This window comes from Trachemys scripta, chromosome 4 (assembly GCF_013100865.1).
Source record: "Trachemys scripta elegans isolate TJP31775 chromosome 4, CAS_Tse_1.0, whole genome shotgun sequence".
Classification (NCBI taxonomy): Eukaryota; Metazoa; Chordata; order Testudines; family Emydidae; genus Trachemys; species Trachemys scripta.
Window position 1 is genome coordinate 131946997 of NC_048301.1, and position 69788 is coordinate 132016784.

Below are 69788 nucleotides of genomic sequence, written 5' to 3' on the forward strand. Positions count from 1 at the left end.
GCCCAGGCCATGTGCAGCTCTGGCTGCCTGGTCTGGGGCTGCACTGGGGAGAGTGAGGCCAGACGCCCACTGTGCCAGCCTCACAGAAGTTGCTCACAGAAATCCATGAAAAGGAGAATAGTCACTAGAGTCCCAGACTGCGGTCACAGGCCTGGGAGCTCTGCCAAGGCACCAAGGGTACCCGGGGTCACACTTCAGGGAGCGGGTACCGATGGGGGTCACAGCCAGAGTGGGGACATGGATGGTCCTGGCTTCCTTTGGATTCCTGGGATCATCCAGGTCTGGGGGTGGCTCCCTGGGGGGAGGCAGACCCTACCAGGGCTGGATCAGCACCGTCCTGGGCTCCAGCTACACCAGGACATGGGGCCTGCTCTAGTGGGCCCCCCCACAACCTGTCCCTTTCCACCTGATGGGAGCCAGAGTGAGATGTTCCTGCTCAGATACAGATTTCTGCAACATCAGCTCCCACAGTGTGTATCCTAGGGCCCTAACACACGGAGCACATGCCTGACATGGAGCCCATGGGAAATGCAACGGGAGCCCAGACTGGCAGACACTGAGTTTAATGGTGGCAAGAAGTTTTAAAAAGAACCTTAAACATGGGCCTGGCCTGATTCTCCAGGCTGCTGGGGACCAAAATACCCGAGCGTCGTGACTGCTCCTTTGGGACTCAGACAGGAAGGAGCGAACAGCCCCAGCAGGGCAGGCCTAGGGGCTGAGCTTGGAAAGGTCCCATCTGGTGGTTGGAGAAGTAAGACGGGATCAGGAGAATCGGAGCGCAGATCCCAGTGTGGCGTGGGGAGCACCTGGAAGGTGCACAGCAAGGAAAGGGGGAACATCGACCAACTAATACCTACGATGAGAATCCTCCCTCATTGGCGCTACTGTGGATAGGATAGACTGGAGAGGATAGACAGGGTAGGAGATCAACAGGTAGAAAGGAAGGAAGCTAGATACCCACAGGTAGCAATTCACAGGGAACAATTATAGGAAAATTGTCTTTCCGGTTTGTACTTTGCTTCCCTAGTTGTTTCTCTACAAACAGCCAGTGCACATTGAAGCCCCAGGAAAAGCCAAGGGGACACTGCCAAGATGCCCCCCTGCTTGCAGGATGCCTCCCCCCCCCCACCACCTGCCAGGTGTGTGGCCAGCACTAGTGCGAGCAGGATCCCCCAGTAGGCAGGGATCTGTTCCTAAAGCAGAGGACACGTGGCCTGAAGCAAAGCGATCCCTGTACGTGGTTTGGCCCCTTCTGCAGGGCGGTAGGAAGTCACGGGGAGGGCTGGGTGCTGGCAGGCAGACAAGGGGCTGGAGTCTCTTTCCATTGGCCGGGGTTTGGGCCGGCTGCTGGAGCCGGCTGGCTGAGTCAGAGGCTGTTTAGAAAGGCCCCTTTCCAGCACGCCCTGGTTGCAGCCAGGAGAGGTTTGGCTTTAAATTTCCCTTGGAAACGGCACGGTCGTCAGCCTCGCGTGGTTAGGGGATTTCGGCTCATCCAGTGCCCTGCGACGTTCGCACAGACACTTCCGACATTACTGTCGAGCCTGATGTCGCTTGACAGGTTTGTGTGGTGGGAACACGAGGCGTGCAGCAAGGCGGTCCACAGGGATGGGGCATGGGGGACACCCTGGGAGCCACAGCGACAGCGAGGGGTGCCCCAAGGGAGGGAGAAGAGGAACAGGGTGAGCGGCGTGGGCAGCCTGGGGCTTGAATAGGGCCAGGATTGAGGGGGAGAGACAGAGCTGAGTGGGGAGCCCAGGGCTGGGATAGGTGAGGGGCCAGTGGGTAGGGTTGAGGGGCAGCAGCCCAGCTGTTTGGGGAGCCCCTGACTGGACTAGGGGGAGGTAGTGCAGAGCTGTATGCATGGGGGGTGGGAGCCGGAGATCTGGACTAGAGGAGGATGCGGCGAGACAGGCGGGGGATGCAGTGGCTGACCTGTCTGGAGGCAGCGTGCTGGAGTGTGGGTGCTGGCATCGCTCTGCTGCTCCTGGATCTCGCTAGGAGGTGAATCCGCTCTGCACTGAAACCTCTACAGCTTGCTCCCTGCCCCTGGGTTTTCCCCTTCTCCGAAGGTGACGTTAGGAGGGTGTGACTCCATGAGGAAACAAAGCAGGTGTCTTTCCCCCAGGGCAGCCACGGGTACAGAGCAAAGGGTGAGGCCCCACTGTCTTTGAGCACAGCAGGAAATTCCAGGCCCCTGAAAAGTGTGGGGACTAGTTCATTCGCTGAGGTCATGACCTGTGAGGTCTGGGCTGTACCTGCCTTGCTTGGCTTGATGGAGATGCTGCCCTTAGCCGCAGTTTGAGCTCTCCTCGCCAGCGGCGGGCCTGGCCTGTCCCGTCCCGTCTGGAGGGAAGGCCCAGCTCCTCTCAAACGTCCTCCCCTCTTCCACAACTGAAATGCTCCCGCCTCTCCCTGGGAGCCAGAGCTCAAAGCACTTCAGAGACTAATGAGTTCAGCCCCCGGGGAGACAGGACTGATCACCACCCCCAGTTCACAACTGGGCAAACAGACACACGCAGGCACGTGTGAAGCAACTTGCTCCAGGCTACATAGCAAGACTGGGAATTGAACCCAGGACTCCTGACTGGCCCCCCCTCCCCCATGTTAACCACTAGGCCATGCTCCTCCCACTGGAATAGGTCCCACCCCGATAAAGCTCCAGCTGTAGTTGCCCCTGAATCCACTAGGCTCAGCTCTTCTAACTCTCTCCCTGCTGGACTGAAGGGAATCCCCCAGATCTGAGATGTGCACGGCTCAGCCAGCCGGGAACACACCCTCTTGCCATGCCAGGTCACTCGGCTGCAGGGAGGATCCCCTGCAGGCCAGGGGGAAGTGCAGATCCAAGGGGCTGAGTCAGAGAGGGACCACAACTGAACCCTTTTTCTCTTACTTAATTGGCCTCTCAGAGTTGGTAAGACAACTCCCACCTTTTCATGCTCTCTGTATATGTATATATATCTCCTCAATATATGTTCCATTCTATGCATCTGAAGAAGTGGGCTGTAGCCCACAAAAGCTTATGATCAAATAAATTTGTTAGTCTCTAAGGTGCCACAAGTACTCCTGTTCTTTTTGCAGATACAGACTAACACGGCTGCTACTCTGAAATCTGAACCCTGATGTCCTAAACAGCACAGAGCCAGCGGAGGGAGCTGGCTGGGTCATGCCGGGGCACTTGCTGCTCTGCTAGTCTCTCACCCAGATGGATGGAACTCGCAGGCCTGGCTCTGAGTGGTTCATCCCCTACTCCCCAGGTCTCTCCCCCTTTGCAAGCCCCACTTGGCAGCATCCAGCACTGGGCACCATTCTCCCTGGGCAGGCAGGCAATGGACCAAGCAAGAACAAGATACCTTCTTAGCTGAATGGAGTCCCGCAGGACAAAGATGCACCTTCACAGACCCGACCCTCTCCGCCTCCCACTGACACAGGTGGAGTTACACTGGATTTAGTGGGGTGTGGTGCCTGTACACTACAGGGGTGCAGGGTAATGCAGATCAAAGCACTGGGTCACAGGTTCCTGACACAGCGGCTAATCCCCAATCATTCAGTGGAAAGGGACAGCACCGACCCAGCTGCGCTGCGTGGCTCCTTCTGTGCCCCCATGGGGTCCTTTGCAGAACAGGCGGGATGCCAGGGCTCATGTCACTTGGGCAATGCAATGGCTAGGTGGATTGTGGAGCGTGCAGCCCAAAGCTGCAGTGTGGGTACAATGGGAGGCTGGGGTTTATGGGGGCTCCTTGGCTCAGAAGCTGTGTTCCTCTCGCAGATCTGCAGAGGGAGCCATAGACCGTGGGTAAATCTCTATTGCCCATCCAGAGGTTATGGGTCTGTCTTCACTGCAGACTTCGCCCATGCCACCTAGGCCAGGTGTAAAGCACCAGCACCTTCGGGTGAGAAGACTGTGGGGGGGGACAGGAGGGGGCAACACCCGGGTAAGAGCCTGGCTTCACTCCAGTGAAGACAGATCCCAGGGTTTCAAATCCTGCAGCACAGTCCCAGAGAATACAGCATTCCCCCTTCAGCCCAGTCCCATGCTGAGGGACCAGGCCAGCAATTGTGGGTAGACTGTAAGCTGCTTGGGACAGGGAACTTCTCGTTGTCCTGTGTTTGCACAGCGCCTATCCCCATGGGGCCCAGGGCTAGACCCATGTGACTAAAGAAGGAGAGGGAGTGACAGTCAGACAGACAGAGCAAAGGAGGGATGGACACCCCAGGGATTACACTGACCTGTAGAATAGCCCAGGCATTCTTGGCATGAAGGGGTTAATGCTTCCCAGGGGGATACTGAGTGGGTCTACAGGCATCCCCCTCCCCCACACCAGATCTCCCAGTGTCTTTTCTCCTGGGTAGTGGCAGCCAAGGGCTCGGGGGGGGGGGGGGCTAGAATTAAGCCATAGGTCTTGTCTCCAACTGATTTGGGATCCCCTCTCCCAGTTACAGCTAAACCAGAGCAAAGACCCCTGCAGCATTCACCAGGCCCAGGCACCTGCCCCACAGTCTGCCCCACTCTCACTAACCCACCCACAAAGATGTGCATTCTGGGACCACAAACCCTCCTTCCTATCTGATTTCGCTCCCATCTGGGCCAGCACATCATTCATAAAAGTGGGACAGATCAAGCCCCCTTTCATGCTTATGTAAGGGGACCCCCTTACTAACATTCAGTGGAGGTGTTTTGGTTGGTTAGCTCCCAGCACTAAAAGAATGGGGAGAGGCCAATGCTGCAGGTCAGCGTGATTGTCAGGGGGACAGGCTGGAATTGCCTGGGTCAGACAGAGTGGGGCCGAGCTAAGGAGAGAGCAGAACCCTGCCAGCCAGAGGGGCCAGAAAGCAGCCCAGGAGGCAGGTCAGAGCTGGGAGTGGAGTCACAGAAGCAGCCCACAGAGAAGACCTGTGCTGGAGCAGAGCTGCAGCCACAGAGCCAGAGGGGCCAGCAAAGCAGCCCAAGGGGCTGGAGGCAGAGCAGCAGTGCTGAGGCAGAGTGGAACTGGAGCTAGAACAGTGGAGCTGGGGCTGGAGCAGTCTGAAGCTGGGTGCGGTGAGCAACTGGGGCCAGCCAAGGGGGGGACCCTGGGCAAAGGGCCCAGCGCAGAAAGATACCCCCAGACAAGGGTCCGTGCAGGCCAGACTGGGAGGGGGATCTTAACCCGACGGGGGGCTGACGCTGGGAAGAAGGGTCCCACCACCCAAAGCCCGGAGGTGTGTGGCCACCACCAGAGCAAGTGTCCAACCCCCTGCAGCACAGCCAAGGCCTGAGAAGGAGACCTGCGACCTACAAGGAACAGACGGTGAACTGCCCTGACATTCCAGAGCCACTGTTTGTAATGTTCCCAGCCACAGAGCTGGGTGATGTGTTTTCCTTTAACTTTTTCTTTATTCTTTTTTAAATTAATTGTTGATTAAATAACTTGTATTTGCTTTAAATTGTATGAAATGATCAGTGGGTTAGGGAAGTGTCCAGTGCAGAGACAGCACTCCGGAGTGGGGACACCCTCGCCCCGACTTAGGGGACCACAGCAGGGTTGGGGGTTGAGCCCCCCAGGAATCCTGGGCCCAGCCTTGTCGGGGTTACGAGGACTCTGCCACACACAGGAGGGTGGAAGGGGAGTCTTTGAGAGCAGGGAGGCCTCTGGGTAAAGGACGTGGGAGCAAGAACTCAGATCCTTCCACTAGCCCATTTCACCAGAGTAGTGCAGAAGCCGGGAAAGTTCCCCACAATAGCAGGACTTACACTTAGCAAGCAGTCCCTGATTTCTAGTAACATATTAGAAAGGGATCCAGCCCTTCCTTAGCTGCCAGGATGAAGGTAGGGATCGGGTCAGTCCCAGGAGGCTAAGAGCTGGAACTGCCCCCAGCAGATCTGCCTTTCCAAGGAATTGCTTCTTCTCCCCCTCCCTTCAAGGGGAAATGGGGCCAGCCACACCTGTGGCCTAAGGGGGTCAGGTGAGGAGGACCTGGGCTTTATAAAAGGGCTGAACTCAGCAAGCCAGCCTAAGGAGGGGAATCCTAGGGTGTGGGCTGGTTCATGGGGGGGGAGGGGTCTGCAGGAGGCTGGGTACTCTAGTCTAGGGGAACCAGTGCTCTTAACTGGACAGGGAAGGCTGCAAGGCCCAAAGACTAGCAGGGGTGAGATTGGTGGTCCAGCCTAGTAGCCCAGTGCTCTATACTGGAACCAGAAAGACTCTCAAAGATAGTCCAGAAAGGGGCTGGAACAGGGTCTAGAGGGTGGGCTGAAGGGAAGCCTCTGAAGAGTAGAAGAACCTCCTTGTTTGTGGGAACTCCTAGGCTGGACTTTTTGCTACCCTGGAAGAGGTCAGATTTGTTTCTGACGTGGCCAGAGGGCTAAGCTGCCTCTCTAGCACAGAGCACTGTGTGGAGAGCTGAGGAGACCTCCCTGACTTGGGGGGGAGGAAACTGAGGCAGAGTGTGCCACACTTGAGCAGAAGGAGGCACTATGAGGCAGCTGTGCTTCACTATGCCCTATTAGTTCACAACAGCCCCCCATTTTAAAAATTCAAACAAGACCTAATATCCCATTTGCCACCCGCCAGCCAAATTGTTCTCTTTGTAAAGTACTTTATCTGCCTCTTCTAGTTAAATTGTAAGCTCTGGGGGGTCTCCTTTGCCTATGCCGGTACAGTGCCTGACCACATGGGGAATCTGATCTGGATTTGGGACTTCCAGCTGCTACCAGAACATAAACAACAGCCACAGCAATTGTGTGTGTTGTGTATTTGGTCACCTAAGTATTGGCTATCATGTGGTTCTAGTCCTGGTTCTGCCATGGGCCTGCTTGGTAACCTCAGGCTGGTCACCTTGCTGCTCAGTACCTCAGTTTCCCCATCTGTAAAACTGGGATAATGATACTGACTTTTGTGAAGAGCTTTGCGATCTCGTGATAAAAAGGGCTAGATAAGAGCTAGGGATTGTTACTGTTGTGTCTTCTCCCTGATTGGCTAGTGAGCTGCAAATAGCATCGTCCCTGGTGAATCACATGCTTTTGGGATCCTCAAATCCCCAGTGTTTGTAAAAAAAATCCCTCCTGAGTTATGTGACTGAGTCACAGCAAGGCATGCTCAAGTGTTTACTCACAAACACGCTTTGAGGCCAGCCTGACACATTAAAGTTCAGAACATTAAAGACCTTTTCCACTACCCAGGTGTTAATAATGGCAGCAGAGATGATTGAAACAGATGGTTTAAAAATCTGGGTGACATTACTGAGAATCGAGGCACTGGAGGGCACTATTGCAGTAGCTGGTTCTGTTTCTCTGGGTGCAGAAGCAGCCCATGGAGAAATGCTCATTGTCCGATGGAGTGCAGCTCTTCTACCTAAACCTCTTCGAAGCAGTCGGTCTTAGGCACGGCATGGCCTACGGGGTACGCTCTCACAAGTCAACCAGCATACACAAGACTTAAATGAAATGGCAGCTGAGGAGAAAGAAGACACCTCCAAAGCTAACCCAGGGTTTCCATGCTATAGCAGAGGGCCAGGGGCAAGGCAACTCATATAATAAATAATAATTAATAATCCCTAGCTCGTGTCATCTTTTCATCTATATACCTTAAAGTGCTTTACAAGGGAGGTCAGTATCATTAATCCATTTTACAGATGGGCAAACTGAGACACAGGAAGGGCAAGTGACATGCTCAAGGTCACCCAGCAGAGCTGGGAATACAGCCCTGGTCTCCTGAGCCCCAGCCTAGTGGTCTAGCCATTAGAACCCAGGTGAGCTGGCTAAGGACTGGGCGCTGACTGGCATGGGTGCCCCGAGTGAAGACAGGACAGCGGGCGGGACTCTGTGCGAAGCAGATAAACCAGAGGGCTGCACGCTTTGCAGCTTGGTGCCCGAATTCGCTGCACACACCAGGGGCTCCTGGCCCCAGCCAGAGGGAGCAGGAAGGGTTAGCACCTCCACAGTGGAAATATTATGGGGGCTCCGCCCATATAAACTCATGCACGCCCGGGGGGGGGGGGAGAAGGGAGGCGAGGGTGGGACCTGGAGGGGCTGGCATGGCTGCCATGGCACCAGGGAGCAGGTAGGAACCGCTGGGACCCCTTCCCAGTCTGGTGCTGGCTATCTCCCTGCCCCACTGAGTCTCGGTAACTCCCCTCGATCCCCCCCCATTCCTCTGCCCCGCCCCATTCACAGTGAGCCTTCAGCCCTCTCCTTGCATTCCTCCATCCACCCTCACAAGCTCTCTGTCTGCCACCCTCCCACCCCCTGTATTTCACCCTCCCTGCACCCCCTCCCCCCATACTGTGGGGCCTCCTCCAAAGTACCTTTCTTCCCCCTGGGTTGGAAGAGTTGGGCAGAGGGAGCAGGCCTTGGGGAGACAGCACTAGGTGGGAGGAAGGAATGACCTTTCTCACCTGCTGAGCATAGCTCTTCCCTCTTCTCTCTGCCCCACAGCTGCTAGGGGGCTCTCAGCAGTGAGCACAAGGAGTAAAGGGTGTTTCCTGTTTTCCCCCAAATCAACAGGGCTGTGCCCAGGGGGGCCCTTGAACATTCCCTGCAATGTTGGACTCGACCAGCTGCAGCGATCAAAACTGCTCACATTGCAGGCAAGCGGAGAAACACCATCGGCCACGGCTTTAGTCAGCCAGGCAGGTGTGCGGAGCCCCGGAAACGGCTCGAGCCTGCTAAAGTCAGGGTCTAAAGAGGGGGCAGGGGATGGAGCAGCAAAGGCAACGTGCTGTCAGGCAGCCGCAGGAATGGAACCGGCTGCTCTGCCGACCTGGAAATCAAGGGAGAGGAGCCTGTGCAAAGAACCGTAATGATGACCAGGGAGGTGAGTGGATACCAGCCCCTGGGGTATTAGTCAGTGCCCCCACGACCAGGGCGGTGAGTGGGTACCAGCCCCTGGGGTATTAGTCAGTGCCCCCACGACCAGGGAGGTGAGTGGATACCAGCCCCTGGGGTATTAGTCAGTGCCCCCCGGGCGCCTGTCCTGGGCTGAGATATCTTCCCCAGCCCTCCTGCGTGTCTCATGTCCCTGTCTCTCAGCATGAGGGCAGGGAAGAATCATGCAAATGGATGCAAATCTAAGGGAACAGCAGCGGGGAGGGGTGTCAGACTGCCTGGATGGAGCTGCCACCCATCTCCACCCAGCCTCACTGAGGGCAGGAACAGGCTGGATCTGATTCCCTGGCTCCAGACTCTGCCTCCCAGAACCAAACCCTTGGGTCCAAACGCTCCTGCTGTGGGGAGTTTGAGCTCTGGAGCGGAGCCATCCCAGAGCTCAAGGGGTCTGGATCAGCCCCGTTCTTGAGATCAGCTCAAGCCACTCACTCAGAGCTGCACTCTGATATGGACACGCCCCGATGTGGAGCCAGGGTCAGTCCCGGCCCAGTCCCCCGCACCACAGGGCTGTGGCAGGCAGCTGCAGCCATCCCTACAGGAGTGAACAAGCCTCTCATTAGGGCTGAGCCGGGTGCAATGCACCACTCGCTGCATGGCCCTGTCGCAGCCATGCAGGCCGGGTGCTGGGAAAGCCTGCAGGATCTGCGGAAGCCAGAACTTCCCTTCTTGTCCCCCGCCACTCCCCCACCCCCGCCGACACCAAAACCTCAAGCTGTGCCTGACCCAAAAACAATCTTGGGAGGCTTCTCCGCCCAGCGGCTGGAACCAGGCCGGGAAAGTCAGGGGCTGCTGAGTCATCACATTTCCCACAAAGCAGCAAAAGCTGCCACAGCTGGGGGTGGAGCCCCCGAGCAGCCCCGGGCGTAATTGAAAGCAGCGGTGGCCAGAGTTGGGAGCGCCGGTTCCTGGGCACGGTGATGGTAGGTTGGGGGGGAGGACACTTAGGAACTGCGCTGTGATTGCCAGACCCACTCACGACAGCCGGGCCACCAAGCAGCCGCCAGCTGGGACAGACGCTCTGCTGAGAGGGGTTTGAATGAACTGGCCTGGCCTGCCGTGCCCAGGAGTCAGACCAGGGACCTCGGAGCCAGGGGCTCGCTCGGAGCTAGTGACTCACTCACACTGTGACTTGCATCTCCACCCGCCCATTGGGAAGAACCCCGCTCAGCTTGGGCCCAGGGGGGAGCCGCTCAGGATTAGTAGCGTTGTGCTGAGTCAGAGGAGGCCAGGCCAGCAGGGAGAGACAGATACGGACAAGGACACGGCAGCAATGCTGGTGGGAACCAAGCCATGGTGGAAGGCAGGCAGCTGCCCCAGTGGGGACATAATGACCAATGACCTGAGCCCCTCCCACCCATCCAAAGGGGCTTGCTCCTTTCCTGTGTATCAGTAGCTGCCTCTGATACCTGCTGGGGCCACTCACACATGCCAACACCAGCTGCTCGCCCGGCAGCTGGCCTGGGCTGCGCCCAGTAGGGATGGCACAGGCCTAGCCCAAGGCGGGGCGGAAGCTGGCGGCACCATTCGCAGGCAGGGGATGGACTGGGAGGGATGGACTCTCCCTGGGTTGGAGGGCCTGTTCGGAGACGCATGTGCCCAGACTCTCCAGTGCCAGGGCGCGGAAGGGACCAGGCTCCCATCCAGCGTCTCCCGGAGGATTACAGTACGGAAGCTCACCCTGCTCTGCCACCGGGTCCTTAGGGGAGCCAGTGACCACTGCCGAGCCCCCTTCCCACGCTGGCCAGTCCATGTAGCACAGTCCTGCCACCCCCAGGCTGTGCACTGGGCCCTACGAAGCCCAATAGGGGAGCAGAACCATTCCCGGGGCCAGGCTCCTCCATCCAGCAAAGCGTCTGGGGCAAGGGGAAATGCATGGCCTAGCTGGGGAGCCAGGCAGCATGTGGAGTCAGCCGGAGGGGGTGGGGGGTGGATCCCAGGTCCCTCCCCTCTGACAGGCTCAGGCACCGTGTGCTGTATAATCTGCAGTGCCCTGGGGCGGGGGGAGGGATACAGCTGCATCAGGCATGAACACTGCCTAGGGTGTGGACCTGACACCCAGCACTAGCTCCAGGGTATCAGCCTGGCAGAACCCGCTCCTGGGTTGCTGTGATACAGCAGCCGCTTTAACCCTTTGAGCGCCTATGCAGTCCCTAGCGCTTCTCATCCGTAGCTTTCAAAGCACTCCACAAAGGAGGCCAGGATGGGAAAACCGAGGCACAGGGTGGCAAAGTGACTTGCCTGGGGCACCCCAGGTGGCCATTGCCAGAGCTAGGAATAGAACCCAGGCACCCTGAGTCCCAGTCTATCCACTAGGCTGTGCTGCCTCCCCTGGAGCCCTTAGGCAGAGAGAGGAACCCAAGAGCAGGATGCTGCAGCTACCAGGCAAGCTCCCTAGGCCTGCGTCATGTACAGCCGTGCTGAGCATGAGAAACGTTCTCCTTATGCCCGGCAGCGCTTTGCACCCGCTGGAGCTCACTGTAAGGACCAGCCAAGGTGCTGGGCAGTGGGGACCCAGCAGCCCCTGCAGCATGCGGCCCCGCTACCAGGTGTACCACGGCTTGGTGAGTCAGAGGGAGTCCACACCCAGCAAGCTAGCAAAGGGCCTAGCTGATCTCCCCCAGGAGTCATGCGTCCCCGAGCTGGCAGGGGTTGTGCTGAGCCGGTGTGGGCCGGGCGTCACTGCCCCCTGGCCAGGCCGAGAAGGGCCATGCTGGGCTGGCGCAGAGTGTCACGTGACGCTCTTGCCCTGGTTCCAGCAGGGCACACACAGGGTGCAGAACGGTGCCCCCCATGCCTGGTCCCTCTGGCTCTCCATGCTCCTGGTGGTGACAGGGCGTGCTCCCCTCCCTGCATGGCCCAGTGCTGAGTTCACCCCCAGCAACAGGAAAAATTCCCTGGCGCCAAACTCCCCAGCACAGCGAAGGGGCAGGGGCCCTGTGCCCAGCAGTGCCGCCAGCCTCCCAGGGCCAGCAGGGCCCCCAGTTGAGCCCAGCACGGCCAAACCCAGCAGGGATGATGCCTGCTGCTGCTGGGCTCTTTCACAGCATGCCACTTCGCAGGCGCATGGTGCAGGGTGGCACCAAAGGAGTGGCGTGAATGGGCACCAAGGGGGCATTGTGTCGGCTCGGTTGCTTTAAGGCTCAGCAGTGCTTTGCAGTCCCTGAACCGCGCCCTTCAGGGAAGCCAAGGTGAGACTGTCCATTCCCACCGGGAACAGGAGCCTAGTGGCAGGCCGTCCCAGTGCCCCTACGGGGCCACCTAGCCCAGCTCAGCCCAGCCACAGCCTGATCCGACAGGGTTTGGCTCATTCCATGACCGAGCTCAGAGTTGGAACTGATACTTCCCCCAAGGAGCCAGGCCCAGCCCCCATGCTCCCTGCTCAGGGGTTCGCCGAGGCAGGGGGCGATGCGGTTACCTTCCCTGGCTGGCACTCCCCGGTCGGCGCTCCAGTAGGGGCTCTCCTGGTGACACTAGTGCTGGTGGTGCATGCTCTCTCCTGCCTCGCCTCTCTGGCAATCAAGTCTGAGCTGGCCCCTGTGGAGTCCCGCCTGGGCCCGCCCTGCTCCTCTCCCCACAGCCGCAGGATGAGGCAGAAGAGGAACTAGCAGGACGGGGGCGTCCACTACTGCCTGGTAACCATGGCACTCTGCATCCTGGGAGGGGGCGGAGAGTTGGGCTCTTCCCGTGAGCCCAGGGGCGTCACCCCCCAAACCTGCAGGCTGGGCACTCCTCTCACTTCCCACTGGCAGCATCCCTGGCCGCCCCACACAGGCTTCCTTGCCTCTTACAGAGCCCACGCCAGCACGGGGCCTTTCAGGTGACTGGCTTGGATGCCAAGGAGATACCCTAACGAGTGGGTAAGCCTCACACACCTCCAGGCTTAGTATGCTCACCCCCATTTTATAGATGGGTAAACTGAGGCACGCAGGCCCACCCACAGCCACGCAGGGGGCACTGGCAGAACTGGTCTCCTGACTCCCAGGCCTGTGCTCAGGTCACAGAGACACTCACTCCCACTAGCTAGGATTAGGTGGGTACATTTCCTCCTCCAGGCCTGGGGGCCCTGCATGGGCCAGCTCTCCCCCCATCTTTCCCCTCTTTGGGTTTTTGGTCACACACCCACCTCCTTTCCCACACTTTGTAACTTTTTCAAAAAATCTCCAGGTTTGGAACCTTTACCACACGGACAACAGAAAAATGAAACTCTGTGAATTTTCCAAACATCCTCTGCTGTTACTGTCACGGACTCACAGATCGTGCCCACTTTTGGCCCCGTGCGGTCCGTGGGGGTTGCCCCTCTCAGTGAGACAGCCCTTCTCGGGGGTCCACTCTCTCTCTGGGGTTAAGCCGCACCTCTGAGCCTTAGCACACCTGTTTCTCACCGTGGACCCCCTCAGGAAGTCCACTCGCTCTGGACCCCCGGGGTCTCCACCCCCCAAAGGTGGATGCAACCCTGTTCTCTAGACCGCAGTGACTCTCAGCCAGCATAAAACAGGAGGGTTTATTGAGAGTTGAACACAGCACAGGAAACTCTCAGGACCGCAGGCCTGGTCTCCCTCAGCCCAGCACATCCCAGTCTCCCCTGCATCCAGGTGGGCTCTGCCTGCTCCCACTCTCCAGCCCAGAGCCCCCCTGCTTCCCAGCTGGGCATCTGATATCACCGGCCCCAAGCCCTGCCTCTGTCCATTGTCTTCTCTCCAGGTAAACAGGGTCATAAACAGGGTGGCCTGGGCCTCCTCTCCTCTCTTCTGTCCTCTGGCCCCCTCTGGCTGGAACCGGCCGGTCAGGTCACTGGGGTCCTCTCTTTACAGCCCCTGGTCCTCCCACTGGCCAGAACAGGCTGCGACTCCTGCGCTGCATCTCCGGGTCATCAGGTCACCAGTCGCTGGGATGTCCATTCTCCAGGCCATCGGCTGTGGTCCCAAGTTCTCTCTCCGGTCGTCTGTAACAACAAACTCCCTCTCCCCTCATCTCGTTAAACCAGTAACACCCAGGGACACTGAGTCCCACTCTTCTGCATGAAAATCCCCCACTTCATCACAGTTACAAAGCGGCAGCATGCCATATGGGGAAAGCCAAGAAAGCATTAGACAGACACCACTCGTTCTATCGGGTCAGCAGCAAAACGGGGGAAAAAAAGGCAAGAAACAAAATCTCCAATGTTGAAAATGTGCGGCAATCCAGAGTGTCTGCGCTGTCATCACCGAGAGCAGACTCTGTCCCTATGCACGGACATCTTTGCATTATTTCACACAGAGATCTCCCTGCTAACCCCCATTTGGAAAACTGAGTTGCTCCTTTCCTAGTCCTGGGACTCCAGCTTCAGTTTCAGGATTAGGAGGAGTGGGACAAGCGTCTTCTTACTCTGAAGGGAAAGGAGAGAATTTTCCCCGGGGGCCTGACCCTGCAGTCTTCAGTTGCGAGGCCTGATTGTCAGACAGGAGGAGCGCTGGGACACTACCACTAGGGGGCACTGGGGAGGCTAATGCACATGTCTCGAGACATCCCTGGGAACATGCAGGTGCAGGGCAGTCCCAGACTACACAGGGCTGGCCACGCTGGGACGCGTTATTTCCACTGCCTTAATGATGGTGGCGGCTCACCAAGCGCTGCAGGCCCAATGCAGGGAGAGGCAGGTACTCGGGTGTAGTTCAGCAGGGGCCAGGGAGCATGGGCCACGGCCTCGTCTAGATGAGGGCAGTCAGATGTGTGTGGCTGCCAGCCAGGGCTTGTTTGCACAGCTGGGGCCGGATGAATAGGGCTGGCCTCAGAGGGTGGAGGCTGCAGGGTTGCTGGCTGCTGCTACCTGAGATGAGGGGGAAAGGCAACAGGGTGGAGGGAGGCTGGACAGCTCATGGGGGTTGGAGCCACTCATGGCTCGGGCTTTGGGTCAGGTGCGTCCCCAGGTGAACAGAGACCAGGGACCCCAAGGGATTTCTTGCTGCTCATAGTGGGCTGAGCTGGCCGGTGCATGGGCCACTTGACTCATTCCAATTGCTCCGCCAGCACTCACCTCTGAACGGCTCAAGACCAGCACAAAAACGGAGGGAGAGGGACCCCTGGTTAGCCAAGGGACTCGGGGCAGTTGGGGGGCGGGGGTGGAGAGCCGAGTGACCTGCGTGTGGGAGCCCACAGCTGAAGTGTCTCCCGCCGGGTGCCCAGGAAACAAAGCTCTCCAAATCAGTGGCCACTTGTGACAATTCTGGCCACAGTTCATTGGCATTTAAAGCCTGATGCATGGACTTGGGAGCTGGACTCTTTCCCAGTTAAAATCCAAGGGCATCAATCAGACTCTAGAAGGATGGCCTAGTAGATAGAGTGCTAGTTTGGGAACTGGGTGGCCCTTGTTCAAGTCCCTGCTTTGCTACAGGCTGCCGTGGTAACCGGGCAAATCACTTAGCCTCTCTGTGCCTCAGTTTCCCCATCTGTAAAATGGGGATAATGGCACTGGCTGGAGGATAAAGATTGTGAGGTGTTTGGCCAGTACAGCAATGGAGGCCAGAGAGGTACCACTGACAAATCCAGTCAGTCCTTGGGACCCTTCTCTAATAATAACACTCATGTGAAATCCGAAGCCATGTTGCTGTTTCTCACCTGGGAGTTGGCATGGGGTGGGAGATCAGCTGTTTGCTCTGTACTTGAGCTGGCTGGAAAATCCTAAACAAAATAAAAAAATCATATTTGGGAAAGAAAAGAACAAGGCCAAACATGGCAGCAAAGTGTTTCCAAACACGGCTCCTCTTTTCCAGCCCTCTGGGGCGGAGGGCTTGTCCCGGCACAGCCTGAGCTGCCATCGCAGTTGGCAGCCGAGCCCCAGGCCCTGTCCCTGAGGAATCCGGCAGGCCCAAGGGAGCAAAGGGAGAAAGGCTCGGCTCAGACGATTCCCAAACACCTTGGCACCATCGCTCTCCTCGAGCACTGGGGTGTGAAGGGGAGTGAGGGGGGAATTCGCCTCCCCCTGCCCAGCAAGAGAGCAGCCCTGCTCCAAGGCAGTGTTTGTCTGGGATCGGCCAGGTGCTTCCTGGGACCTGGCACTCAGAGTCACTGCCCAGGAAGAAGCGTTCATGCCGCCCATTTGCTGGGCAGCACGGTTGATGGCCCCTCAGTAAGGCTGCTGGGCGGGTGCCCATCCGCCAGGCTCAGGCCACAGGGCACCAGGAGAACTGGGAGAAGGGTCTTTGGCAGCCTCCCACCTGTGCCCCCCAAGCAAATCCTCTCCCCTCACTGCCCCCTGGGAGCTGTCAACCCAGTGGCGTTCCCTGCAGCTGTTCCACCAACCGTCTGGTCCCATCCCCCGGGGAACCTGCTATTGCCTCTGCCCAGCTCCACCCCTCACACTGGGGCCAGCTCAGCCCAGGGCACAAGGAAGCCCTGGGGAGATGCCACCCCCACCTGCCCAGGGGGATGGAGCAGGGTGTGACGGAGTAGGGAGCAGGGCAGATTGACCCGGGAATGTCGTCTAGTTTTACTGGGACTGTCTGCACTGGGGATGGGATAGTATGGGATGAGTTTACTTGAGGGTAAGGGGGAGAGAGACGGCTAGAGGGGGTTTTGCTTTCAGTTTTGGGCTGGGTGGTGAAACGCAGGGGTCTAAGCTCCCTAACACCCGCCCCCCGAAGGATTTGACTGAGGGGTCCTGGTTGGACCTACACGCTCTGCTTGGGACTGTGTTCCTGTCTTCTAATAAACCTTCTGTTTTACTGGCTGGCTGAGAGTTACGGTGAATCGCAGGAAGAGGGGTGCAGGGCCCTGACTCCCTCACTCTCCGTGACACAGGGCTCTTGAGAAGGGCATGATGCCATCTAGTGATGCCTGTGTGATCGTCCCAGCTCTCTCAAAGCTGGACCATCCCTCGCGGGGCCCACAAGAACAGGGCTGGCTCCAGGCACCAGCTTAACAAGCAAGTGCTTGGGGCGGCCAAGGGAGAGGGGCGGCACCTGCGGCAATTCGGGGGCGGCAGGTCCCTCACTCCCTCTAGGAGCAGAAATGCTGGAGCCGGCCCTGTGGGGATCTAGCCCTGGGCCCCTAAGTCAGGATCTGAGTGCTCCTCCTCTCCACTCTCATTCTCCGCAGGGATTGACCAGTGGCGGCAGGGGATGGAACAGAAAAGGCTAAGGACCAGCTGGCGACTGCTCCGGGGCTGCCTCATGGCTGCACCCTGCAACAGTCAGGGCTGTTCCAGACGGCATGGGCGGCACGGGCAGGGTCCTGGCTGCGATGATGAGAGAGGAGCGACCCTCAAAGGATCAGGTTCGAGCTGGGACTAGGGCACTAAGGTACAAACAACCAAGACATCCAGGATGCTCTTGAGCCCAGAACACAGGCCAGCTGGCAGCGTGCTCTAAGCTCCCGGACAAAGCGGAGATCCTGGAAAACCTGGACAGGGGCAGCTCTTGTGGGGAGACAGGTTTCAAACAAAAAATTGAATGAAATAGAACATTTTTAAAACAAGGGGAGGGGCAAATCCCTCCCCCCACAAACTGACATTCATAGACTCATAGAATATCAGGGTTGGAAGGGACCTCAGGAGGTCATCTAGTCCAACCCCCTGCTCAAAGCAGGACCAACCCCAACTAAATCATCCCAGCCAGAGCTTTGTCAAGCCTGACCTTAAAAACCTCTAAGGATGGCGATTCCACCACCTCCCTAGGTAACCCATTCCAGTGCTTCACCACCCTCGCAGTGAAAGTTTTTCCTAATATCCAACCTAAACCTCCCCCGCTGCAACATGAGACCATTACTCCTTGTTCTGCCCTCTGGTACCACTGAGAACAGTCTAGATCCATCCTCTTTGGAACCCCCTTTCAGGTAGTTGAAAGCAGCTATCAAATCCCCCCTCACTCTTCTCTTCTACAGACTAAATAACCCCAGTTCCCTCAGCCTCCCCTCATAAGTCATGTGCTCCAGCCCCCTAATCATTTTTGTTGCCCTCTGCTGGACTCTTTCCAATTTTTCCACATCCTTCTTGTAGTGTGGGACCCAAAACTGGACACAATACTCCAGATGAGGCCTCACCAATGCCAAATAGAGGGGAATGATCACGTCCCTCGATCTGTTAGCCTTCTTGGCAACAAGGGCACACTGTTGACTCATATCCAGCTTCTCATCCACTGTAACCCCTAGGTCCTTTTCTGCAGAACTGCTGCCTAGCCGCTCAGTCCCTAGTCTGTCGTGGTGCATGGGTTTCTTCCATCCTAAGTGCAAGACTCTGCACTTGTCTTTGTTGAACCTCATCAGATTTCTTTTGGCCCAATCCTCCAATTTGTCTAGGTCCCTCTGGACCCTATCCCTACCCTCCAGCATATCTACCACTCCTCCCAGTTTAGTGTCATCTGCAAACTTGCGGAGAGTGCAGTCCATGCCATCCTCCAGATCATTAATGAAGATATTGAACAAAACCGGCCCCAGGACCAACCCTTGGGGTACTCCGCTTGATACCAGCTGCCAGCTAGACATGGAGCCATTGATCACTGTTTGAATCCATAGGGCTTTCTGTTTCTCCAGTAGCTCTGGCTGAAATTGGCCTCCACACCTTCAGCATCTCCTCTGTGGCATCTGGCCTATGCCTTATTAGAGGTCTTGGTTCTGATCTGTATTGTGGTGGCGCCTGTGGTCCCCAGGCATGGACCTGGGCCCCATTGTGCCAGGCGCTGTACAAACACAAAGGTGCATTGGGAAGCTGCCAAGGGGGAGAGGCAGAGAGCCCGTGAGTGCAGCCTCTCTCCCTGGATTTCAACACTCTCGCTCCTGGCTGGTGGGATCCACAAAAAAGTGAATGGAACTTTCTTGCACCTCCAAAGAGACCAGGGGTGGAGCATGAACTGAGGCCATGTGGACTAAGCTGCTTGGTGCAGTGACAGTGTCCCCTGGGCGAGTTACACTTTGCCACATCTCCAAAACCTGGGTATGGCCAGTAACACATTCTGAGTGTTGCTATCAGCTCATGACACCCAGAGAAACGCTCCCTGTCACACCAGTACAGCTCAGACTAACATGCCGATCAGCCAGCCTTGGCGGGCCGGATTCCACCCTGGATTGGCTGAGATCCCTTAGTCACTCTGAATCTTTTCCTTTGCTTTTTACTGATTGCCGTAATTCACGGGCCGCCCTTCTCCTCCTGCATCTACCCGGGAAAGGGCATCTCTCTGGTAGCAATAGTCTGGATGGACATTAGCCAGACAATGTGTAGGACAGTAGTTCTGCACTTCCTTGGGCACGGGCCTGGTGCTGACTCTGTGCTTCACGGAGCGGAAAACCAATCAGCCCACAGCTGCCTCGGAGACAAACACATTAACTCCAGCATGATAAAATGCCAGTGCACTGCATCTCTTAGTCGGGGAAGAAACCCCCTCTAGTGGCACAGGAAGCTACTACAGCTTCTAGCTCTTTTCACTCCCGTTTGCTGACAAAGCAGCCTCAAAATAAAGGTCAAATAAAATCAACAGTTTAGAGGGATCCCAGGCAAACCTGACCCATGCAGAGGAAATCTTAGCACCACCTCAGATAGTCTGTGGGGACTAAATAGAGCCAGAGCAGCTCTTCAGAGGAAGATCTGGGATAGATTAGATTAAATAGATCCTCCAGGGGTCCTGTGGGAAAAATACTATGTGACCATGTAATTAATGATTGGAAAGCATATGTATATGGGAGCTGAAGTAAAACTGCGTGGGTTACCTTAATGATGGCATTTCCTACCTTCTCAATGCCTGACTTTGCAACCTTCATTGTGTTCTTTTAACGCCATTATTTAAAATGTGATCGTGCATCAGGGAAAAGTCTTTCGGCCAAACCCCAAGGAGAGCAAAGTCTGTGCCACAGCAGAAACAGCCTCCCAGCATGAGCCTGCCAGTGCCAGCCCGGAGACAGAAATGGGCAGTGCTGGGAGCTGGACGCCAGGTGTGACACCCCATCAACCCCATTCTCCAAGCCCCGCCCTGTCCCAGACACCAGACACACTCTGCACTCAATAGATTGGCCTAGGACACACCGGAGTGCCTCTCCCTGCCAGCTGGGAGGTAGAAACCCAACGGAGACCGAGACAGCCAGTTAGCAACCCAGCTCCCAAGATAGCCGGTGGGCTGAGATCACCTGTGGGCAGAGCTATTAGCTGTCGCCTCCAAAACACACTCCCCATCCCTACCCAGCTCTAGTGGCTGCGAGGTCTGTTCCACAGGTGCTGATCCACATAATCCAGCAGGAGTCAGTAGCGTTCTCTCTCACACCACACTCCCTGTGTGCTCATGGGATTCCCAGCACAGGAGCCCAGGACAAACAGCTCTTGCAGATGTCTAGCCCCAGGTGCTGCTATTGTACAGAAGTGATCAGATGTCCCTTAGGGTGTGTCTACACTGCAATATATGTCCAGGGTTCAAACTCAGGCTCAAACCTAATCCCCTTTCTGTCTACACACAAACCACACTAACCCAGGGCTCAGACCCAGGACCCCATGGGGCTGGAGGGTTTGACCCTGAGTCAAGCTACGCCCAGGGTTCAAGCCCTATTGCTTTGCAGTGTAGACACAGCCCCACTGGACTCATGCTCTGGAAGTCAGCCAAAAGTATCCCACAATCCCATGGGCCCACTTTCGTTGTCCTGGACAGTTAAGTTTGGTGGACAGTTGAGTTTTCCCACACAAACAAAAGGCTCGAGCAGCCACAGTTTGGGGGGGCGCTAGGAAGTCTGGGATGGGGTGGTCGGACTCGGACCCACATCCAGTGGAGACGCTGGAGCCTCAGATTGGGAGCCAGCGCTCAACCATTCATAACCTGGGGTTACAAATAAGTGCAGATGCTCCAGCCCTAGTTTAACACCCCGGGGTCTGCCAGCTCGAGGTCTCTAGCCCTGGGCTTACACTGCAGCGTAGACAGACCCTTAGAAACAGCAGCCACAGCTTCAGCTTGGAACTCTTCCCCTCTCACTCGCCCTGGTGCACATCAGGAGGAACCCCACTGCGGTCAATGGAGTGACACCGGTGTAAGCGAGAGGAGAACCAGGCCCTGTGTCTCCTCCACACCCTGGGTGACGCCGTGCAGAACCAGCCGTCGCTGAGGCTGTCCCCCTCTGGGCTGAGCACAGTCCCAGGGCAGGGTGAGTGCTTGGCCCCACGAGTCCAGCCCAGCCAGGCAGGCGGCCAGACAGAGCGCACAGGGTCCTGCAGAGCTAAGCTGCTTTGCTGCACACACGACACTACCCGCAGAAGCCCTTCCCCTCACCCCCTTCCCATGCTCACCCAGCTCCCCAGTGGGTCGCAGCCGCAGGCAGGATGTGCTGGGTGAGGAGGATATTTCCCCTGTGGGCTGCAGGCTGGGACAGCTGAGTCACTCTGGTGACTGATGGCAACAGAGGGGCTTGCGGGGGGGCCAGGCAGGTCTCAGGGCTTGCACGCTGGTGGGACCTTCCTGCAAGCTGGCTACTCTCTAAGCCGCTGTGCTGTGAGCCTCCTGGCCACCTGCAGGCTGGGAGATCTCCACGGGACAAACTCGACACAGCCTTGCACTCAAACGCTCTGCGCGGTCCCCAGGGGAAGGGGGCAGTAGGAGGCAGAGGTGCAGCAGGAGGCAGAGGCGTCACCTGCAGAACTGTTCCCAGCCATTGTCATCATGCTGGTACAGAGAGCGCCCCAGCGGGTGCTGGACGCGCCAGGGCCCTGCCCACGGAGCTGTCAGTAATGTCAGGACTCAGCATTTCTATAGCATTCTGCACCCTCCAACTGCCCTGGGGGGACGCCCCGGCTGTGTTATGACTGTCACAGGCCCATGGGGCAGGGGCTGTGATGGGTGTGTGCCCCACACTGGTAAATGAAGGGTTAACGGCACACCAGCTTACACCTGGGAGCAGCGTCAGGCCCAGCAGAGACAGGCACGGTGCAACACAGAGGCGGACTCTGGAGGCTAAGCATGGCCTGGAGGAAGTGTTTCTGGAGCCGAGGAGTCGACTCTGGAATGAGAAGGGGAAAGGTAGGAGTAGCTCAGGGAAGCAGCGAGGGATTGTAAGGTGCAGTCCTTTGCAGCCTAAGGCAGGGTCCCTGGGCTGGAAGCCCAAGGTGCCCTACAAGAAAAGTCGACGGGCTAGTTGACACAAACAAGTCCTTTGCGGCAAGCCAGGTTGTGAATCTGCCCTGCACTAGCCTGGCCCCCGGGACACCACTGATACGCATTACCGGTGTGGGAACGTGCTTTCGTCTGCGCCTGTTTTTAAGAGGATTAGATCTAAAAACGTTAACTCATTGTTAATGAGCATCAGCTGGGTCCACAACTGCGGCAGGTGAGTTCGGGGCAGATTCACACCCCAGCTTTGCCACAAGTGGAGAGTCTGTGTCAACAAGCCCGAAGGAGAAGTTATTTTTGGCGCCTCGCTATGAAGGTCACATGAAAGGAAGGGGGACTGGATCCTGCAAACCAGGGATGCTGAAAAGGACGCCAGGGTCTCGCTGGAAACCAACCCTCCTCATTGCTGTGTACGTAGCCCATCTCCTCGATCATGTGTAGGAGAGGTGGGGGCCTTCTCTGGACCCCGCTCTGGAGCAGGTGTACCATCCTGCCCCGGATGGTGGGAGCATGGCATAAACACCAGCTCCATCTTCCTGAACAAACCTCACCATGTTCAAAGGCTGCTCCTTCCTGGGCTGTCTGTAACTTCTACGTGCCACCTGGCTGTACTCGGAGCAGACTCATGAATCGGCTCTTGGCTTTCAGTCCAAGAGTAGCACATTTTCAGGGCCTTGCAAAAGCCTCTTTTTAAAACGCTTGCTATCAGGCTGATACACACACACATACACACACACTGCCACCACGTCACAGCCCTGGTACAGCTTCCCCCAGCTGGACACTCACCAGGTTGCTATGTTGGGGGTCCCTCACGCTGGACCTATGTGCTCCGAAGTGTCCCTTGATGTGCGTAGGCTCCAGCACTGTATTCTTTGGCCTCCCTGGCACGTTTCCTGGGCACAGACTGTCCATGACCCTTTCACAGAAGTGAAACTTCATGGTCCAGCTGACCTGCTCCCCTGTGACCCAGTGCTGAGCCCCCTGCCCCAAGCAGCCCAGTAGCTTACACACACCCTTTCCGGGAGTGCACTGACCTTTTCCCTCTCTAAGGCCGTGTGATAATTGAAGCACATAACACACAGACTTTGGGCTTGTCCACACTTGGAACATTATCGCTGCAGCGCTGCAGTGTAGACACTACTTATCCTGACGGGAGGGGTCTTCCCATCAGCATAGGCAATCCATATTCTGTTGGCCTAGCGCTGTCTATCCTAGGGTTAGTTAAGCCGTCCTATGTCGCTTGGAGTTTGAATGTTTCACACCCCTGAGCAACATAACTGGGTCGACCTAACTTTTTAGTGTAGGCCAGGCCTTTGTAAGCGTTTTTAACATAATTAATCTTGTCTTTAAATACACTGGTCTAGACAAAACAACAGAACTCCCTCCTCTACATGGCACATGCGCTCTCTTCTATCGCTAGCTTCCTTCTTGATCCAGAGAAGCCAACCATGGGCGGCGTATGAACCACCAGCTGGGGGAGGCTAGCCCCCAACCCCACCCCTTCTGCCCAAGACCGCACCCTTCCGCCCAGCCCAGAGCCCCCTCCCCATCCAGCCCCCAACCCGGCTATCCTCCCCAGTCCCAGACAGCCAGGAGGGTGGGCGGCGCAGCACTGGGGGACTGGAGCCGCACACAGAGTGGAAAGCAGGAGGGGGTGGCTTGGGGGCAGAGCATGGACGGGGCAATGCCTGGCTGTTTGGGGAGGCACAGCATCCCCCAGCCTATGGTACCTGCCGCTCATGGAAGCCATGGAGGGATTTATCCTGGACCCAAAAGGTCTCTGACCAAACTCAAGAGTGGTGAGGAAACTGAGGCAGGGAATGGGGTGTAGGTGTTCTATTTTGTCTAGATCAGCTATCCTCACAACACCCCTGTGAGGTAGGGAAAAATTATCATCCCCATCTTTACAGATGGGGAAACCGAGGCACAGAGCAGCTAAGTGACTTGCCCCAGGTCACACAAGGAGTGAACTTGGGTTCTGAGTCTTAGGCTAGTGCCCTAACAACACCACCATCCTTCCTCTCACTTTCTTTTTCCAGTGCTCCAACCCCCGCTCCCTACAGATCAATGTCTTCTGACTCAGGCACCCTTCTTAGCATATCCATTGTTTGACCAGAGCCCAGTCAATGAGGTTAACAACTTCTTTTGTTTGTTCTGAAGCTTCTTCCAGACAGGATGACTGATACACGGCAAGGATCGCCTCAGCTCATGGTTGACTCGCTAGCCACTGAGGTATTTAATGATGCAGCAATTTCATAAAATCAGCCAGAATTCATACATTGTACATAGACAGATTCCCCAAATTACATGGGGCACGCTCTGTTTTTTTCATGAAAAATTTCGAAAGCGCTCACTAACCCAAATGGGAAAATCTCTTATGCAAGGGAATTCTTATTGTCTGGCCAGCCCTACTTGCAAAGTTCAAACTACTTAGTTTAGCCAAGAAAAGATCCAGAGGAGAGATGATCATGGTACAGAAGCACCAATGTGATGCAAAGGTTTCTGATAGAAGAGGTCTCGTCCAGCTAGCAGAGAAAGAGCCAATGGCTTGAAATAGAAGCTAGACAAATTCAAACAGGAAATAAGATGCGAGTTTTAATGAGCATAATTGACCAACTGACGTCGGAGCATTGTACATTCACTATTAGTTTTGTGTTTGTACAATGTCTAGCACAAGAGAGCCCTGGTCCTGGACCGGAGCGCCTCGCTACCATGGAAATACAAATAATTAACAGCGGACAAGACTGGATCTCGCCAATAGCTCTGTCTCACCCAGAAGTCCTGGAATGAATACAGGAGTCACTGGGTGAGATTCTGTGGCCTGCGATACACAGGAGGTCACTCCAGGATCGTAATCGGCTCTTCCCACAAGACATTCAGCCATCACGTTACACCTGTTAATGGTTGATCTTTTCCCATGGGATTGAGCAATACAGATTGGATGGAACTGTGCCCCATGAAACAAGGCCGATTCGGTGGCTGTTCTGCCCAGTTTTCTCTGTTTGCCCCAACAGGCCTATCTCTGCACAGGGAGACAGAACAAACAAGGAGATTTTTTAAAAAGCCCATCTCCACAGCCAATCCCCTCCTTATTATTGCAAACTAGGGGAGGGTTTGTGTGTTTTGATAAGGACTCACGGCCGATCCCAGGCCAGATAAGCAGCCCATGTCGCTTCACACCAGGACTGCAGTGCGTGGGTGCAGGATCTGTTGCAGCAGAAATGGAAGTGAATGGTTTCTCACCACTTCCTTTCCCTCTCTGTCTCTTTCTCTCTCTCTCGTCCCCCTTGTCAATTTCACATCCTGTTATTGATCACCACCCCCGCCGCACCAAGGGTTTAAATCTACAAAAAAGTAGCTTGAGGTATTTCTGCACAGGAGCTGTAGGAAACAGCTCCGATGTTGTGAAGTGCACTACCAGACACAAGCCTGAGGCACCGCTTCGAAGCCCCTCGGGCCAGATTTGCAAGGGCGCAGCACCCACAGCGGGTGGCAGGTTTTCCAATGAGCTAAGCACCCAAGCCGCTGAACTGCTTTGAGCACCTGGTCACTTGTTTTGGCGTCCAAATGGGAACTGAACTCTTCTGAACATTCTGGCCTGTGCTCTTCGCAGTCAGGGGCTATAATGAGGTTCTTTCAGCTCCAGCCACTTCCTCTTCCATTTCATGGCGTTTCTTGAATGGTTACTTGCACCTGCCAATGCCCCCAGGAAAGAAACAAGGTTTCTGTTAGCGGCCAGCCAGCCTGAGCTGCGTCCTTGCTTTGATCTCCCTGTGACATCAGCCCTGAACTCTCCCTTTGTGCTGAACTTTCCCTTCTCCCACTGACCTTCTCCGCTGGTGGTAGCAGTTGTGCTGGCCTGGCTGATGGAGGGGGCTGATGTACAGCAGTTTCTCGGAGAGCCCTCCTGCCCCCAAGAGCAAGAGACTCTGCGCTAATTCAAACACGCTCACGTTAAAAGTGATGGCAAAAGTGCTTCTAAGGAGAGCTGAGCAGAGACAACAGCAAATTATCCGGACAATCAATGGGGTTTGGGGGCAAATTCATGCCCGAGGAATAGGCTGGTAGAGTCATTTGCTTGCCGGAACATTCATTCAAACAGCACGGTTGTGCTCGGACGTTGCTGGCAGGTGCTGTGGGAGGCGTTTGGGGCATGTGACTCACCTGCAGAGGGGTTTTTTTGGGGTGGGGGGTGGGATGGGGCTTAGTTTGGCTCCTCTCCTGCTTCTTGTTGTGTGTGACTGAATCCTTGTGACACCAGGGTGGCACTTGGAAGCTAAGGGGAGAACTTGCACCTACCTGGAGTAAGCTGTAGGATCAAGGTCTGGGGATTAATATTCCTTGGGAGAAATCCCAGGAAGCCTCTAGATCTGCTGTTTCTGATGCAGCATCAATGGGATTGGCGGCGCCTCCTGGGCAGCCACTCACAAGAGCATGGCAGGGGGAGGAGAACACAGATTCCTGCAGTGCTGTGTGGCACCTTTTCTGCGATTATCTACAAAATCAGACACCTCCTCCTCTCCCCCCACCCCCCGAATTCTGAAACATCGATCCTGAAGCTCAGTAAATTTGCTTTAGAGTGGTAGCAAAGGCAGGGGGGTTGAAGTGTTCGGAGGGGGGGGCTCAAAGTCCAGCCCCTCCCAGTCCATATTTAAGCAGCTAAATAAAAGCAGCCTGCTTTTCCACGCTAGCGCTAAGCACTCACAGCAAGCAGGAAGCCCCACTTATTTTGGGGCCTCATCTCCTAGCTCAGGTACTTCTCTGGCTCACGTTACCGTAGTAGCTGTGCTTCTCACACCCCCTGTGAGCTAGGCCGGGGCTATTATCCCCATTTTACAGCTGGAGAACTGAGGCCCAGAGGCTAAGTGACTTAAATCATACAGGGAATCTGGGGCATGGCAGGGAATTGCAGCTGGGTGAGTGAAGTCACAGGCGCTTGCCCTAACCCCTGGGCCATCCTTCCGCTGCTCACATAAAGCAGCTGCATAAAGAACACAAAGCAGGGGCCGGTGGGGAGGACGTTGCGGGGCTGGGATCAGGCTTGTGCCCAGCAGAATGGAGGGGCCCATCTAGACCATGACAAGGGCCCGTAAGGGGTGAGTGCGCCCTAAATGTGACGCTGACGGTGATGTCGTTCTGGTGAAGGGAAATGATTGTGCTTTATCGCGGCTGGAGGACGCAGTGGGTGGAAGCGATACTGCAGAAGAGGAATCTCGAAATGCAAATGAGGAACCAGCGCTGAAGCACCCAACGCCCCTGCAGCCAGACACATTAGGCCATGACCTCAAAGCAGACTAGGCTAAACCCGCGCACAGCTACCGGGGCTGGGGTTTCCAAACGAGCCAAAGGGAAGGAGCCATCCAATGTTCATGGAAATCCAGCCGGGACAGCTGTGACTCTAGGTGTCCTGCTCCTTTAAGGACTGAGGAGTCCTGGACTCTGCAGGCTGGAAAGACAAGCAGCTGGTTTGTGTCCGGCGCCATGAGCCGGCCAGGGAGACACATGCGCTGCTCTCCCGCCTGAGACATGGATTCTGAGTCTCCTTGTTTTGTTGTTCTTGCTGTTGCACGCAGCCAGAACGAATCCAGAAATTGCCGCCAGATGTGCCTTGCCTAGCTACACACCCGCGGCTGCGCTGGCAGGTCTGTCAGCTTCCAACACATAGAACCCAGTGAGCACCACTGGAGGACTCACAAACGATTTAAAGAGCTATTACCCAATTCCGGTACGCTCCAGTTCTCTATTTAAACCCTTCCGGCTGCTCTTTGGGAATGGGAAAAGCCCCTGGAGAGGTTCAGCATTTGCACTGGTGGAGCTGGGAGTGTGGTGTGGCCTGAGGCTAGGAAGCATGACAGGGAGAGCTGAGGCGGTCTAAGTAGCGCTCGGCACAGGCCTGTTTGCACTGAGCTCTCTACACTGGGCAGGTCAAGCATTCATCGGTGGGAGGGTCGTGCCAGGCTGGCTGGCTGCACCTAGAGGGAATGGATTTCTGTAGCCTACAGCTCCTATGAGCTCTCCTTAAGGGCTCCCCTCTCGTTTCTCTCCGGGGGTGCATGACCTCCCCAGGACCCTTGCTTCACCTCTTCACCCCAAAAAGATATTCACTGACCTTGTTTGAGCCCGGGGCACCTCCCTGGCATGGCTGTGCATGGCCCAGCACTGCTTTCCCAGTGGCACGGGCAGTACCCCAGTCCTCTAACTCTCATCTCCTTTGTGTCTCCTTGTGCAGGCTGGAGTGAAGGACAACACCCACTTCCCGCAGGGTCTCCCCCTCCCCCAGGGGGCCTGGGGAGCAGCCTCCTTATCACCTCAGCGGTGCGGGGGAGCGGGCATACCCAGGAGGGTGTGCACATATGCACATGTGTGTGCGCGCAAGTGTGCAAATGGGGTGTGTGCTGTGCCACGGGTATGCATATGTGTGTGGGGTGCCTGTCTCTGCAGCTACGTGACTGGCAGAGTGAGATGAACAGAGCCCTGGCGTTCTCCAAGCAGCCCCACGCTCTGCACAGAAGCCAGCCCTGTCCCTGCCCATCTCTCCCCACTGGCACATCCTCTGTGTGTCGCTCCCGCCCGCTGCACAGACTGAGTGCTCAGAGTGCAGTGCTGCACTTCGGTGAACGGCCCTGGGTCCAGGCTGGCTGCGCTGGCCTCCCCACCCCCACCGGCACCTGGCAGTGAACCAAGGCCCCCAAACTCACAGGTGCTTCACGCTCCAGACCCCAAGCGCTCCAACGTGTGGGGTAATCCTCTACGGCCTGCCCCCTCAGCCTGTGCTAGATTCTGGGCCAGGTTAGCCTTGTCAGGGGCCTTCAGCTCCAGTTCCCTCCCTGCATGGTGTGTCCCCTTCCCCTGCTAACCTCCCCCACCTCTCATCAGCAGCTCCCCCAGCCCCTGGTCCCTCCCCTCCCCCTTTGGACCCCACCTGCCATTGGGCTCCCTCAACCCCCATCACCTCCCTTGCTTCCTCCCCCCGCTATCCCATGCCCTCTTTGGCCTGTCCCTTCCCTTCCACCTCCCCATCTCCTACCCAGCCTATGGGTGACCCATCTTCTCAGGCCCTGTTCCTTTGTGCCCTGTCAGGCCAATGCCTCTATTTACACACACACACACACACACCCTCCATGCGCCCCATCTGCGCCCACCCCACTGCACCTCTGGTACCAACTTGTTTGTCACGGTCTCCGCTCTCCGGTGAATCAGCGGAGTGGGAGGAACAATAAGCACAGGCAGAATTGACGAGTCGTGTCTGCAATCGGGAGGGAAGAACCGCACCAGAAACTCACTGCAAAGGCTTGTGCTCACAGAGAGCCATGTGCCAGGAAGACAGTGCCCGCAGCGGGCAGAGATCGCACCCAATCGGCAGCAGGACAGGCCCAGGGCAGGTGAGGTGCTGGCTTGGGCTTTGTGCTCAGAACTGTCATCCTGGTGGCATGTGTGGGGAAAGGGATGTGACCAAGTCATCCCCGGAGGGGGGGGTGTGTGAGGACCCCTGCGTCAGCAGGGAGATGTGGCCGGTGGCTGTCTAGGCAGGGAGCATGCACCAGACTGGGAACCAGGAGACCTGGGTTCTATCCCTGCTGTGTCACCTGGAGCAAGTCACTTCCAGGCTCTGTGCCTCACTTTGCCCTCCCGCCGTTTTCAGTGTTGCCAACTCTCGTGATTTCTCTGTGAGTGATGGGATATTGGCCAAGGCTGGTGCCAGCCCTGCCATGACTAGGGGAAACTCCTCTGCTGAATTTCAGCCCTACCTGGGGACCCTCCCACTCCCCGATTGGCTGCCTCCTGGGGCTGAGCAACCAATCACAGCCCCTGCAGGCAGAGGAGCAGGGACAGGACAGTTCTCCTTGCAGCACCCCCAGGAAGGGGTGCGAGTGGGAACAGTCCCTGGAGCCACCTCCTAGCCTGGATGGGGGGAGGGGACCCAACTGCAGTCCCTCCCCCCAGGCCTGGGATAGAGGTTGAAGAATCCCAGAAAGGAGGAGGAAAAAACTGATGTGGGATTTGGGGGAACAGGCTTGATTTGGAGGTTGGGAGGCAGATCAGTGGATGGACTGATGGGGTGAGAGCTCCTGCAGTGAGAGCCCAAATCGCTGTACCCAATAAATCTGGGAGAGGGGGCAACGCTGTCACCTGCACACTGGGGATAGGCAAAAAACACAGTGTAGTCAGGTAGGAAGGTTTTGGGGGCCAATTTCCTGATCTCTTTGGGTCTGACTCATGATTGATGCTGTCTTGAGGTTGGCAATGCTGCTTTTGTATTCCTTGGCTGTTTAGACTGTGAGCCCCATGGGGCAGGGACTGCTCTCACCATGTACAATGGGCCCCAGGTCTCAGCTGGGGCTTCTTGGAGTTATGATCATAGAATCATAGAATATCAGGGTTGGAAGGGACCTCAGCAGGGCCGGCTCCAGGCACCAGCCTGGCAAGTAGGTGCTTGGGGCGGCCGCTCCGGAGAGGGGCAGCACGTCCAGGTATTCGGCAGCAATTCGGCGGGTAGTCCCTCACTCCCGCTCGGAACGAAGGACCTCCCGCCGAATTGCCGCCGCAGATCACGATCGCGGCTTTTTTTTTTTTTGGCTGCTTGGGGCGGCCAAAACCCTGGAGCTGGCCCTGGACCTCAGGAGGTCATCTGGTCCTACCCACTGCTCAAAGCAGAAACAATCCCCAACTAAATCATCCCAGCCAGGGCTTTGTCAAGTCTGACCTTAAAAACCTCTAAGGAAGGAGATTCCACCACCTCCTTAGGTAACCCGTTCCAGTGCTTCACCACCCGCCTAGTGAAATAGTGTTTCCTGATATCCAACCTAAACCTCCCCCACTGCAACTTGAGATCATTGCTCCTTGTTCTGTCATCTGCTACCACTGAAAACAGTCTAGATCCATCCCCTTTGGAACCCCCTTTCAGGTCGTTGAAAGCAGCTATCAAATTCCCCCCTCATTCTTCTCTTCTGCAGACTAAATAATCCCAGTTTCCTCAGCCTCTCCTCATAAGTCATGTGCTCCAGCCCCTTAATCATTTTTGTTGCCCTCTGCTGGACTCTTTCCAATTTTTCCACACCCTTCTTGTAGTGTGGGGCCCAAAACTGGACACAGTACTCCAGATGAGGCCTCACCAATGCCGAATAGAGGGGAATGATCATGGACCTTGATCTGCTGGCAATGCTCCTACTTATACAGCCCAAAATGCCATTAGCCTTCTTGGCAACAAGGACACACTGTTGATTCATATCCAGCTTCTCGTCCACTGTAACCCCTAGGTCCTTTTCTGTAAAACTGCTGCCTAGCCGCTCAGTCCCTAGTCTGTCGCGGTGCATGGGATTTTTCCATCCTAAGTGCAGGACTCTGCACTTGTCCTTGTTGAACCTCATCAGATTTCTTTTGGCCCAATCCTCTAATTTGTCTAGGTCCCTCTGCATCCTATGCCTACCTTCCAGCGCATCTACCACTCCTCCCAGTTTAGTGTCATCTGCAAACTTGCTGAGGGTGCAGTCCACACCATACTCTGGATCATTAATGAAGATATTAAACAAAACCAGCCCCAGGACTGACCCTTGGGGCACTCCACTTGATACCGGCTGCCAACAAGACATGGAGCCATTGATCACTACCTGTTGAGCCCAATGATCTAGCCAGCTTTCTATCCACCTTATAGTCCATTCATCCAGCCCATACTTCTTTAATTTGTTGACAAGAATACTGTGGGAGACCGTATCAAAAGCTTTGCTTTGCTAAAGTCAAGGAATAACATGTCCTCATCCAGAGAGCCAGTTATCTCATCACAGAAGGAATTAGGTTAGTCAGGCATGACTTGCCCTTGGTGAATCCATGCTGACTGTTCCTGATCACTTTCCTCTCCTCTAAGTGCATCAGAATTGATTCCTTGAGGACCTGCTCCATGATTTTTCCAGGGACTGAGGTGAGGCTGACCTGCCTGTAGTTCCCCGGATCCTCCTTCTTCCCTTTTTTAAAGATGGGCACTACATTAGCCTTTTCCCAGTCATCCGGGACATCCCCCGATCACCATGAGTTTTCAAAGATAACAGTCAATGGCTCTGCAATCACGATGTAACCTGTGACAAAGGGCTGGTGCCGCATGAAGAGCTCTGGATCCCAGAGGGCTGGGACAATCCTGCTTGGCTTACTCTGGAAGCAATTGCATAGCAATCGCAGCAGCCCTGACCCCTTAGGGCGGGAAGCACCGCGGAGGCCAAGCTTGCATTGCTGTCCTGCAACAGTACCATTGTGGGCCCTTTGCTCGTTAGAACTACCAGCTAAGCAGGGCTGGCCCAGGTCAGTCCAGGGAAGGGAGAGGCATGGTCATTTCAGGAGGATGGTCACTAGCCTGGAAGTTTGGAGTCTTGGGTTTAGTGCCCCATGTGACCTTGAACAAGTCACTCTGTGCCTCGTTTTCCCCAGCTGGGCCGTGGGGGTAATAGCACTGCCCTGCCATGTACGAATAAATACTGTAGAGTGAAGTGTTTCGATACCAGGGTAATGGGCCAGGTGGGAACCACAGATGGATTTAGCAGGAGGCCCTCTTTTCTCTGATGGGCTCATTCTACCAGTCTCACTCCATTAACTGCAACGGAGCTCCCCACCGTGAGCGAGGGATGGTGGACTGTGGCCCAGTTTCAGAGCTGAGCCCATAGCTCCAGAGCACTCAACTCTCGTTATATTTGGTGGTTTTTTTCCCAAAAGCCCCAGCTGCCAGAATCAGGAGAGCGCCTGTGCCTCTCAGCTTTCATTTGAAACAAACCACAAAAAGCCCTTGTGTTTGCCTGAGAACGTGAAGTGAATGCCCCCTAAAGGCTCAGAAGAGGAAAAAACACCTCAAATTTATGTTAAAAATCTCATGATTTGGGGGGCCTGACTCATGATTTTTGAATGCCTGGGGCTGGGCTGCCCTTTAGATGAGATGCACACTGATCTCCCGTGCACTTTGGGCTGTTAAATATCACATGGCACTTTCCACAAGAACAGGGGTTCTGGGCCCAAGGCCCTGGTCAGATTCCATCTTGGAGCTGGCCCATCTAGTCCAGTATCCTGTCTCTGACTGTGGCCAGCACCAGATTTTTCAGTGTAAGGTGCAAATCCTCCACAGTGGCTAAGGGGAAAAGCTAGACCTGGGTGGGGAGGAGGGGATTAGATTGCCACAAGATCCTTTGGACGGAGACTGGAGCTGGTGTGAGGGACCAGGAGCCAGGGATTTGGGGCATGGAAAAGATTGTGATTGGGGAAGGAGCCACATGAGGGCTAGGAGGAGACTGGGACTGGCTGGGCAAGGACCTTGCAGAGGAGCCAGGCATGCAGAGCCTGGGGAAGGGGACTGGGACTGGGAGGCAAGGTGGAAAGAGGACTGGGACTCAGATTCATTTGTTGCAGAAGTTGGAAAGCACAGAGTGAAGGAGGCAGTGGTCTAAATGAGGAGAACGGATAAATCAGTTGAATGCTGCTCTAGAGAATTGGATTCTCTCCCTGCCTCGGCCACAAAGTTCCTGTGGTGTTTCAGAAAGTGGAGGAAGTAACCAGGGGGATAGCCGTTTTAGACTAGATTCTGACCAGCAGGGAGGGGTTGGTAGGGAATCTGAATGGGGAAGGCAATCGAGGTGAAAGTGAACATGAAATGATCGATTTCATGACTCTAAGGAAAGGAAGGAGCGAGAGCAGCAGAATAAGTACAACGGACTTGAAAAAAGCTGAGATTACCAAACTCAGAGAACTGGTAGGGTAAGGTCCCGTGGGAAGAAAATCTAAGGGACAAAGGTGTTCAGGACAGCTGGCAGTCTCACAAGGAGATAATATTAAGGCAGAACAGCAAACTATCCCGATATGAAGGAAAGATCGGAAGAATAGTAAGAGGCCAATAGACTTTATCAGTAACTCTTTAATGACCTGAAAATCAAAAAGGAATCTTACAAGAAGGGGAAACATGAACAAATTGCTAAAGAGGAGTACAAAAGAATAGCACCTGCATGTAGAGACAAAATCAGAAAGGCTAAGGCACAAAATGAGTTATCCCTAGTAAAGGACTCAAAAGGCAACAAAAGAGGTTCTTAAAATACATTAGGAGCAAGAGAAAAATGAAGGGAAGTGTAGGTCCTCTACTTAGTGGGGAAGGAGAGCTAATAACAGACATCAAAAAGTCTGAGGTGTTGAATCCCTATTTTATTTCAGTCTTCTCTATAAAGGTTAATGATGACCAGATACTCGACACAATTAATATTCACAGGAAGGGGAAGGAATGCAAGCCCAAACAGGGAAAGAACAGCTTAAAGAATATTTAGATAAATTAAATGTATTCAAATTAATGGGGCGAGGCCTGATGACTTTCATCCTATGGTACTTAAAGAACCAGCTGAAACAATCTCAGAACCGTTAGCAATTATCTTTGAGAACTCATGGAGGACGGGTGAGGTCCCAGAGAATGTTAAAAAGGAGAACCAAGAGGACCTGGGAAATTATAGACCAGTCAGCCTAACTTGGATACCTGGAAAGATACTGGAACAAATGACTAAACAATTAGTTTGTAAGCACCTAGCGGATAATAGAGTTAGAAGGAATAGCCAGCATGGCTTTGTCTAGAACACGTCATGCCAAACCAACCTAATTTCCTTCTTTGACAGGGTTACTGGCCTAGTGGATTGGGGGGAAGCCATAGATGTGATGTATCTTGATTTTAGTAAGACTTTTGACACAGTCCCACAGGAGAGTCTCATAAGCAAACTATGGAAATACAGTGTAGATTAAATTACTATAAGGTGGATACACAACTGGTTGAAGGACCATCCTCAGAAGAGTAGTTATCAATGGTTTTCTGCCCAAATGGAAGGATGTATCTAGTGGCATCCCACAGGGGTCAGTCCTGAGTCTGGTACTAATCAATATTTTCATTAGTGATCGGGATAATGGAGTGGAGAGCATGCTTATACAGTTTACAGCTGACACCAACCTGGGAGGGGCTGCAAGTGTCAGGAATCAGGGCCTGCAGCGGAGCCAGTCTCTGGATAACCTAATGAGTGCAGGTGGCCTATAACAGGCTGCCTGACTGGCTACCTGACTTGTTTGGTGGTAAGAGCCAGCAGCAGCAGTTCAGTGGCTGCTCAAACCATTTGCCCATGGCTGTGATAGCTCCAGCACCTGCTTGCTTCCAGCCCTGCCCCTGTCTTGGCCCTGTCTTGCCTCATCCCAGGTAACCCAGTTCTGACCCTCAGCTCCAATTCCTGACCTCTGACTTTGGCTCTGACCCCTAACTCTGGCATCTGGCCTTTGACCCCTGCTCTGACCACTAGACATGACCGCTACATCCCGGTCACATGAGAGCAAGCGCTTTGGAGGACAGGATTAGAATTCAAAGCAACCGTGACAAAGTGGAGAACTGTCCGGAAATCAACAAGATGAAATTCAATTAAGACAAGTGCAAAATACTACACCTGGGAAGGAAAAATCAAATGCACAGTTACAAAATGGGGAATAATTGGCTAGGCAATAGTGAGTCAACAATGTGATGCAGTTGTGAAAAAAGCTACTGCCATTCTGGGGTGTATTAACAGGAGAGCTGTACATAAAGTACGGGAGCTCCATCTGGGGTCCAGTTCTGGGTTCGACACTTTAAGAAGTATGTGGACAAATTGGAGAGAGTCCAGAGGAAAGCAACCAAGATACTAAAAGAAGGTTTAGAAACCCTGACCTGTGAGGAAAGGTTAAAAAAATTGGGTATGTTTAGTCTGGAGAAAAGACGGCTGAGGGTGGACCTGATAAATCTTCAAATATGTGAAGGGCTGTTATAAAGAGGACGAAGATCAGTTGTACTCCATGTCCACTGAAGGTAGGACAAGAAGCAATGGGCTTCATCTGCAGCAAGAGAGACTTAGGTTAGATATTAGGAAAAACTTTCTAATTCTAAGGATAATTAAGCTCTGGAACTGGCTTCCGGGGGAGGTTGCGGAATCCCCATCACTGGAGGTTTTTAAGAGCAGGTTGGACAAACACCTGTCAGGGCTGGTCTAGGTTACTTATCATAGAATCATAGAATATTAGGGTTGGAAGAGACCTCAGGAGGTCATCTAGTCCAACCCTCTGCTCAAAGCTGGACCAATCCAAGCAGCTATCAAATCCTCCCTCATTCTTCTCTTCTGCAGACTAAATAATCCCAGTTCCCTCAGCCTCTCCTCATAAATCATGTGCTCCAGTCTGCCTCAGTGCAGGGGGCTGGACTTGATGACCTATCGAGGTCCCTTCCAACCCTGTCTGTCTTTATATTCTGTGTTTGTAGAGTGCCTCGCACAAGGGAGCCCTGACCCATAGCTAGGCCTTCAGGGCACTACTGTAATACATCTAATTAATAATAGTGATACTCCTTTTTAGATACAACCTACCATTTTGCTTGCTCTTGTCACTGCCTGTGGACATAATGACACGCAGAGCTTTCTCCTGAGGTGTTACAGCTCATGTAGAAGCCAGCAATGTATGGTGAAGTTCAAATTGTTCCTGCCAATGATCATTATCTACATTTGCACGTATCTACAGGCGATTGCAACTGGTTGTGTGTTGGCCAATCGCCTTGCATTGGTAGGGCTTCCTGGAATTCCTCAGTCTTGAATAGCTCAGAGAGATAAAGTGGGTGAGGTAATATCTTTTATTGGACCAACTTCTGATGGTGACAGAGACAATATTTGGAGCTACCCAGAGCTCTTCTTTAGGTCTGGGAAAGGTACTCAGTGCATGGCTAAATACAAGAACAAACAGATAGTTTAGCCTACATAGTTAGCACATATTCGAAAGGAACATTCAAGGTGAAATGGCCCATTAGCATCTTTGCAGTCATAGGACAAAAAGGGGAGTTAGTGGGTTACAGATTGTTGTAATAAGTCATAAATCCAGTGTCCTTATTAAGACCATGATTTTTAGTGTCTAGCAAAGTTATGAATTTCAGCTCTCAGGCTTGGCTTTTGAAAGTGTTATGCAGGTTTCCTTTGAGGACAAGGACTGAGAGGTCAGCTATGGAGCGACCGCTTTGTGAAAAAGTGTTCACCCACAGGTATAGGGTTGGCAGTATCCCTGGAAGTTTCATCACATGACATAATCTTTAATTAAAGATTAATCTTTTAATTCCTGGAAACTCCAGGATAATCCTGGAGGGTTGGCAACCCTACGCAGGTGATAGGGTGTTTTTGTCTTTTATCATTTTCCTGTGCGAGGCCATTCGAGAGCACAGTGATTGTCCAGTTTCATCCAAATAGTTGTTATTGGGGCATTTAGTGCACTGGATGAGGTACACGGAATGCTCCAAATAAAGCTATTACCTCACCCACCTTGTCTCTCTAATAGTCTGGGGCAACATGACTCCAATAACATTGCATACATTGAATAACTCAGATCATTTTGCAACATCCACAAAATCTGCCCTATCACTGCTCATTCCCCCTCCTCGCCCCCTCCCCATATAATAACAAATAACAGAGCTGGTCAAAATTTTTCTGTCAAAACTGTTTTTGATGGAAAAATCACAATTTTGATTAAATTAACTTTTTTTGCAACAAGTATCTGCTTTCCTTGGAAAATTTTAACCTTTCACTGAAAAACCAAACACCTGAAAACTGAAATATTACAGCCAAAACTAGGAATATTTCCACTTGCAAATGCTACCACAGGGCCTCATGGGAGCTGAAGTTTAGTTGCTCAGTGTCCCCTTCTCCTATAGGGGGCATACTGCATCTCCCATGATGCACTGCCTCCCCTAACCAAGAGGTGAAACTGTGGTGCTTCATGGGAGATGTAGTCCTACTAGGGATCCCTGCCTATAGAGGAGAATGGGGAGTATGAGGCACCCAAACTACAACTCCTATAAGACACTATAGCAGCTTTTCAGAATTGAAATATTTCACATTTTTTTAGTCAAAAAGTCAAATTTTTCAGTGGAACACCCATCCCCCAATTTTCTGACCAGCTTTAATAAATATGTTAAAGGACACCCATCCGGTTCAGTTTCACTGTTAGCCCTGTTCCATATTGATGACTGTACCTATCCTTCATCTCATAACTTATGGGTTGAATTGGATGAGACAAGCCGCAGGAATGAGATGCCCCTCAGCATAAATTTTGCAAATGTTCAAACTAGGCTTGTACAGCTCTCTGGGCTCCACACACTGGCCTGCCCTGTGGAGCTTGTACACACCGGGGACCCATGTTAGCACAGCCACTATAGGAACCACAGCAGGTAAGTGTAAAGATCCCCCATGTTCCTAGATCTGCATTAAGGGAGCCATGTGCTCTATGTAATGGGCACAACTCAGTGTCCCTCCTGAAGGAAGTGATAGTGGGGCCTCCAAGACCGGGGGAGTCTGTGGAAGCTGAAAACATGGCCCTTATCTCATAATGAGAGAGGAGGATGCATGCATCAGCATCCTCTCTGCTGCTGGCGCAGCTGAACGCGACTGATCCAATTTGTATTGACCTTTCCAAGGTATTGTGAGGTTTTGTTGATACATCTGTGGATCTGCTCAGAGCATGTCGCATCCTGCTGGATTGGTTCTGCTATTCCCAGCAGTTGAAATCTCAGCAATTAGGCACCTAGATACCAGGATGAGGGCTGTTAATGGATGGGTGGGTGGATGCATATGGAGAGGAATGGGAGATGTCTGGGGATGGATGGGTGGGTGGATCCGTATGGAGATGGATGGGATATATCTGGGGATGGGACATGTCTGGGGATGGATGGGATGTGTCTGGGGATGGAGGGGAATAGGGGTGGGGATGCGGATGAAGGAGCGGGTAAATATATTTGTTCATCCACCCAGTGACTCTCTCATGTTGAGTGCCTCAGGTTGCATTTGGTCACGTATGTGAGGCCAGTGGGGGTGGGGAGGACTATTAGTAGCCTGGACTACAATGCCACCAGCATGTAGGCGATGCTCCGCTCTACGTCTCTGCTTCAGCCCCGTTGCATGGAGAGGCGTCTTTGCTTTCCCAGCACCTGGCTGAGCTCAGGAGCTGCATGGGAGCAAGCTGGTGGAGGCTCAGTCCAGAGAAGCTGGGGATAATTGCGGGAGGCGCTTAGAGAGCATTTCTGCCCATGACTGGGTTTTTGCTAGTGCTGCAGCACTAGTGTGGTTCCCTAGGTTGGGAGCACCAATGGTAGCCAGAGTGCCGGAGGTTAGCTCTCTGTGTCATCTCACCTAAAGAAAAACAAATGCTGCTCTAGCCCACACTGTTGTCCAGCAAACTTTCTAGGTGTGATTCGGTGCAGGGCTGTTTTACTGATGGGGGCTTGAAGCTCAGAATAGGGGTGAACTGCTCCATATATCTCTCTGGGGTGTTGACTCTGAACCCTAACAAAGGCCGTGTAAATAGCCACATCGTTAATTCATTCCCTGCTGCTCATGTTAGCAACCATTCTGAGTTTTTGTGCGGGGTTTGGCATTGGGGGTGGGGTTTGCCCTTCTCTTCCCCTACCCGTTCTCCATTAGCCATGACTTTGTGATTCCTACAATAGATTGCTCTCATGACTTCTACATGGAGCTTCCCCTGAAGCCTACAGCTGGTGCAGAAGGGAGCAGGCTTCTTGGCCAGGGGTCATCCATGGACCTGCCCTTGCTTCCTTTTCAGCTCTGGCTGCAAGTCAAGGGCATGAAACTGATGGCAAAGCGCTGTATGATTTCAGTCCTGGCTGTCGGGGAGACCCACTTCTTCCACTAGCAATGGCTGGAAACTGCTGATGCCCTCCTGATGGCCAAGCCTGGGCAGGAACGGCAGGAGCTGCAGATGGGGCAGTTCCACTGGAGGCACTTGGCTCTAGGATCATGTCCTTCCTTAGTCCAACAGCCTGGTGAGGCTGTCTCTTTGCTCTGCACTTGGCCCGGGTGATGGAGCTCTGTTCCCAGCACACCTCTGCACTGGGTTAATATTACATCATGGCTTGTATGTTTTGCAGGGTTTATCCCAACTTCCAGGATCAATGGAGATGGGAATCTTTGTAAAGCTGTGAGAGGAATGAATATATAACACCCCCACCCCCCAGGCCTTCCACGCACGCACTTCCGCTATGAGCCCAGTGACATGGGTAGCTACATGGGGGGCTGAGCAGGGCTTGGAGATCACCAACGCTGGTGCCTCTTCCAGCTCTCCAGCACCACTGCTGATCCCGGAAGCAGGCTGCGGAGAAGGCGGAGTAGAGGGTGTTTGGGATCCCTGAGGTGACTACTGGCCAGGAGGAGGAGGAAGGGCCCAGAGCCAGGAAGCGTTCCTGCAGAGCATGGTCCAGGCACCTCGAAGGTGAGGAGCAGGGCCCCTGAGGCAAATGTTCGGGCACAGCGGGGTGGGGGCGGAAGAGAGGAAGGAAGCGAGCAGCAAAGTGTGTCTCTCAAGAGCCTGGGCCAAGATAAACAGGAAGAGCTGGAGGGGCTGGGCCAGGAAGAGTAGGAGGATGTGTGTGGGGCTGGTGGGAGAGGACCCAGGGCAGGGGAGTCCGGGCTTGTCTACACCAAGGGGAGGCTAGCGGCATGGCTATGGTGCCACAGCTATGCCAGCGTAGCCCTGTAGTACAGCCGATAGCCCGCAGGGATAGCTCCATCGGTAGGAACTCCTGCACCTCCCCGAGCGGCGGAAGCATTCTCCCATTGACCAGTCACACCTACCCCAGGGGTTAGGTTCGCAGAGCTCTGTCCTCAATTCACCCTCCAGCCACGGCCATCTCCATGGGAAGTCTCGGAGGTTAAAGGCAGGAGGGGGAATGGTGGCTACTGCCTGGCCGAGGGAGAACAGCTCTCCTGACGGTGAAGCTTTGACAGCCTCTGGGTTAAAGAGCCTGGGGACAGAGGAGTCGGGGAGCGTGTGCTGTGGGGACCATGCAGGGCCGGGGCTCCCGGAGCAGGTTTCCGGCGGGGAAGCCCCAGGGCCTGCATCTCATGCTGTGCTTAATTTGTGCCAGGGCATGCCCGGGCTGAGCCCTGGCACCTCTGGACCCAGCAGTTCAGAGCCCCGGCGTCTCTGAGCCTGGCGGTTCAGAGCCCCGGGGCCTCTGAGCCTGGAGTTCAGAGCCTCAGCACCTCCGGGCCCAGTGGTTCAGAGCCCCAACACCTCCGGGCCTGGCGGTTCATAGCCCTGGTGCCTTCGGGCCCGGTGGTTCAGAGCCCCGGCGCCTCCGGGCCCGGCAGTTCAGAGCTCCGGGTCCGACGGTTCATAGTCCGAGCACCTCTGGGCCTGGCGGTTCAGAGCCCCGGGGCCTCCAGGCCTGGCAATTCAGAGCCCCAGCACTCCTGGGCCCGGCGGTTCAGAGCCCTGGCGCCTCCGGGCCCGGCAGTTCAGAGCCCCGGTGCCTCTGGGCCTGGCGCTTCCAACCCCGGCACCCTGGGGCCTGGCAGTTCAGAGCCCCGGCAACCCTGGGCCTGGCAGTTCAGAGCCCCGGTGCCTCTGTGCTTGGTGGTTCAGAGCCCCGGCACCCCTGGGCTTGCCGCATCAGTTATGAATTTAAAAAAATTGCTTGAGCCCCAGCACCTCTCATTACAAGTTAAGCACTGATCTCATGGGAGTTCTCCTCGCCTCCCTGTTTAATGGCCAGTGGCCTCCGCATATGGACTAGGGATGACTTCCTGCCTGGCTGGGGGCAGCCATTAAGAGGACAGGGGAGGGGAGAGGAGTGGGAGCTTGCAGGAGGGTTTCCTTGGAGGCAGAATTGGAAAGGAGAGGGGCTGTGAATACGACTGGGGATTCAGAGCTGGGAGGAGACGGAAAGTTTCTGGTTAGAGGGAAGATGCGTGGCAAGGAGGCGATGAGGCTGGGCTCAAGCAATCTCCTCACTCCAGATCCGAGCACTGATGGAGCTGTGCATTCGGGAATCCTCCTCAGGGAATGCAAAGACCCTCGCTGGCTGCGGACTCTCCCTGGGGCAGGAGGAGAGCAGTGTCTGAAGCGGGGGCACAGCACGTTCCCCCCTCCTCCCCCGGACTGAGGCCATGAGCAGAACTCAGCGGCAGTCGAGGCAGAGGCAGATGGGGAAGAGGGATCCCATGCAGACCAGGCCGGGGAGTGGTAGCTGGAAACAGCCCTGCGGGGACTCTGGGGCACAGTGGGGGGTTGTGTAGGGCCAGACAGGTCATTGTGCAGCAGGTAGGTATGGGCCAGGTGAACCCCTCTCCCACCCACCGGGGAGGGGGCAGTACCACAGCATGGGGAGCAGGAAGCTTCTCTAGACCCAAAGTCTCTTTCTGCTTAACCCATGCCCTACCCGCCCCAGCCCCCGCCTCATGCCCCCTTGGGGATCCCTGCCTGTTTGTTCTGTTGCCTAGGTCGGCCTCAGCTGCAGCGAGTCTGTTGGGGCGGCCATGTGCTGGAACACCCTCATTCTGGGCAGGACGACAGCCCCCCATGGGCCAGCCCCAGGGCCAGCCCCGCTGCCCCCTGCGCTCTGGCAGCATGTCCTGCCCTGGCAGGCAGACCCCTGCTCCGCAGGGGCAGCAGAGGGGCGGGCAGGGCCTGGCCCCACCTGAGCCCCGTGGGCAGCTCACCAGGGAGGGGTGGGAGTGTGCCTGCCTAGCACAGGCCGGATGGAGCGGAGCTGCGGAGCGTGTGGCCGGTATGTGCGTGGGCGGCAGGCAGGGTGGGGGGAGAAGCGGGGAGAGGAAGCAGCAGAGGCAACAGAGTCTCCTTGATAAGCAGTTTCCTGAACACTTTCAAACCCTGGCGCCTGACCCACTCATGCACCACGCGCAGCCCTAGCGCTGAGGAGCCGCGGGGCCGGCCCGCTCAGGGCCCCAGGTAAGCACCCGGCGCGATCCTGAACTAGCCTGCAGCGATGGGGCAGCCAGGGCCCCGAGCTGGGGACGGGTGGGCAGCAGGTCCCGGGCACCTCTGGGCTGCAGCTGTGGGCAGAGACGATGTGCAGGGCGGGTCTGTGCCTTGATGGCTTCCTGAGGAGAGAGCAGCACAGATACCATGGGGATGGGCACAGGATTAGGACCTGGACTGCAGCGCCAGGCAGAGGCTATGGTGGGGCCTGTCCCGACATGGCGCCCAGGTTCACCGTGTGTGGCACCGGCCGGGTGCTCCTAACTAGGTGTGTCTGGAGATGGCCGAGGGCCTGCATTAGCATTAGAAGGCTGGTGCCCTTTACCCAGTGATCACACTCCAAGGCTGGACTCTTCTGGGGACACCTGCCCCGGCCTGCCAGTGGGGTTCCCCACACAGGCCTTGGCGGGAGGAGCGGGGAAGGCCAGAACTCAGCCCCTCCCTCCCTTAGCCCAAACAGGTGCACCTCAGGCCTGTCACGCAGGGACGGTGGAGTTTCCAGGGAAACTCCTCCCGTCTCCCTGGGGCCAGTCAGCCAGGCACGGACCCCCTGGCATGGAGCCGGATATAAACCTGGCAAGCTGGGTGCCACATTCCTCCACAGCATGGTGAGCCACAGGGAAGTGGTACAGTGACCCTGGCCCCCTCCACAACAGATGTGTCCCAGCCATAGCCCCATGAGCCCTGGGCACTGTTAGGATCTGGATTCGGCTTGGCCCATCGTCCCCAGCTGCCCGTGTGCAGTGCCTCATCCCCACACTTTTGGACACAGCCTGCTCAAACCCCATCCCTCTGGGCTGTCCTGCCCTCTAGGCCCCCTTGCTGTGGGGAGGTCCCAAGGCCTAGCCCCGCCAGCCTGGTCTTGACTTCATCTTTAATGCCAAGAGCGGAGTGCCCGGGGGAGAGGCTAATAGTGAGGCCTGGGCTTGGGGATCGTGGGGCAGATCTAGACTAGCTTTCTAGTTATGCTGAAACTGGGACTGGTTCCAAAGGAGGATCTGAGCCCATGACGAGGCTGTGCCCAGGCCCAGATGAGTAGGGCTTCTGGACACCCCCTGTGAGAGCCAGGAGGTGCTGCAGGACCCATGGGAATTGGATGGAGAAGGAGAAATATAGACCCCCCCACCTCCCATCCTAGCCCCTCAATCTCTGTTCCAGACTCCACCTCTCTCCCTCACAATTCCCCATTGCTGGCTCCTCGGTATTTCGGATCATGTGAGGTTGATAGGCAGGCCCCAGCCTGGGGCTGGCTAGTCCCTGAACCCAGCAGACTGTAGCAGAGCGACACGTCCTTGTCTGCACAGGAAAGCTGCACCAGGCTAGCTTAGGGCTCTCTCCAACCAGGTTAGTTTAAGGTTTAATCCCTGTGTGGACGCTCAGATTTCAGGCTAAAAGCAGCGGCTTGCAGTTTGGTTTCAACCTCTTTGCACTCGGAGGAACCTCCGTTGACCTAAGCCTAGTTAATGTGGAATAAGCCTGTCCACACAGCCTAGCGCACCGTTCTAACAAAACCGGCCTAAAACCTGATTTAAGTTCAGCTGCTGCAGCTTTCCCTTAGCCAGGGCCCGAGAGCGCGCGCCAGAGCCCGCTTGATTCTCTCCATCAAAATGGTGGAAAGAAGGAAGGTTGTCCACAGGAGAACATCACTCTGATTTCATGCAAGTTTCCCCTCTCACTCCCCTTAGAGGAAGTCTGGAGTGTCTCTTTTGGGGCCATAGAAGTTACTCTACTGACACCTTAATTATAGGTATCAGAGTGGTAGCAAAAACAATGAGGAGTCCTTGTGGCACCTTAGAGAATAAGCTTATGCCCAAATAAATTTGTTAGTCTCTAAGGTGCCACAAGGACTCCTCGTTGTTTTTGCTTAATTATAGGTGTGGCTTTAGAGACAATAGTGAAACCGGCGTCAAAGGCTGCACAGATGCTCAGATGTGGGGTTTCCAGTAGGCTGATTTCAGTCTAGCTTAGGTCAGCTGCAAGCAGGTTTAATCTAAACCCAAACAAGCTGCTTTTAAACTGAAATTGGAGCCCACGCAGGGGGTTGCATCAACTGAAGTGTCTTGGTTTAAAAGCCAATCGGTGACCTTGTCCACACACACAAACATCCTGCTGTCGCTCTCCCAGTTTAATGAAAGGGCGGGGGCAGCTGTGCTGGTACAAAGGGGTTTGTCCTGGTGTAAAGGGGTTTACACCGGGATCGCTTATTCCGTACAAGAAGGGGAATAAGGCGCCTTTATCCCAATGTAATGGTGTCTGGTGCTATCGGTGTAGCTAACAAATCCCTCCCCTAATCGACATGGCTAAAACCTGGGTGCAGAGCAGGCCTGAGTTAAAGCGGTGCAATTTCCCATGCACCAAGGCAAGGAAGCAGGGGAGGACCCATCTCCTTGGCCCTTTCCCGCCTGCTGGCCCGCTGTCTCACATCCCCACTCCCTGCCCGCTTTCCCTGCGTTCGCCCTCTGGTGCCAGCCCCCCAAGTCTCAACCCTCCCAGAAGCTGGGCAGCTGGGGTGAGCCCGTGCTCTCCAAGGCTGGACCCTCTGCTGCCGGCAGCCTTGCCAGTTGCGCCTCGCTGCCCCAGCCAATCAGCCTTGGCGGCATGCCGTCTTGCTCAACTGCATGGTTAAGCCAGCTTCCTCCAACGGTTGGTGCGGGGGCAGTGGTGTGGAGGGGGTGGGGAATCTCTCTGAGCCGGTGCCCTCTCTCCTCAGAGCTCCCGTGTCAGCAGAGGATGGATCCCCGTGGCACTGGAGAGCCTGGCCCATAGGGCTGTGCTGCCTGGGGCAGAGAAGCAGCGCCAGCCCTGCCCATTGCTCAGGTAGCAGAGTGCCAGGGAACGGTTGCTCCCGCTGCTTGCTTACAGCCGTATTCCTCCCCATTGTCTTTACCCTTCTTCCCCCTACCCTGGTCCATTCCACCCCCTGTACCCTTCTCCTTCCCCTCCCTCCTGATGGCAGAGGGCAGGGAAGCTGGCACTGCCCCTGGCTCCCGCTCGCGTTGTCCCTCCTGCAGCTCCACAGAGAGCCCGGAGCCGATGGGCCCCGATCCCCAGCTGGGGTCACTCGTTCAGCTCTGTTGGCCTGGCCGGAGCGACAGCGACTTACCCCAGTGGAGGAGCTGGCCCGGTGGGGGTGGAGAGGGAGGTCACTAGGCAAGTGACACAAAGGGGCAAACAAATCATTGCCAGAGGCTGAGCGGGGAGCGTGGGACTAGCCCAAGCCGTAAGTGACTGCAGAGGGAGGAGGGAAGGCCTGGCCGTGGGAAGGGGCAGGGGTCTGCGAAGGGATACGGCAGCCCGTGCCGTGGGGCACTTGGGGGTGAAGGCGTAGGGCAGCAAGGAGCGTCACTCTCTGGCTAGCTCTGTGGCAGGGTTTGGGGGTGGTGTAGAGGCAGGAATGACGCATGGTTCTGCCAGGAGGGGCAACCATAAGCGGCATCGGGAGCATCGGGGTGGAAAGGCTGCTGTGGCGCCTTGCAGAAGCCGGGACACCTGGGGCAGCGGCTGCAGCGGGGCCATGCCGGCACCGGCACCGTGCCCCCCAGGTCAGAGGCTGCAGCTGAGCTGTGCCGGCACCATGTCCACCCCCTCACGCTCTGGGAGTTACAGATCTGCCCTAGCAGGCAGGGATGGCTTTAGGGCGATTCAGCCGATTCCCCAGAATCGGGCCCCATGCCCCTAAGAGGCCCCCGCAACGTCCCAAAGGAGCTGCCGCCGAAGTCCCGCCACTGTCTTCGGTGGCAGCTCAATTGCTGCCGCTGAGGAAGGTCCCTCCGCCGAAGTGCCGCCAAAGGCACCGGCAGCCGATTAAGCTGCCGCTGAAGTCCCGGCACTGTCGTCGTCGTCAGCTCAATCATTGCCGCTGTCTTTGGCGGCATTTCAGCGGGGGGTCCTTCCTCCGTGGCAGCGATTGAGCTGCCGCCGAAGACAGCGGTGGGACTTCGGCGGCAGCTCCTTCGAATCGGGCCCCGCGGTGCCTAAAGCCGGCCCTGCTAGCAGGAACCAGCCAAAGGACCTAGGCCAGAGTTTTCACCTGAGTTTGGGGCCCGTTCCTGGGAGTCCAGCTCCACCTCATAGGCCTGATTGCCAGGAGTGCTGTGGGCTGAGATGCTCTGCTCTGTTGACTGGGCCGACGCTGGGCCACTTGCCCGCTGGCTATCCAGGTTGCGCTGGCCAGCCTCAGAGAGGAGCAGTGGGCCTTGCTGCGCCCCTGCTGGCAGCTGAGCGGGTGTTTTGTGTTTTCCAGACGCCTTTCTCCCGATGGCTCATTGATCCTCTCTGAGCCTTGGCCCGCTGGGACCCGTTTGCACCCTCTGTGCCTCAGTGTGAGGGCTCCGCTGCTGACACAGCATGGTCCAGGACTGCTCGGCATGCTCTGGAGTTCATAGCGCCAGTCTGCCAGGCCGGGCAGCCCGGGCAGCGATGGACAAGGTCGGCACGCCCGGTCCCTCTGCTAAGAAACATGTGCGGCTGCAGGAGAGGTGAGCAGCAGCCAGGCACCGATGGGCCTTACAGGCCACGTCCGGGGTAGAGGGCTCTGAGCAGTGCACTGAGCCGCCTTGGCAGAGCGTCAGCAGGCAGCGTCGGAGAGAGGAGACAGCAGGCTCTAGGCCGCTTGCTGCTCTGAGCTTCCAGCCAGCCCCCGAGGGAGACAGGCCCTGGATTAAGTCCCCAGTCAGGCCTAGGGACCCCCAGCGAATGCGTCCCAGCTGGGCTCAGCATGGGGAGAGAAGTTGCATCCTTGGGGATCCAACGCCCAAGCCCCAGGGCTGCGGGGAGCTGGTGCCAGCCTGCAGGAGGGGTGGGGAACTGCCGTCTGCACCCACCACAGCTCCTGCGTGGCCATGGTTTGAGAACGCTCATTGGGCCCATTTTATACCCAAAGCAACAGCAGCCTGGGTCTTATGTGCGCTGGATGCCCAGTCAGCTGCTAGGGGGCTGCAGGGCGTGGAGCAGGAGCTGCTGGGGGCCAGTCGGGCTGGGGCTGCTCCAGGCTGGGTTTGCAGGTGAATTGCCTGACCCTAATCCAGGGCCTTGGAGAGTCACATGTGGGTCCAAGATGGCGGTAAAGTGCTCTTCTTGCCCCCCCCCCCACCCCAGAGCCTGGGCAGCACCTCCCCTCACATATCCTCAGAGACCCTGCTCTGCCCCCATGGCATCCTGCCATTAGAGCCCCACAGACCCACCCGGCACAGTGTCCTCTGCAGAGCTATGCCTGCCCAGACTTGCACTCTCATCCCTATTGACTCTGCCTGGGGGCCAGGCAGGGGGGAAAGGGGGAGCGCACAGCTTCATCTCAACAAGCCGCTCTGCCTTGCAGGAGAGGCTCCAATGTGTCTCTGGTGCTGGACATGAGCTCGCTGGCGAGTGTGGAGCCGATCCGCTCAGTCTGCACCCCCCGGGACATCACGCTGCGGTTCCTCAGGACATCCAGCCACGTCCTGACTGGTGTGGAGCTGCAGCAGCGAGCCAGGAATCTGGCACAGCTTCAGGAGGAGTTCTCGGTGAGACGCTGGCTCTGCCTTTCGCCCACCCCTCCCAGTCTCATCAGGGTGCCCCCTTGCCCACAGTCAGGCCGCTCCCCTCCCACCAGCCTTCCCGAGGGCACACCCGTCAGCCTGGTGTTCAGTACCTCACAGGGGAGGGCACTAGCTCTACCCAATCCGTGGCCGGGACTGACTGGGCATCCCCCCCTCTGCAGAACAATCTAGGGGACTGAGCTGGGGGTTCTCCGGGGCACGGCCCTCGCAGAGTGGGCTATGCTGGCAGAGCTGCTATCCGACCGCACAGGGGAAGCAGGCCCGGTGCTGGTGGGGCGCAGCTCTCCTCAGCTGGGAATCTGGATCATTAGTATGTGCAGGAAGTGTTCTCTGCCCCCTGGGATGTTTGTCTCTGCTCTCATTACCTGCCCATTCCAGGCGGGTTGTGCCGGGGGTCTCCATCCCTGGGGCAGTGGGAGCAGGCATGGTGCCCAAGGCTTATGCTCAGGTGCCCCGGGCATTGGCTAGGAAGGGCCCTTCCGTAACCTGGTCAGGAACAAATGCTGCCAACAAGCCCTTCTCACAAACGTGTCAGGAGGGGCCGGAAAATGGGTCCCGCCAGAACCCAGTCGCGCTGGCAGAGTCCTGGGGGGCAGCAGGCGTCTCTCTGAGCCTGGCCCAGCCAGAGCGGTGGCGAAGGGATTTCAGCAGCCATCTCCTTCTCCTTCGCAGAAAATCCCCCCCAACTTTGTCAACCCGGAGGAGCTGGACATCCCCGGACGGGCCTCCAAGGACAGATACAAAACCATCCTCCCGAGTACGTGCCACTCCCTCCTGCTGTGTGTGTGGGGGTAAGCTAGGGCCTGGGGGCATCTGGAGAAGGTTCTGCTTGGGAGCGTGTGTCCTGGGACAGTGAGGGGTGCACCCTAACGAGCATCCCCTGGGTTTCAGCCCAGCTGCCCCGTTTCTCCTAGACGCCCGGTGAGCAATGTTCAGCCCATGGTCACTGAGCTCTGTGCATACGTGCGGGTTCCTCAATGGATTTTGCCCCTTGGCGTGAGGGCCTGGGACTGAGTGTGTTTGCAAGGGAGTGGAGGCCGGGCCGAGGTCGGTCCTGCCTTGCGGGCTCCACTGCTCCGGGGCTAATCTTGTCTCCGTCTCCTAGATCCTCACAGTCGCGTCTGCCTCAGGAAAGCCGGCAGCCAGGAGGAGCAGGACTACATCAATGCCAACTACATCCAGGTGAGTGTCTGCCCATCCTGAGACCCGCAGAGCCACAGGAGCTGGAGCTCTCCACATGCCCACAGCCCTGGGCCTGGGAACCCAGCTGATCTGATCTGCAGGGCTGGGCGAGGAGACCTGGCCGAGCATTTAAGCGGGCAGGACGTGTCAGTTTAGACCTGTGTGCCAGGGGGTGCTGGCTGCTGGCAGTGAAATCTCTGCTGGGTGCTTTGCATCCACAGTCACACAGCGGCAGACCTGGGGCTAGAGCTGCAGCCATTTCACTCCCATTCCTTCCAGTGTCGTGCCCCGGCTGGCTCACCCCAATCCCTGCTGCAAGCCTATGCACAGGGCCCTTTGCTGTAGATCACTCAGGCCAGTGCCACGCGGCCCGTGGGATCACGCATGCTCCTTGCATCGGACCCTGAGCCATCTGCACGGCCTCCAGACGGCTACAGGCAGCCAGCCAGAGTCTGCCTGCAGAGCTGCCAACTCTCGCGATGTTTGGGGCGTCGGGAAGCCCCAGCTCCCGGGAGCCTGGGATTGTGTGGCAATCTCAGTGTTCACTTAAAAACCCTTCCTAGCCTCTGTGGCTGCAGAGCAGAGCTAGAAAAGGCGACCCTAGAGGCTGCTAACCCTGGAGAGGAGCCAAAGAACCTGCCTGGCGCTTGCTGTTTTCCTTTGCAAGCCAGTCTCATGGGGTGGGGCACCTAACTCATGATTTTTAGATGACAGGGATCCCGGGGGGAGTGAACGGGGCCCCGCCCCCATCCCTTGGGGACACTATGACACTGAGCTGTCAGCTGCCCCGAGTCTACAAGGCACACGGATTTAGCCAGACACTGTTTCCCCACTCTGGCTTGCAGCAGAGGTAGCGTGATCTAGTGGTTAGAGCACTAGACTGGCCCTCAGGAGACCCTGGATTCTATTCCAGGCTGTGCTGCTGGGGCTGGTCACTTTGGGTTAGGTTCACAAAGGGATTTAGGCACCTAAGTCCAACATTCAGGTGCTGCTGCTGCCTAACCTTGTAGGCACCTGCTTCCGCCAGGTGGTGCATGCAGGCATGGCTCTGTCCTGATGCTGCCGAGCAGCTCAGAGCACTGAGACAGGACTCTCAAGCGAGGCATTCCCTTGCCTAGCTTGCCAGCGGGGCTCCTGCCCAGCCCAGCTCTCCCACATCCCAGGTGAGGGCCCCATCTACCAGGCTCTTACCTACAGTGGGGTGGAGGGAGGCTCTCTCTTTGTGGTTGGGTGGGGGTTGCAGGAAAGGGCTGGCCTGGGCACCTGGCTCGGGGCTGAGACTTCCCCTGGGCAGCAGGCACCTAGACGTTAAGGCATTGCAATGCACCTTTGTGAAGCTAACCTTCCTCTTGCTCTGTGCCTCAGTTTCCCCATTTGTAAAATGGAGATCACGCTACTGACCTCCTTTGTAAAGTGATTTGAGATTTACTGATAATAAGTGCTAGAGAAGAGCTGTGTATTATTATTAATGGGGGAATCCCAGCCCTTTTGAGGTGGTGACCCCTTGGTCTGACGTGCTCCAGGAATGAGGTGGGGAATTTCCATTGGGTGTGGGGGGGAGGACTCAGAGAAGTGGGTGTCAAGTAGGAATTCTTTTATTTCACCTGTTTGATCCAGCCCAGCTAGGCAGTGATGATGTGCTCATTGGCCTGAGTGACATGAGTTGATGGGTCTCCACCCACTTCCCAGGGATTAGGTCCCCAGAACTACCAGCTCAGCCAATGCCAAGTGGTGTCAGCAGTGGGATCCGGGAAGCAGGGAGGTGTGTTTGCTGGCTGGGAGCAATGTCTCTCTCTAGAACTCTGCTCCCAAAGGGAGGTTCAGCAGATGGAGTCTCCTACCCAACAGACACACAGCGCATTATTGTACCTTGGGGAACATAAATGGGGAAAAATGCGTCAGAACTTTACAGGAGGAAACACTAATGCAGAAACACCCTCTGTGCAGTGCGATTTTAGACTGATTTGGTGGTGGTGCCCTCTTGTGGCCAGAGGAAGTATTGCACCCTCCACTCACCCAGCATTTACAGGGTTGTGAAACATTTTCCATAGGAGCCAACATTCAAAAGCAACGAACAGCGGAACAGGGACTTGCAGGGGGGGAGTAAGGGTCAGTTTGTGATCCCCACTGAAACACACCAGGATCAGTTAACTTGGGGGGCCAAGAGAAAGCAGGGCAAGGGTTTAATTAGCACCTCAACAAGGTGCATGTTCAGTTCACAGCATTCCCAACCCTGCACAGGGAGCTTCAGGAACCCATTTCCTGGGTGAATCTGAATGGATTTGGTACCGAGTGAGAGAGGGATTGGAATAATAACACTTAGCAGGTCTTCTCTTTCCAGAGCTTCACAAATACTAAATCAGTGTCATCACCCATGTGGGCCGGATGGGTAAACTGAGGCACAGAACAGTTAGGTCACTTGCCCAAGGGTCATAGAGTACGTCAGTGCCAGAGTCGAGCTTAGCTTAGAGGACTCCTGACTCCCAGTCTTGTGGCTAGGCCACAGGCACCAAACCTGAGTCTCTTGTAAGGTTACAAGCCTCATTTATGCAGCTGTCTGAACACAGGCAGCAGACGGTTAAGGTCTCAAGGGGCGTTTGATGGGGCAGTCCAACAGTCAGGCCTGGACCCAGTGTAACACTGCATTGCCGTGTGAAAATGCATCACGTCACAGGTACACAGCGGTCATGCCATCCAAGTGTGAGATCACTGCCCTACCCATACACGGTGCGCGCACACACACACACACACACACACTGCCCTTGTGCATACCCTCCCCTTGCACACTTACACATATTTCGATATCTGGATTCTGCCCTTGTGCACACACACAAATGGACACACACACACACATTTCCATATCTGATTTCAGTGTTTCACAAAACCCACTGTACATAGTTTCAGCTTGTGCCACTATATAAAAATAGCTGTAACACAGCAGGGAACTGGCTAATTTGTGTCATATTTGAATACCTGGCAGGGCATGATCTATTGTAAAGATCTCTCCAACACATTTGATGACACATCAACCCCCACATGGAAATGAGCCTATTTCCAGATAAGGTTTCACTGTGAAAACTTTCTGCAGTGAGTAGCTGGTGGGGATAAGAACTCACCTTGGCCAGACCCCGGAGACCTTTGCTGTGTGTCTCCTGTGAGCTGCCAACCTCTGTCCCCTAAAAGACGAATTCTCTACACTTCTCTGACAGAACAGCCCCTGGCAATTTAGCATTCTGCAGTAATAACACCTAGCACTTGAATAAGGCTCTCAGCACTGCCAGCCTCATGCATTCAGAAACAATGGGGCCCAAAAAATAGTTATTGGCTTAAAAACCATGAGATTTTTTAAAAAAGTGTGGTTTGCTGTCTGGTTTGAGTGTTTAGGTTACACTTGGGTCATATTTTCTGGATTTCCCACATAATCATGAGGGCTGGAAATTTACTACTACTTTTTAAACAAATTAAAACTGAGATTTTGATGACTCCAGGAGCTGGAGAAAAGACATTGAATATTATGAGACTCGTGATAAAATTGTGAGAGTTGACAACACTGGATTTTTCTTCTTGAAAGAGCTAATCAAATGACAAATGTTAATCAATTACTGCACCACCCACCTGGGTAAAAAATATTATCTTCATGTGATAAGAACATAGGAATAGCCAGACTAGATCAGAGCCAAGGTCCAGCTAGTCCAGTAATCTGTCTCAGATAGTGGCCAGCACCAGATGCTTCAGAGGTAAAATCTGGGGCAAAATCAGTACTTTGTCCTGCTAGTGAAGGCAGGTGGCGGACTCGATGACCTTTCAGGGTCCCTTCCAGTTCTAGGAGATAGGTAGGTGTAAGAACCCTGTAGTAACAGATGTGGGATAATCTGCATCCCCTCTGCATTAGGTCTCTTCATGGTCCCTAATAGTTAGGCCATGTCTACACTATGGCTCCACCAGCACAACAACAGGGCCGCAGCTGTGCCTCTGTAGCATCGTAATGTAGCACACTTCCTACAGTCATAGAAAGGTTTTTCCATTGATGTAGGTAATCCACCTCCCCGAGCAGCAGTAGCTAGGTTGTTGGAAGAATTCATCTGTCAACACCAGCTGTGTCTACACCTGGGGTTAGGTCAGCTTAACTCTGGAGCTCAGAAATGTAATGTTTCACACCCCTGAGCACCATAGCTATGTTGAACTAACTTTTAAGTGTAGACCAGGCCTTAGAGCAGGGGTTCCCAGACTTGGTTCATGGCTTGTTCAGGATAAGCCCCTGGCGGGCCGCGAGATGCTTTTATATGTAATAATGCAGCTTCAGTCATTGTCATGCTACAGAGTGTGCTGGGCCCCTCCGTCTCTTGCCCTGGGTGCCCAAGCCTAATATCGGGCATTCTTAAAAGACACCCCAAATATGTCCCTCTCTTTGCCTTACTACTTACACTGTTGTAGGTAGCTGTGCTCATTCGAGGGCCTCCTCGTTGCTTATTCTCTCAATCCATTGGACTTTGCATGCTCCATGCAGACACCTGCATTGCAAGCTGTTTGGGTTGCATTTGATGGACTTATGATTTTGCCAGCTCTCTGCTCCAGTGCAGAGGCTGGTTAGGACGGTGCTGCTACAGAGCTTAAGTTAGCATAATTAGCAAAACTACCAATCTTCCATATCCACCACAACCCGCTGTGACTTATGGGCCGAGAGACCAGAGACTCCTGGCTGTTGTCCCTGCCAATGCAGCTCTTACCTAGCCCTCTCTCCCCCTCTGTCCCTCCTAGGGCTATGCAGGGCACGCCCGAGAGTACATCGCCACGCAGGGGCCCATGCTGAACACAGTGGTGGATTTCTGGCAGATGGTGTGGCAGGAGGGCGTGCCGCTTATCGTCATGATCACCAAGCTCAAGGAAGGCAAAGAGGTACGGTCCGGGCTGGCTTCGCCCCTGCTGGCTGTACGGTACCCAAGGGAGACGGGTGGCATTTAACCACCGCCCAGAGCTGGTGGCAGTGGGGGCTACAACTAACCCCTGACATAGGAGACCGTACACAGAATGAAGATGAATCAAAACTGCTGTGAAATTGGAGCTTTCCAAACATGGGGCTCGACTATCCTCTCACTGTACACTGGAATAACCCCTTTGGCCCCAGTGGGTCACTCCTGATTTACACCAGGGTGAGGGGGAATTGGGCCCAGTGGGTCACTCCTGATTTACACCTGGGTGAGTGAGGGGGTATTGGGCCCAGTAGGGTTACTCCTGATTTACACCAGAGTGAGGGGGGGGATTGGGCCCAGTGGGGTTACTCCTGATTTACACCGGAGTGAGGGGGGATTGGGCCCAGTGGGGTTACTCCTGACTCACACTGGGGTGAGTGAGAGGGGACTCGAACCCTGTGACCGTACAGTTTGAGCTGCACTTACCGACCCTACCCTGCACCCTGGTCACGCGGGCTCTGGGCAAAGGGCTCTTTGGGAAGCTGGCTGGCTGATGAGCTAATGGGATAAGGAGGCTCAGGGCAGCTGGCGGGAAGGGGAGCAGGCTAGCAGCAAGCTGAGCCGCTAGCACTTCCCGGGCCTGGCTCTGGGAAGAGCTCTTAGCCAGCCCCGAGGGATGGGGTGGGCGGCACAGTCACGGTCAGAGGCAGCTGGCACTATGAATGCCGACTAGGGGACAGTGGCCTGTTCGCCCCAGCTGGCCCCGGGTCCTGGCTGGTTCTGCTGATTCCAGCACCTTGGCCCTGTTCCAGCCGAACCAGCCCGGATGCCACCCCGCCGTCTCACCAGCTTCTGCCCCTACCCCACTCCAGCCGCTTCTGCTGATTTCCAGGTGTCCTCTGCCTACCCTGCTGCTTCTTTCGTTGGGCAGGAGGTGGGATGGCACAGTCGTGGCTGCCTGTGGGGAGCACAGCCAGGCAGGGGGCCCTGCACAGAGGCTGCTGCTGGGCCTGGTACCTACGAGGTCGGGGGAGCCCAAGTTGAGGGCAGGAAGGGACACGCAGGAGGCTGGAAGATGGGGGAAGGGACGGCGATATGTCCCTGTTCATCATGTATCCCCACGCTCAGCACTGCCCCCTGCTGTCCCCGTAAGCCACTGTGCCAGCCACGCTCAGACCCCGAGCGGGTGCCCTTGGATGCTCCCTCACAGTGAATCCCTGCCTTCCACTTCCAGAAATGCGTCCATTACTGGCCTGAAAAGGAAGCCACCTACGGCCCGTTCACCATCCGCCTTCAGGGGGTGAGCGAGCAGGCAGAGTACACAGTCCGGGATCTCACCCTCCAGGTGAGTTGGAGCCCCCCGAGCCCAGGACAGTAGTGGGGAGGGATAGCTCAGTGGTTTGAGCATTGGCCTGCTAAACCCAGGATTGTGAGCTCAATCCTTGAGGGGGCCATTTAGGAATCTGGGGCAAAAATCTGTCTGGGGATTAGTCCTGCTTTGGGCAGGGGGTGGGACTAGATGACCTCCTGAGGTCCCTTCCAACTGATATTCTATGATGGAGGAGTGCGGGGGTGGGATTGAGCAGCAGTGACATGGGTAAAAGAATCCATCCCAGGAAGGATGGGGAGACTTTTGATCCCTGCAGAAGGGAGGGGTCTCTCCTCCAGGAGCGGCGCGAAGGTTTTTGCCGCCCTAGGCAGCAGCGCTCCTCCTCTGAGCATTCAGGGGGCCTGGGGTCTTCGGCGGCGGGGGTCCTTCCGCTTCATGTCTTCGGGGCACTTCGGCGGCGGGTCCCGGAGCGAGTGAAGGATCCGCCGCCAAATTTCCACCGAAGATCCAGAGTGGAAGGACCCCCCACCACTGAATTTCCACTGAGGGTGGCAAAATGCCGCCCCCCAAATCCTGCCGCCCTAGGGGACTGCCTAGGGTCGTCTAGTGGAAGCGCCGGCCCTGCTCTCCTCTCCCTGTCTGGAGAAGGAGTTCACCATCAGAGCTCCTCTCTGGCCTTAATTCCCAGCCCACCAGCCCTCTCCCCACAAGTGGCCAGAGTTAAGGGGAGAGCTCTGGATCCCCAGCCCCTAACCACTCCCTGCTCTCAGTGACGCTGGTGCAATCTGGGTTTCGCCATTGAATCAAATGGAGTTGGTGTATTTACCCCGGTTTAATGGAGAGGAGAGTTTGGGCCATAACACTTTGGGGTTGAATTTCCTTTGGCAAGTGCATAGCCTGTCAGGGCAGAAGGAGGGGAGCAAGGGCTGGGGATCCCGCCGGGTGAAGCCTCAGGAAAGACTTGCCTGTCTGCATTGCTGGCGATGACCCACTGGCTCTGCATAGTCAGACCATGCTGGCCTTAGCCCCAGTGTCTGGGTCCCTGTCTTTGGGAACAGGAGCCCTCTGGGACTGGAAGGGCAGTACTCACCGTATCCATCCGCATGCCATTGAGATCAAGGACGTAGTCAAAGAGGGATCGGACATTTACGCGGATAGTGAGACTATCCAGTGTGCGAGTTAATGCAGACAAAGAGTATTGGAACTGAGAGAACGCCTGGTGCCCAGGGCTTCACCCGGTCTCTAGCTATTAGAGATCAGGAGGAGACCTTCATGGGAGCAGGTTATCGCATGTCTGCCTGCTCTGGGGTTCTTGCACCTTCCTCGGAAGCAGCTGTTGCTGGCCACTGTCGGAGCCCGGACACTAGCCTGGATGGGCCTGGGGTCTGAGCCAGCCTGGCCAGGCCATGTTCCTATGTTCTTGTTTCTCTTTCACTCCGATGGCTGGGAAGCTCGAAGGTGAATGTCGCTCAGTGAAGCACGTCTTCTTCCCCTCCTGGCCCGACCAGCAGGCCCCCGAGTCAGCCAAGCCCCTGCTGCACCTGGTGTCGGAGGTGGAGCAGATCCTGCAGGCTGCACCCAGCACGGGGCCCGTGGTCGTTCACTGCAGGTGAGAGCCTTCCCTGCACCCCAGGGTGGGAGGAGGAGTGTGGAGTCTGCTTCCGCCTGAATGAACAGTGGGGTGGGCTGGCAGAGGTTGGGAGGGGACCTTTGGCCACTCAGCCGAGCCACTTGTAGAGGAGGAGCATGTGGCAGGAACCCGCCCTCTTTCCCATTGCTCTCCTCGCTGCACCCGCGGGTGTGAACGCTGGTTGGGAGTCTCTTCTGCTCCCTTCATCCTGGGTGCAGCGGGTTGGCTTCACGGCAGGACTCTGGGAATTGAGGCTCGTGCAATGGGCTGAGTGCCATGCACACACTTCGGGGGCTGAGCTATCCTGCTGGTTTCCCCATGAATCCCTCCCTAGGCAAGTGACCTCCCCACAGAGCTTCCACGCCTGCTCACTGACTTGCCACGTTACTGACAAGCGAATCCTGGGCTGGTGGAAGGTGTCCCGCTGACCTAGTCAGCCTTTGGCCCTTCAGGCTCCATGACCAATTCATCAGCTGGCCTCTTGGGGTGGGAGGATGGCCTGGGAATTGGGAGACCCAGGTTTGAGTCTCAGCTCTGCTACAGACTCCCAGTGTGACCTTAGGTCAGTCACTTTGGCTCAGGGCCTAACTTCCATTGACATCAGTGGAAATCTGGGCCAGAGCCTCCCTGTGTCTTGGTTCTCCACTGGTACCTTGAGGGTAAAAGCACTGCCCTGCCTCCCAGGTGTCTGAGATTGTGAGAGGCTCAAATACTGCAGTGATGAGGGGGCTATAAACCTAAGCGAGACAGATAGCTGATCCTGGAGACAAGGGACCCAGTTGTGATGTGGACAAAAGCAGGGACCATAAGGAACTAGCCTCAGGCAGCTGATCAATCCACAGACATGACTGACCCAGGTCAGGAGGGAGCTGGAGACAAAAGGCTTTGTGCGCTGTCCATGGAGCTTTCCAGTGTCCTGTATCATCCACCCAGCTTCAGTTTGATCTGCCTTCTGTGTCCCATTCAGTGCAGGGATTGGTCGGACGGGCTGCTTTATTGCTACCAGGATTGGATGCCAACAGCTGAAGGCCAAAGGAGAGGTGGATATCCTGGGGATAGTGTGCCAGCTCCGCATAGACAGGTACATGCAGAGTGACAGCAAGGGGCCCGGGCCACCTGGGGCGTATGGAAAACCTGACTCCAACTGTGAGCGCAGAGCACCTGAAAATCTCATCCAAACTGCCCACCCTGCATTAAGCAGGATGTTCCACTAATGGATCTGACCTGCCTCAAGCCATAGAATCATCCTCAAGGCACAGGGAATTGTCTCCAAAGCACAGCCCCCAACACGTCAGCAGATCCTTGTCATTTCACCCCGCCCACCCTGGTGTTCTACATGTGGGATGGCCTCTGTGAGACAGAGCTCAGAGCAGCCCTTGCCACAAGCCCGACAATAAGCTATTTGGCTCCCACAGTCAGGGCCAATGGATCTTAGGGACTTCAAGATGTGAGGTTGTCCTCAAGTGACTGCTTTAGAACTCTACAAAGAGATGCTCACTTATTTACACAAAACCGCAGAGGATCCCCTTTCAGGAGGGTCTAGTGCAATCCTTTTCACCATCCTTCCAGGGCTTGTCCATTGGGAGGGCCCCACATGCCTTGCCGGCTTTCCCGAGATACATTGCATCCAGGGATAGCAGAGACTCAGTCTGCTCTAGCTCCCCACCACCTGAATGAATTTCGCTTGAATTCTGACCCCACATGCTGGAAGGTCCGATCCTATCCTTATGGTCCAGTTCTAGGTATCAAGGCTTCAAGGCTGTGAGTTTATTTTTCATATGTGGCCGCCAAACAGAGCATTCAAATCCCATGTCTGAACACTGCTATCCACACTTAGATGCTGAAGCAGCATTTATTTGTTCCAGTAAGAATCTGGAGTAGACCAGATGCTGATCCCAGTTACAACAGGGGGATCCTGACTTCAGTGGAGTTACTCCACATTTGCACCAATTGAAAATCAGCAGACTCTGTCCTTTAATCCGGGCTGGGAACCACCTGCTAAGGCTTCCAAATCCCCAATACTGCTTAGAGAATTCCAGGTCAGCGAGGTTGCATTTCACTGTAGTTATTTGGGAATAGCAGGCAGGGCTGGAATGCCAATGCAGCTGAGAGTTCTCCAAGGAATTAATCGATCAGGTGGCTGCAGTTTAATTAAACCTTACCACAGACCATCTTTTCTTCTTCCAGAGGTGGAATGATTCAGACCAGTGAACAGTACCAATTCCTCCATCACACGCTGGCTGTGTATGCTTCGCAGCTCCCAGAGATGACAGGCCCATAATAATCCCAGCCGTCTGCTGGGCTCTGACTTTCCCCGGGGCACTCTGAAGTCTCCAGCACCTGAGCCGACAGTAGAGCTACCAGGAAAGGGCTCCAGCTAGCCCTGGCTCCTTTCTGCTCACATCATGCCACCCTGGCAGCATGAGAGGAACTGTGGCACCCTTGAATGGCCGTGGCAAACCCGCCCTGAATCACGCTAATTACCTCCTGGCATCTTGTAATTGGGGTAATTAACTAGAGCTGCTTAGAAGTGTCCCAACACACAGCGATGCATTGCTAGCACAGGTTGGTTTGTGGGCAGATTTGAACAAAAAGAGGGATTCCGGTGGGGTTTTGTTGGTGCCATTTGCTATGAGCATGATGCCATTTTCACTGACGGAAACGGGCTTTTGCTTTCTAAACCTGTGGCATTCTAGCCCCGACTCGACCAGCAAACTGTGCTAAGGAACTGGATATATGCTAGGAGCTGGAGCATGGTTTGCATTTGAACCCTCCAACCAGTTACATCAAGTGCGGACTGGAGCTGGTTACATTACATTGCAAATAAATAGCACCATTGATTCTGTTTGTCAATCCTTTGTGAGTAAACGTTGATTCACAGGAGTGACTTCGCTCTTTGGAACGGCTTGCAGAGTTGATGTGAACAAATTTGAGTGCCAGGGTCGTTGCTAATGGCTCACTTCGACTATTTACTGTTCAGTGTGTGTGGCTGGTCACGTAGGTGACCTGCTGACAGAGGGGGTGGGAGTGAGCATTACTGGGCTCACCTGGCCTCCGCTTCATGCGTTCGAACCTGGGGAATTTGCAGCAAGGTACTAGGGAGTGCCACGTAGTGGGGGAGCCAGAAAGGAAGGGATTCACCAGTATAATGCTTGGGCACTCAAGTGATCTCTCACCACCTCCCTTGCTAATTCCCATAGGCAAGGGACTGTGCAGGTTCCTCCCAGAGATTCCCACTCCCATGGGGTGCCTCAGGGCTTTTGCAGAGGGGGAAAGGGGGTAGTTCTGTGGCTTCCGCATCCCCAAAGTGCCGCGCCTCTGGCGGTGTTAATCTCAGGGGACCTGCGGGAGAGTTTACGTAGGGAGAGAAACAACCTGGGGAATGCTCTTGGGGACACAGGTCCTGACCCAGACCAAACTGTCAGAGACTAAAACTTGATGCCTGTTCAGCGGCTGATGTGAAATCAATTGGGGAGTCTCCCTCCACAGCACAAAACCACAAGCGTGACTGGCACTGATTGGCTCCCTCACTGACAGTCTGAAAAGAGGGTCCAAGAAGTGAATGGCCGTGGAGATCAAACTCCCTTCTCACCTCTACGTGTCGCCTGTGGACAGCGGTAGGTAGACTGTGACTGGAAGATTGCCCTGCTGCTGCCCATGCGGTACCTTCCCTGGGAATAAGCAGATCTCCAGCACCCTGGGCTGCCAAAACAGCAGTTTTCATTGTTTGCACAGCACCCAGCACACTAGGGTCCTGGTCCATGACTATGGCTCTGCAGTGTTACCGTAATACACTTAATCATGTACAGCACCCAGCACACTGGGGTCCTGGTCATAGAATCATAGACTATCAGGGTTGGAAGGGACCTCAGGAGGTCATCTAGTCTAATCCCCTGCTCAAAGCAGGACCAATCCGCAACTGGTCCATGACTATGGCTCCGCAGTGTTACTGTAATACACCTAATCATGTACAGCGTCCAGCACACTGGGGTCTGGTCCGTGACTAGAGTTCCTAGGCACTACGACAATAAAAATAATAATAAATTCATCAGCATTAAATCCTCATGAGGAAAGAAGCTCTCGTTCTGGGTCTGTGTGGGTGCAGGTCAAATTTGGGTTTAATAAAGCAAGGCTCGCTTCCTGCAGTAGACGTTCCTGGGGAATGAGGATGTGCGTGGGGTCCCTGACACTGCTGATACAGCCCTGCAGGCCTTCTACACCCCTGATCCCGAACTCCGTGTTGTGTAGCCTCATCCTCCCCGACAGCACTATCCCGCTTGCCCAGCACACCTTGTGCTGAGCCCAGGGGCTGCCTCCAGAGCAGTTCCCAGGCATGCATGGGGGGGAGGGAGGCTTTGGAAAGGCTTTCATGGCTTGCATGAGCAGAGAAGTTGGTTGTTTCTGCTTAATCTTGCTGGTTCTAAGCAGCAAATTCAATGGGGCTTCGGGGACAGCTCAGGGAGCATTTTGGTCATAAAAATAGCCAGTACTACAGAAATTCTGATGTATCACTGAAGCCTGTCATTCCTTATTAGCTCTTCCCACATGTGCTTGCTGATGCTCCTGCTAGAGTGTTTGTCAGGGCAATTATTATAACAGAGGATATAATATTATTTGTAGCTGTGTTGGTCCCAGGATATTTGAGAGACAAGGCGGGTGAGCTAATATCTTTTATTGGACCAGCTTCTGTTGGTGAAAGAGACAAGCTTTCCAGCTTCTTCCGGTCACAGACCTGACAAAGAGCTCTGTGTAGCTACAGAGCTTGTCTCTTTCTTTCACCAGCGAAAGTTGGTCCAATAAAAGATATTAGCTCACCTGCCTTGTCTCCCTGATATAATATCATGTCAATTACTCGGTTTTTATCATCATGTCCTTAGAGGCAGAGAGGAGTAAAAACCATATCATTTTCTTTGTAAATAGCTTTTGAATGAAAGAGAGAGGCAGCCAGTCATTTCAGCCCCAGAGAGGACAGTCAGCCATTTGAGCCTCTCTGTTTAAATGGCTCTGTGTAGCTATTAAAATGCAAAGTGCCATCAATGCTGTTGGGTCTGGGTTATTTCCTATCCCATAGCAGGCTACACCTCGCATAGAACGGATACTGTCATGTGGAATGTTGCAAGAGATGGCAGTTGTCTGTAACTCTTGTTATGGACTAAGAAGAAGCGTCTGGCTGATCTGCGATCTCAGCCGATAGCAGAAGTTGGATGGTGAATTTAAATGGTTTCTTCTGTGTGTTTGTTTGTTCCTGGTGTGGCTCCTAATATTAACACCCTCCTCACAAACACAACCTCATGAAAGCCCAGAATATTACTCTCCGCTTGCTATGTGTCCTAAAAACTGCACTCTGTGACTGGAAGACAGATGAAACCACCCTGGTTTAATGAACCTTTCACTTAAAATGTGTTTAACAAGGGTTGCCTCTGTAATGGTCCGTTTCCTTCAGAGTGAGAGACAAATCTCACACAAACCTCTCCTTAGTCCGGTTGATCTGGGACTGGAAATGGCTCAGGAACAGATTTCCCTGGAGATCCTGGGTCATTTTTCTTTTGAGTCAGGCCAGAAATACTGTAAAAACAGCCCTGCTGTGCTATTGGGATGGTTCTGCTTCGGGTCCCAGGCTCTGCAGAGGGACATGAAACTGAAGGTGTGCTTGTTTGGAGGCAGGTTGAGCCGGGGGTGGAGGTTGAGTGTGGGGCAGAGCAGGTTAAGGACAACGCTTACTGTATCCATATCCAGCTGACCGTCTGTGACCATGACAAGAATGTGATCTTTCCATGACATTGTCATGGCATGTGATTTCACCACAGGGCTAGAGCAAGAGCACAACTATCGGAAATAATAGCAAAGAGGACACAGCAAAATACGGGCCAAGTCCAATCATTACATTGGTGCCTTTTAATTTATGTTTTTTCCCCATGTTTCTGCCAGAGTGAAAGTCTCTGAAACCAGAAGTGCAGGCTTCATTCACTAAAGAGTTATCACTTAACAGATGAAAAAGCAGGGTCCCTCCTGGGCCATCTCCTTTCTCTGGGGAAGGACTGTAAGATCCGGTTAGAGCAACTGCACAGAAACCTTCTATTGCCACTTGGTTCTGCTGCTGATCCACCCTGACAGTGGACAAGCCCCTTCATCTGTAAAGGAGACTCAGTTTATGTCTACACTATAGCTGCTACAATGGCACAGGTATGGAGCTCCAGCTTTGCCGCTTGCCCGTAGATGCTTCCTACATTGACAGGAGGGCTTTTCTCCATCCATTAACCCACCTCTCCAAGAGGCGGGAGCTAGGCTGCTGGAAGAATTCTTCTGTCCACCTAGCTGCCACCTCTTGGGGACGTGGATTAACTCCACCTACAGGAAAACCCCTCCCATTGAATGGCTACACTGAAGTGCTACAGCAGTGCGGCTATGCAGCTGTAGCATTTATTTTCAATCATAGACAAGCCCTACGTAGTTAGGTCGACCTAATCCCCACTGTAGATGCAGCGAGGTCCATGGAGGAATTCTTCGGTCAGCCTCGCTGCCACCTCTTGGAGAGGTGAACTAACTACACCAATGGCAAACTCCTTCCATTGCTGACAGCAGCGGAGCTGCAGCTATACCCTGAGAAGGGCCCAGTGTGATTACTGATTAGAGTCTTATTTTCTGCCCTGCATGTGGGTTCTGCCATAACTAGCGGCAGAATGGGCAGTGACTTGGACATTGGAGATCAGGGTTCTATGCCCAGTTCTGCCAATAACCTGCTGTGTGCCTCTGCTCACATGCCCGGCCTTGCTGTCTCCTCTATTTACACTGCTCTGCAAGCTCTTTGGGATGAGGATTCTCTTACTATGGCCTTGTCTACACTACAAACGCTTAGCTGTACTGGCGGAACCCTCTAATGTAAACGCAGTTTATGTTGCCAGAAGACGTTATTCTGTTGGCATAACCCCCCATCCCCGAATGACTCTAGGGGCATGTCTACACTACACTACAGGGCTAGGGCAACAGAAGAATTCTTCTGGCAATGTAGCTGCATCTACAGTAGGGGTTAGGTTGAGCTACCTCTCGCACAGGGGACAAATTTGTCACAGTCCTGAACGATGCAGCTAGGTCGATCTAAGTTTTAGATACCGAGCCAGCCCAACTATGTTAACAGAGGCAGGCTGATGTTGGGAGAGCGGTGTCCACACCAGGGGTTTTGCTGGCATAGCTGTTGGCTAGGGGGTGGTTTTTTTCACATATTTGACCGACATAGCTCTGCCAACAAAACTTTGTAGTGTCGAGCTGCCCTCTGTGTATGTTCAGCACCAAACACAATGGAGCCTAGAGGTGCTATACTGCTACTAATAAAGAAGTATCTACAGACTATGCCAACAGCTGTCATTATCAAATATAATTACGTACCGGGGACAGAAAGCAGCAAACCAAACACAGCATCAGGGAAGGTGTACACCCAAGTTGTATCCTGTCTCTGCAACTATTCAATATATACATAGAAGGGATAATGAGGGAAAGTTTTGAAGGCACTAACGAGGGTGTACAGCTCAAGGATGTGTACATCAACAAGAAAAGATACATAGGATCTGAGCAGCTCACAATCTATAATGTAGTGTTGTGGGTTGAGTTAAAACCTCCTTTAAACTGATGAGTGTAACAGCTGATTTCTGTCAGGTTAAATGTTAAAAAAGCACTAGCAGGCTCTAAGGGTATGTCTATACTGCAGCCAAACACCTGTGACTGCCTTTGTTAGCTGACTCAGGCTTGTGGGGTTCAGGCTACGGGGCTGTGTAACTGCGGTGTAGATGTTTGGGCTCGGGCTGGGCTCCGGAACCCTGTCCTCTCATTGGGCCCCAGAGCCCGAGCTCCAGCCCAAGCCTGGACATCTACACCACAGTTAAACAATCCGTAGCCTGAATCCCGCCAGCCTGAGTCAGCTGACACAGGCCAGCTGCAGGTGTTTAATTGCAGTGTAGACATACCCAAGGCCACTCAGGAATTCTAAGAAGTGGTGTGGAAGGGTTTTGGCTGTGTGAGTAAGAGAGCAGCAGGAGACAGGCATAGCTGGGACAAGCAGTGTGGGACCCTGACCCAGGGAGAAGCCCAGAGAGGGGGCTGAACTAACTGGCTAACGAGGCTCGGGAAGAAATGGTCTCCTATTGTTTGGTTCCTCTTGTGTTTGTGGAAACAGGACTTTGGCTATTCTTTGTTGCGGTGGGGCAGAGAGGCCCCACACTGGCAATGAGGGGGTTAAGGAGACTGACTGGCTCCCCATTGGCAATCAAAGGGTTAGGGAAAACATGTGGACCTGTCACACAATTGGCCCCGCCCCACTGCACCTGCCGCCAATGTCAGGCATGGAGAGGGGAGATAAAAGAAGAGGGCCCACTCTTCTTTGAGTGCTGACCAAGAAGGCAGGTGGAGTGCTATTTCTTGGGGAAGAAATGCCCACTTCTAGCCCGGAGATGGCAATTGCTTGTCCGTTGGCTCAAGCCTCCTGGAAGGGATGACCAGACCCTGGGAAGGGAATTAGCAGAAGCACAGACTGTTTTGGAAACAAGCCCTGAATAGAAGGGTGAGGTCCTTGTGAAGGTCTGTGGGATGACTGTGGTTTGTTTTTGTTCCTTAGTACCTTTGAATGTCAATGCCCTGAAAGGGGGGCTTTGGCTGAAGGGCCCTAGTGCTGCTACTCTCCCCTCAGAAACATACCAGGGGAGACTTGCAGTGGGGTGAGTTTTCACCTGAAGGGTCCCAAGGTGAGAGCTGCCAGAGTAAACAAACAAAATTGGATCAAAGATACCAGACTTCATCTTCAATTTTTCCTTCTAGCTGGAACAATCCACAGGACCCCAAATTTGGGTAGCTGTTTGCATTAAAAGCACTCCTCTGTGTGGTAGGATAGTGCAGAAGGGACCAGAGGCCCTGATCTTGAAATCCATCATTTTAGGTGCCTACCACCTATTGCTTTCCACTGGGAATTAGGTCCCCAAATACCTATGAAGATCTGAGCCAGAGAGCCTAAGTGACTTGCCCAAGGTCATACAGGAAATCTGGAGCAGAGAATTGAACCTAGGCCCTAACCACGGAGCCAGTCTGCCTCTCTCCTCCCTCAGCCATGGGAAAATCGGAGGGTCACAGCACCTGAATTTGTAATGTAAGAAACAAAGTTAACCCCACCACAATCCTTAAATAAAAAGAGGGTGAAATCCTGGTCCTACATCAATGGCCAAATCCCTATTGACTTCAGTGGGGACAAGATTGCATCTAAGGCTTTTCTAATCCAGTGTAAAGAATCAAGAGGACACATTTTTTTTTTTCCCCTTTGAAGGTCACTTTAATCACAGGCTTCATTCTATTGTGCATGTGACGTACATTCCATTTAGCAGACCACAGAGCAGCCGGAGAGGCTGGGAAGGACACCGAAGACTGACCTAACCATGGAACCTGCAAGCGAACTGGCATGAGTAGTCTCATAGTTGAGATGGCTGGCTAGCAATGGGAAAAGGAGTGAGGCAAAGAACACTCATGCAATGCTGCTTGTATAGATGGACAGACTTGAATCAGCTGTCTGCACCTGGAGGGCAAAATTCACTCCTTGGTAGAGGGTTAGCACAAGGCTTAGGCAATACATAAGTTCCATGTAAGTACAGTATTTTGAGAGCTTAATTGGGACTTAAATGGTTGATAACCCTTGTTCTGGCCTTCTGTATAGGATGAATTTCAACCATTGTGAACTGGCTGGCTAAACGATAATGCCCCATGCATTTATTGGGTAAAGGTATGACTATGTGAAGCCTGAATTCTAATCTTTGCTCACCCTGGGTATAGTCAGTGTGGTATCGTATGCAGTTGTGGGTCAGTACAGTGTGCAGATTCATGTGGGTTACATGCCTAATGAGTTGTATTTTATCAGGGATAATGGAAGAATCTGTTTGCTGCTTTTTTTATCTTAACAAAACAAATCTAGCCTAAGTTCAAGGGGTGGAGAGATGGGGAATGGGTCTTTTAGCCAAAAGGCAATATATGTCCCCATCATAGACCAGGGTATCAACTAATAGGTTGGAAAAACCCTTTAAACTTTGCTGCAATCACTGACTATTTGCAGAAATCAGGACCCGTTCACAAACAATTCAGTAACCAGGAGATGAGCTACATTTGTAATGAAAACTTTTACCAGCTGGTAGAAGTTGACTGGGATGTTCTGGGCCACACTTATTTACCAGGGAAAGGGATGGAAAGTTGGAACCCAAAAGGTTCTGTGTCGGTTGGAAAGAGACTGAGAAAACTGAAGTAGCATCCAGTGTCTGTGTGCACTTCCATTTTTTGGGGGTAGAGGGTGAGATGGGGAGGTTAGCAGGGGGCAAGGCACAGCATGCGACAAGAACATCGCCAGGGACAGGAGAGTGAGCTGAATAGAGAAATGGAGGATGGGACAAAAGAATTAACCATCATGACCAGGAAGACACAGCAGAGAGCTGGTCTATAACTAATGTGTCTAGCAACCCCAGCAGTTATGGTTGCAAAAGCATTTTCATTTGCTTGCTGTTAAACTTTCACTTTACAGGATAAAGTATTCCAGGTCTTTGTCTGAGGATTTGTTTTTATTTGAGCAAAACTGTCCAGCTGGCTTAAAGTACAAAGCAGTGGGGTGAAGGGCTGTCCACAAATTACATAATGTATTAGGGGCTGGGAGGAGGTCCTTAATTTTGCATGTTTGTTTCAGTGTTACAAGGGGTGGGTTGGTCTTGAAAATCACCCAAAAATGTGTAATGTAACATATGGACCACTTGTGGGTCTGAAGAATGTGATACACTTTGCCATTGTAACAGTCTTGGTAATCTTTTTTTTTTTTTTTTTAAACAGCCCTAGTGTCATTGTGATTTGGGGTATGGAATCTGAAATTTGGTACAGAGATGGTCCCTATGCTGCACATGCTCATTTAAGAGGTGAGCAAAATCTTTTCTAATTCCTTCCAAAAATAAGTTCTTCTTCAGACAGAAACTCTCACTGGGAAACTTTGGCCAAAATGTGTGGCTTTTTCCATAGCATGTGAAGGAGCTACAGTGTTGTAGTCAAAAAAGCAATCCTATGCTTTCAGCCCAAAATTACTTCTTTAAAGTCTCCATGAAAGAGAGCAGGAATTTCCTCCTTTCACTGGCTGCAGCAATTCTGAAAACAAAATGGCTGTTGTCTCAGAAAACAAAAGCAGCTTCATAGTGACTGACACAATGGAAATTGTTTTTAACCTTTAACTATAGCAGGCACTTTAGAATCTGCACTGTGATGCAAATACTGAGAACTACGTTTCTTTACCTTCAGTGACTACACACTTGTCTTTCAGTAGTAAATGAGCTTCTGCTCAAATGATTCCTGTTCATCTTACATGCCCCTTGTGGGCTCAGAATAGTATAAGGAGACAGTCTCTCAGGGATCAGCTCAAATTCAGCCTAAGTGTGAGTCAAGGTTACTATATGCAGGGCTGGCTCTGGCTTTTTTGCCGCCCCAGGCAAAAAAGCCTCCTGCCGCCCCCCCAGCGGGGAGCGCGGCAGGGGAGGGTGGTGAGCCCAGCTGGGGCCCCGCTCTCCCGGAGCGCTCGGGGGAGGGCGGCGAGCCCGCTGCGGCTCCGCTCTCCCCGGGTGAGCGCTGTCCCCCTCCAGGTGCCACCCCAAGCACATGCTTGGTAGGCTGGTGCCTGGAGCCGGCCCTGACTATATGAAAGCTAAGTGACAAAGTCTGCACTTCTCTAGCACCTTGCATTGAGGTTCACTGAATGTTTGCAAAGTGCTCAGAATCATAACACCCTTATGAAGTACAGCAGAGAGATTACTGAGATCACTCCCCACACTGTTATGGATTGCAGAAGTAGTTTAACATCCCACAGCCTTGTAGCGGGGGTAATAAATACCTGGCTCAATTTCCCAAAACTGACTGGAGATTTGGGTGCCTCCATTTCAGTGTTATAAGGGGTGGGGTGGTTTTGAGCACCCACTCTCTGAAAACCAGGCCCCTCTGAAGTGTCTCAATCACTTGTCACTTCTAAACATCTGGTCTTAGCTCTTATAGTTCTAGATAGCTCTAGTTTTTCATCCATAGATCTCAAAGCACTTTACAGATGGGGGAAAATGACTTGCCCCAGGTCACACAGGCAGACAGTGGGAATACAAGCCAAGTCTGACTCCCAGTCCCTTTCTCTTAGTCATTAGAGGCACTGTGGAAATGGATCACCTCTTACTGCTGCCTGACTGGGCAGCTAATAAAACTAAACTAAAATCAGCCTCAGACAGGTCTGATCCCTCTGCAGAAATTGATCCATGCTGAGACTGAGGAGGGCTGAAGTTACTAACTCAGAGGCCCCAGCCCATTTAAATGCTTTCTCCTTTTATTTCCTCACGGAGGTTGTGTCTTAGGTGGGGCGGGTCAGACAGCTGATATTCAACAGCCAACTCACCTCTTCGGTTACCTGTGCAGAGATTCTCATTTAATTAGGCTGTAATGCATCCGAGCCCAAGCCCTGGAGGACACTGGGCACCTTA

At 54.4% G+C, this 69788-nt stretch overlaps 2 protein-coding genes across 3 annotated transcripts in view; one reads left to right on the forward strand and one right to left on the reverse strand.

Annotated features, from left to right (window-relative positions):
• LOC117875963 (receptor-type tyrosine-protein phosphatase V-like) overlaps nucleotides 1-12363 on the reverse strand; it is a 68732-nt gene extending 56369 nt beyond the window's left edge. The window contains exon 1 of the mRNA XM_034767600.1: nucleotides 12279-12363. The gene's annotated coding sequence lies outside the window, so the exon portion shown is untranslated. The remainder of the gene's footprint in view (nucleotides 1-12278) is intronic.
• Nucleotides 12364-42517: 30154 nt separating this feature from the next.
• PTPN7 (protein tyrosine phosphatase non-receptor type 7) lies at nucleotides 42518-60134 on the forward strand. Of its 2 annotated transcripts, XM_034767601.1 has the most exons (11): nucleotides 42518-42660; nucleotides 45401-45507; nucleotides 46934-47168; nucleotides 48008-48191; nucleotides 48900-48984; nucleotides 49333-49409; nucleotides 54168-54305; nucleotides 55554-55664; nucleotides 57101-57258; nucleotides 58247-58360; nucleotides 59467-60134. In XM_034767601.1, exons 3-11 carry the CDS (start codon nucleotides 47038-47040, stop codon nucleotides 59558-59560), a joined length of 1092 nt encoding a protein of 363 aa, XP_034623492.1. In that variant the 5' UTR covers nucleotides 42518-42660; nucleotides 45401-45507; nucleotides 46934-47037; the 3' UTR covers nucleotides 59561-60134. The 2 variants fall into 2 exon arrangements, with proteins under 2 accessions (XP_034623492.1, XP_034623493.1); XM_034767602.1 differs by lacking the exon at nucleotides 45401-45507 and having other exon boundaries at nucleotides 42521-42660.
• The last annotated feature ends 9654 nt before the right edge of the window (nucleotides 60135-69788 follow it).

Excerpts from the sequence above, each read along its gene's own strand:
- PTPN7 (XM_034767601.1), top strand. The coding sequence starts at position 47,038 with ATGGTCCAGGACTGCTCGGCATGCTCTGGAGTTCATAGCGCCAGTCTG. Across the intron at positions 54,306-55,553 it reads AGCTCAAGGAAGGCAAAGAG|AAATGCGTCCATTACTGGCC; the intron begins GTACGGTCCGGG and ends TTCCACTTCCAG. Across the intron at positions 55,665-57,100 it reads TCCGGGATCTCACCCTCCAG|CTCGAAGGTGAATGTCGCTC; the intron begins GTGAGTTGGAGC and ends ATGGCTGGGAAG.